Source organism: Rhinoraja longicauda, chromosome 33 (genome assembly GCF_053455715.1).
Source record: "Rhinoraja longicauda isolate Sanriku21f chromosome 33, sRhiLon1.1, whole genome shotgun sequence".
NCBI lineage: Eukaryota > Metazoa > Chordata > Chondrichthyes > Rajiformes > Arhynchobatidae > Rhinoraja > Rhinoraja longicauda.
Genome location: NC_135985.1, coordinates 17,223,547 through 17,295,635, shown reverse-complemented (window position 1 = coordinate 17,295,635; position 72,089 = coordinate 17,223,547). Strand labels below are relative to the sequence as shown.

The 72,089-nt window shown below is 44.1% G+C and overlaps 1 protein-coding gene across 1 annotated transcript; it reads left to right on the top strand.

Annotated features, from left to right (window-relative positions):
• The first annotated feature begins 24,254 nt into the window (after nucleotides 1-24,254).
• On the top strand, nucleotides 24,255-62,220 carry kif23 (kinesin family member 23). Its single transcript, XM_078427100.1, has 23 exons — nucleotides 24,255-24,285; nucleotides 32,838-32,904; nucleotides 33,770-33,898; nucleotides 33,989-34,094; nucleotides 34,512-34,648; nucleotides 35,414-35,529; nucleotides 37,985-38,155; nucleotides 44,634-44,746; nucleotides 45,068-45,189; nucleotides 45,649-45,751; nucleotides 46,368-46,447; nucleotides 46,796-46,915; nucleotides 47,220-47,379; nucleotides 50,238-50,396; nucleotides 51,034-51,200; nucleotides 51,338-51,511; nucleotides 51,859-52,044; nucleotides 53,789-54,097; nucleotides 59,359-59,592; nucleotides 59,863-59,960; nucleotides 60,358-60,433; nucleotides 61,056-61,126; nucleotides 61,556-62,220. Exons 1-23 carry the CDS (start codon nucleotides 24,275-24,277, stop codon nucleotides 61,569-61,571), a joined length of 2,925 nt encoding a protein of 974 aa, XP_078283226.1. The 5' UTR covers nucleotides 24,255-24,274; the 3' UTR covers nucleotides 61,572-62,220.
• Nucleotides 62,221-72,089: the final 9,869 nt, after the last annotated feature.

Sequence of the window (72,089 nt, the reverse complement as noted above, 5' to 3'; positions counted from 1 at the left end):
TATGTAGCTGACAACATGGCTGCCAATGGTAGAACAATTAAATGGTTGACATGAAGTGACAGAATTGGAGGAAGGCAGGGACCTTGGAGGATTATGTACATTCCGTTGATGGGGAAGAATGAGGGGAAAGAGGATTTGGATTCAAAAATGAGAATGTTTATCCTGAGATGTTATCTGACGGATCTGGGTGAGAAAATACTAGAAGGATCAGACAGGCAGGTGGAAGCCCTGGCCTCCTAAACTTGGATGTGAAGTGTGTTGGAATGACATCAAATTTTGAAAAATTCCATATTAATGAAAAACTCTCAAATTAAGGGATATAGTTTCTGGTTACAGACAAGTTAACTAAAACCTAAAAATGTCTTCTTTAGTGGATGGTGGATCTCTATCCTAGACAATATGGGCAGGCTAGTCACAAAATGCTAGAGTAACTCAGCAGGATAGGCAACATTTCTGGAGAAAAAGAAGATGGTGCCTGACCCACTGAGTTACTCCAGCATTTTGTGACTATCTTCAGTATAAACCAGCATCTGCGGTTCCTTCCTACAACAGTTTGTGCAGGCTTGTTCAATACAAGTATTTAAAGTTGGGCAGATACATTTTTGAAAGATTGGAGCTTTGAGGGTAATGGCGAACTGACACTAATGACGGGTTGAGGCCTGGAACAGATCAGCCATGATTACATTGAATGGTGGGCCAGGCATGAGGGGCCGAGTGGCCTACTCCTTCTCCTGTATTGTGTCTTCTTGTGTTCCTTAGTATCTGCTTCCTGCTCCTTTGCAGTTGTATAGAGGAATATGAAAGCTATAAATTTCCAAGCGGTCAGGTAACATGCCAGTAAAGTCAGTCCCTGCCTTAATAGTAGAATGCTCTACTGAGTATGACCTGGTTTAACACCATTTTTTATTTAATGAACCTTTTTTTCTGTTTGTTTATTATATTATCCATTGAGTACCATGTTTATAAACCTGTTGTGCTATCTGCTGCAAGTAATTATGTCATTTTTCCTTTTCAGGACATATGACTATAAAACACTCGACTCTTGACTTTACTCTTAGAAATGAACAATGATTTAATTCAGAGTTATCCTTTGAATATTTCCTTTAGAAATCCGCATGTGACATCTAAGAATCATATTAAAAACGTTCCACACTTACTATATCTTTGGCCACCCCGTTAAGTCACCGTCCAAGGCAGATTATTTCACTCAAAGACAAGTTCTGGAATCTATTGCAGAGATCAGCTAAGATTTAATAAAATGAAATGGTGATGGCTCACAAAAGTTATGCTCCCCTGGGAATTTTTCTTTGTGAGTGACAGCGAGGAGGAAATTATTGCCATATGCTGTAAACAGGAAGAAAGATACCAGTCCAACCGCCCACTCACCAAAGCAATTAAAATCACCGCTATGGGAGGAATGAGATGTCCTCAAGAGGCAGTAGGGTCTCTGATCTTTGGAGGCCGGACATGCGCCTCTTTTCCCCACTTACTTTCTAATGAACATAACTAAATAGTGCAGATCTAGAATAAAAGGGAACACTGAGGATCAGAAATGTGCCTATAGAAGCAGCCCATCAACATCAGCTCAGTGGCTAAGCTAGATAGTACTCTAGATTTGGAGTCAAAATATTGGTCCAAAACCAACCCCATTACAAAATGGAGACCGAGACTGACAGTGCAGTACCAAAGGAGTGCTGCTCTCTGGTGGAGGGTTTCTTTCGGATGGAGTGTTTAAACCATGGTCATGTCTGCAGTTTTGCCTTAGCCTCAGATGGTGAAAGGTACCATGGTTTACATCGATGACTAGGTGCTCCTGCTGATGCTCATGGCTTGATATTGGCTCGTGTTTTTCTGACTGTGCTGAAAAAATAATAACTTGGTGAACATTTTGTAAAGTGCAATAGTCACTGCGAATTAGAGTATTTGGTTCAGTTTTGGCCACCAAACAGATATTTATGGGAAAGATGTTGTTAAGCTGGAAAGGGTGCAGGGAAGATTTACGAGGATGTTGCCAGGACCCGAGGGGCTGAGCTATAGGGAGAGGTTGAGTAGGCTAGGACTTTATTCCTTGGCGTGCAAGAGGCTGAAGGGTGATCTTATAGAGGTGTAGAAAATCATGAGAGAAATAGATCAGGTAAATGCACAGAATGTACTGTCCAGAGTAGGAGAATCGAGAACTGAAGGACAAGGTAAGGGGATGATGATTTAATAGGAACCTGAGGGGTAACCTTCTTTTACACAAAGGGCGGTGGGTGCATGGAACGAGTTACCGGAGGAGGTAGTTGAGGCAGGTACTATCGCAATGTTTAAGAAACATTTAGACAGGTACATGGATAGGATAGGCTTAGAGGGATATGGGCCAAACTTAGGTAGATGGGACTAGTGTAGATGGGGCATGGGGTAAATAGGGCAGAAGGGCCTGTTTCCACGCTGTATGACTCAATGACATAAAAGCAACTTTCAATTCCTTGGGACAGATTATTCGGCTACAAACAGATGAAAAAGAATTCATCCAAGAATTAACTAAAACGTTCCTTGATCATTTTTTTAATCTTTTAATGAATTTTGGAGATGTGTTCTTGGTTTATTAGCCCTGGCAGTTGAAAGAGCATCATGCTTGGCTTGTGAGGAGTGGCTCGTGTATCATGAGTGTCACCGTGAAGCTGAGAGTTATGGTCTGACCTGTGGGAATGGTGAGCACAGAGTGTCACAGTGATTGTTCAAAGGGCAGGTTCACAGTCATAATAAACTTCATTGCAGTTGAAGAGATTGAGGGGTGATTTTATTTTGAGTTCTTTAGGGGGCAGGACTGAGAGTAGGTCGAGATGTTTTTATGCGTGAGTGCATCACAAAAGAGAGGGCTTAGTTATAAGATTAGGAGCCGGTCATTTAAAACTAAGCTGCATTAGAACTTCGAGCAGAGGGTGGTGAATCGCTAGGATTTTCTACCCTGGAGGGTTGTGGAAATAAGATGCTGAGGAATTTAAAAAGGAAATAGTTCATTTTTTAAAATAAGAGCAGGGTATTGAGGGCTTCAGGGAACCGGCACAGAAGAGGAGATTAAGCCTGGAGCAGATGACCCCTGATCAGGGTGGCACGGTGGCGCAGCGGTAGAGTTGTTGCCTTACAGCGAATGCAGCGCCGGAGACTCAGGTTCGATCCTGACTACGGGCGCCGTCTGTATGGAGTTTGTACGTTCTCCCCGTGACCTGCGTGAGTTTTCTCCGAGATCTTTGGTTTCCTCCCACACTCCAAAGACGTACAGGTTTGTAGGTTAATTGGTTTGGTAAATGTAAAACAAAATTGTCCCTAGTGTGTGTAGGATCGTGTTAATGAGCTGGGATCGCTGGGCGGCGCGGACCCGGTGGGCCGAAGGGCCTGTTTCCGGGCTGTATCTCTAAATCTAAAAATCTAAAATCTAAATCATCGTGAAAGGCAGGGCAGGCTTGAGGGGCTGAATAGCCCACTCCTGCTCCTGGATGTGTCTATCTATTTGTCAATAGGATTTACAACAACGAATAACAAATGCAACCATTTGAATAACCATATAATAAAAGAAAAGAAATAAATTATTTGTTATATTTTGTCAGGACATTTCATATTCTCTCTTGACAGAAGGAAGTTCAGTTTAGAAGCAAGGAACTGCAGATGCTGATTTACAGAAAATATAGTAACTCAGCAGGTCAGGCAGCAACTGTGGAGAACATGGATAGGTGACGTTTTGGGTCAGGACTCCTCTTTGAACTCATTGTGGACGAAGGGGTGGAGGGGGAAGAAAGCTGGGAGAGAGAGAGACAGGGACCTCAAGACCCTTCCAGGTGAGACAAACATTCACACGCACCTTTTCAAACCTTGTCTACTGTATTGGGTGCAGTCATGTCTCTCCCGGCTTTCTTTCCCCCCCCCCCCCCCTACAATCATTCTGAAGAAGGACCCTGACCCGAAACATCACCTATCTATGTTCTTCTACGTAGTTTAGTTTGTGATACAGCAGTGAAACAGGCCCTTCAGCCCACTGAGTCCACACTGACGATCGATCACTTGATCACACTGGTCCTATGTTAACCCATTTTTGCATCCCCACCCTGCACATTAGGGGCAATTTACTGAGGCCACTTAACCTACACACCCACATGTCCTTGGGATGTGGGAGGAAACCGGAGCACCCAAAGGAAACCCAAGCGGCCACGGGGAGAACATGCAAACTCCACTTGCAGCACCTGAGGTCAGGATCAAACCTGTTTCTCTGGCGCTGCGAGGCAACAGGTCTACCAGCTGCACCACTCTGCCACTCCAAAGACCTACAGGTATGTAGGTTAATTGGCTTGGTGTATGTGTAAAAACGTGTTCGTAACAGTGTGTGTAGGATAGTGTTAGTGTGCGGGTATTGCTGGTCGGTATGGACTCGGTGGGCCGAAGGGCCTGTTTCCGCGCTATATCTCTAAACTAAACAAAACAAAATTTATTTATTTTTGTGTTTTTTACAATTTTCAACAGATAAAATCAAGTCACAAAGAACCGAAGTAACTCAGAAAGTCAGGCATTATCTCTGGAGAACGTGTTCGCTTCAGATACTGTCTGACCTGTTGTTTCCAATTTTTAAATTGTTTTTATCTCAAATTCCCAACATCTGTACCTGTTTGATTATCATTTCCGATATCACAACCATTGGCAGGTTTCAAACACACAATTGTGATGTTGAGTTGAGTACACTGTGATAGAGATTTAAATCCATAATTTCTTTCACAGTATCATATATCATATCATATATATACAGCGCGGAAACAGGCCTTTTCGGCCCACCAAGTCCGCGCCGCCCAGTGATCCCCGTACATTAACACGATCCTACACACACTAGGGACAATTTTATTTACATTTACCCAGTCAAATTAACCTACATACCCGTACGTCTTTGGAGGTACGGGTATGTAGGTTAACAACAGTAAGTTGTTGAGGCAAATAGTGTGGATCCCTTTAAGGAGAAAGGAGGAAGGGGGATAAGGAATAGAAGGTAGGGTTAATGCAGAGATAAAAAAGGATGGGAGAACACTTAGGTGGAGCAAGACAACATATTAGATCTTGTTTATCTCTTAACATGTTGCAGGAATAAAAGGTCAGATTTACTGTTTCTCTAGAGTCAAGAGTGTTTAATTGTCATATGCGCCTGAACTGGAACTAAATATTCGTACATTATGCAGCTTTACAGATACATTAACACAACAAAACAAATAAACAATGAAACAATAAATTACCAGTTAGGCTTGATTACCATACCTAATAGTTGAGCCCAAAGAACACAGTGAACGTCATGAAAACAGTCCATTATTGTTTGTGGCTGAGGTAGACATGTGTTAGGGTTGCGCAGGGTGATTCAAGAGCCTGATGGTTGATGAGAAGACGTTGTTCTTGAACCTGGTAACAGTGAGACAAGAGCGTGGCTGGGGTGGTGCGGATCTTTGATGATGATTGCTCTCTTCTCTGCTTCACCCTTGTGAGTGGATTTAAGCTTCACTCTGGTGCTGTGTAGCTTCAATCATGTCCGGCTGTTACTCAATGAACTGATCCAACTGGCTCAATAAGGTGCAGTGAATCAATAAGTAACGTCAAGTCTCCCATCCTGTACAATTTGGTCTCATCCATTTATGGAGCGCCGACAATTAATCAGCAAGGAGATCAAGTGCAGCAAAGTTAGCTGCCACACCTGGTATTTTCCTTCCACTTCTGCATTTGGGGTATGATGTAAGGCATGTTTTGACCCCTTGAAATCTCTTCAAATAAATCCATCAAGTTAAAAAAGTTTAGGCAAGCATTGCCTCATCCAGAAAACAGCCAGAACTCAACTGTGAGCCACGCTGAAACTCAAGCTGCTGTAGATGTTGAGCAAGAAATGTTAGTTCATCAGGCCGAAATAGCAAGGCTCTGGAGTCATTGGCAGGGCCTTTAGTAACAGATAATAATCCGGCTCCTTGGAAGTAAGTGTTTTTTGGAACAGATCTCAAGCTGGCTATGTCTTCACCAATCCACACATGCTCCACTAAAGTACCAGTGTTCTTTCCCCCGCATACCTCTCCAAACTTGCACTGCTATGCGGACCCATCTTGGTTTATTTGGTAAATACAATCATCTTTCTTTTATATACTGTAAAAGAGAAAATGTTTGAGGCGCTAAGCAGGGTTGAGATGGAAATTAAAGGCAAGTCTATATTGCAGAGTGCATACGCTTCATCGCGACATGCTTGTTCCTTAAAGGAGCCTTTTTTATGGATTGCAAAGAACTGAGAAACAACGGATTAAAAAGCAAAGACACAAGAAACAGCAGCTGCTGCAAACTTGAATAAAAAACAAAGTGCTGGAGTAACTCAGCAGGTCAGGCAGCATCTGTGGAGGGAATAGGCAGATGAGTTTCGGCCGGGACCTTTGCGGAGAGAAGGCTGTGAAAGAGATGTGGGGATGGGCCACAAAGCCTGGCAAGTGAAAGGTGGATACAGGTTGGTGGGGGTGTTTGGTAGATGGGTGATGTAGGATACGAAGGCTAGAGATGAAAATGAGACAAATGGGTGTCAGATAAGAAAAGAGAGGAGTTAAAGACCATTGTCCCAGAGCTGGGAAAGGGTCGCGACCCGAAAAGTCACCTATCCATGGTCTCCAGGGATGCTGTCTGACTTGCTGAGTTACTCCAGTACTTTGTGTCCTTTTGTGTATTAACCAGCATCTGCAGTTTTTTGTTTCCACTCTTTCCTTAAGCCTGACTTTGAAAGGCCACATTTACCAAACTAGCCACAGTCAAGTGTTGTAGAAGCAACTTCAAAGGTAAAGAATAGTGTTCCCAAAAAGCCCACAAAAATTCATTGGCTACAACAGGATAGTGTTGTTCCTAGTATTTGAATTGTGCTGTCTCCTTCGATCGCTTGCACACATCGCTTGCACACATCCTCCCTCTCTCTCGCTCTGAACAGCTGTGGGAATGACTTTATTTAAGTGAGTTTTCTATGCACAAGGTAAAGAAACTTTCATCTCTGCCACACATCTTCAATATTGAGCATGAAAATACATATTCTTCTCCAGTGATGCTCGTTTAATCTACTATATCTCAGTCCTGATTTTGGATGAGGAATCTTTGCTGCGCCACTTCAATATCTTGCGTTCTTAAAAGAGGCTTGGAGCATTATTGTGGCGAATGGACTTGACCATCCGCTGGGATAGAGGCCGGGCGATTCTTCCCTCCAGTGGCGAGGTGAGGAACCGATCTCATTGGTGAGAGGGGTGGTGGAAGGTGACAGGCTCTGTGATCGGCCACTGCTGATCTGGTCATCGCCCATCCAAAACAATGGTAGGTTCTCGCGTGACACGCTTCACTGTTGGTCTTTCATCTGACAACCTGTCCCAACCTGACCACTTTCAAAGCCCTCCTCCTCTCCGTATCACTCCACAGTCTTTCCGTTCTTGGAATTCACCCTCTGATCATCCGCTGTTTTCAGTCACTTCACAAATGACCACCATGCCTTCAGCTTCCCCTGAGTTCTATAATTCCTTCACGAAGCCGAACTACAAAAAAATCTACAGTAGCTGTTCCTGCACATGAATCACAAACAAAATCCACTAAGTGGTCCTATAAAACCTTGTGATGATTTAGTTATGTGACAGGTATGAAATTAATGGAACCCGTTTGTTGCCGGCTTTGTAAAGGTTAATAGACAATAGACAATAGACTATTCTGAGCACATTCCCTGTTTTCCGGGTTAGAACAACATTTGTGGTTTTGTGCGTAATTCGTTCAGGGAGTCCACAAGAGGTTTTTCTAACTCATTGCTTGCGACTACTTTCCGTCGCCAGTGGGTCTCCATATTATCCATGATTAAGTCTGACAGCTGGAACAGCAACCTGTGCCCAAATGATTCATCAGATAGAACAAAAGAGCAAATCAAACCTCACTACCCACACAGTGGCGTCTTCATGGATCGTTCTGACAATGATTTGGAGAAGTTTTGTTTTCTTTTCTTGAACTTCCACAGCTGTTTTATGGATCTTTGTAAGATGTTGCTATGATCCTCAGATCTCGTACATGGGTGGTGAGGGGAGTGGGTGGAGAGGTATTATATTAAATCATGAAGGGAAAAATATTACTCACCGCTTGCTACTGACCAGGCACCGAGCAGATGAGCCCAGTACTTGGACTTCACACAAGATTCATTATTCCACTGAAACCTCCAAAAGACAGATTTTCTGAAGACGCATTAGCAAGGCCAATGACATCTGACAATGCACAGCATGGCTTGGTCTCATCCTGAAGTTCTGAGGCCGAGTTACCAAACATCTTGTGGGATAATGCGAGAAGCAATATTAATAATAGATCTACCATCTTATGGTGCTATAAGTGATTGAAGATGCTGGAGCCAAAAAATCGAAAGGAACTCAACAGCAGGTCCTACAGAAGGAAATGGACAGTTCTTCAGATTAAGACCCTTCATACTCTCTCCTCCTGTATGCTGTGACATTCCTCAGGAGGCAGCTACTGATGACTTGACACAGTAACATGGCACTGAGCTTGCTTCCTCTTGATGAATCCTCTCCAAAGATGGGATGAGGAGTCTGAAATGCTAACTCACATTCTTTCTCCAAAGATGTTGCTTGACCTGCTGAGTGTCATAGCTCTAGTATGAAATTCCCATCTGATTTATCAGATACAGCGTTGATGTTTCCCCTGCCTGCGATATTCCACACCAGGGAATGTAGACTCAAAATAAGGGGTTGGCCATTCAGAGATGAGAAGAAATTGCTCTGCCCAAGGGTAGTAGATCTTTGTAATTTTTTACCCTAAAGGACTGTGAAGGCTCCGTCACTGAGTATTTTCAAGAGATACATTGATTTTTAGATATTAGAAGTAGAAATAAGGAACTGCGGATGCTGGTATATAAAAGAAGACACTATGTGCTGGAGTAACTCAGCAGGTGAGACAGCATCTCTGGAGAACATTGAGAGGTGACATTTTACCCTTCTTCAGACTGATTTATGCAGTAGCTGACGGTTCAGATCGGGATCCTTCTTCAGTCTGAAGAAATGTCCCGACCTGAAACATTATCTATCCGTGTTCTCCAGTGATGCTGCCTAACCCGCCGAGTTACTCCAGCAATTATATCAACTTTTAGATATTAATAAATCAAGAAATTAGAGGTTGGGGCAAAAAAATGGAACTGAGCTAAAAGAGTAAGCATGATGAATAGACCCAGTCATAAAATGTTTCTCTCTTGCTGCCTGACCTGCTGAGTGTTTCCAGCATTTTCTTTTTTTTCTCCAAAACTTTCAGCATCTGGTTTATTGATTTTCTTCGTATTAAATGAGGGGCAGACACACAAAGGAAAAGGCCTACTCCTGCTTTTATGTCTTATGTTTTTATCTGATTTATTACTATATTCTTACTTGGATTTTCAAATTGCTAACCATGTTTTCCTGATTACAACAGTAATGCACTCCAATTTTGTGAATGAGATTCCAATACCACCGTTGTCCACCTGAGGACAGCAGTGAGCCAAGACAAGTGCAAATTAGTCATTTGGAAATAAATTAAATTGCATTGGAAACTTCATTGAAATGAAATGAGAAGCGAAAGAAACTTAAATCAGTAATTATGCAAATGTTGCAGAGATAAATACAGAGCAGGGAATTAATTAGGCACACCTTTATTAATGCTAAGGATGATTAAATCATTGAATGAGAACAATGAGAACTATACAGAGGGCTACAGCCATAAATTTTAAATTCGAATTAACAAATAAAGACATTCAATTAACTTAAGAGGATAAGAAAAAAAAGGAGCAGGAATAGGCTACTCGGTCCTTCAAGCCTAGCCTACCATTCACTTTGATCATGGCTGCTTTTAGGACCGAGATGAGAAAACATTTCTTCACACAGAGAGTGGTGAGTCTGTGGAATTCTCTGCCCTTGTGGCCCTTGTGGCTAAAGGGATCAGGGGTTATGGAGAGAAGGCAGGTACAGGTTACTGAGCTGGATGATCAGCCATGATCATATTGAATGGCGGTGCAGGCTCGAAGGGCCGAATGGCCTATTCCTGCACCTATTTTCTATGTTTCTATGTTTCTATGTTTCTGCTCTGTCCCATGGCTCATCTGCTCTTCTGGACCAGCTCTCAATTCCCTGAGCTTCCAAATATTTATCTACCTTCTCTTTGAATATCCCCAATGATTTAGCCTTCACGGCCCTCCAGGGTGGAGAATTCCAGAGATTATGAAAAGTGATATCTTGGCAGATGTCAACATCTCGTTGCCCGGGTAGAGAGAGACTGGCCAATCAACATCTGTAGTCTAAGAAGTATAAGAAAATAACTGCAGATGCTGGTACAAATCGATTTATTCACAAAATGCTGGAGTAACCCAGCAGGTCAGGCAGCATCTCGGGAGAGAAGGAATGGGTGATGTTTCGGGTCGAGACCCTTCTTCAGACTGATCAGCCTGAAGAAGGGTCTCGATCCGAAACGTCACCCATTCCTTCTCTCCCGAGATGCTGCCTGACCTGCTGAGTTACTCCAGCATTTTGTGAATAAAACATCTGTAGTCTCTTGTGTCTCCAGGCAACTCAGTTGTCCAGATTGAGACCTCTTCACTGCCATGGTCACCAAGGCATGGTCCATTCCAGGTGTTTTGTGAGTACACTCAGATGCCTGAGCAATTTTTCTGTATGATTTGTCTTCTAACAATTGCTCTAAACACAACGTATAGAAAAGACAGACAGGTGGGCAGAGGGGGTGGGGTTGCTCTGATGGTAAGGAATGATATTCATTCCCTTGCAAGGGGTGACATAGAATCAGGAGATGTTGAATCAGTATGGATAGAAATGAGAAATTGTAAGGGTAAAAAGACCCTAATGGGAGTTATCTATAGGCCCCCAAACAGTAGCCTCGACATAGGGTGCAAGTTGAATCAGGAGATAAAATTGGCGTGTCAAAAATGTAATACTACGGTGGTTATGGGAGATTTCAACATGCAGGTAGACTGGGAAAATCAGGTTGGAAATGGACCCCAGGAAAGAGAGTTTGTAGAGTGCCTTCGAGATGGATTCTTAGAACAGCTTGTACTGGAGCCTACCAGGGAGAAGGCAATTCTGGATTTAGTGTTGTGTAATGATCCTGATCTGATAAGGGGACTAGAGGTAAAAGAGCCATTAGGAGGCAGTGATCACAACAAGATAAGTTTTACTCTGCAAATGGAAAGGCAGAAGGGAAAATCGGAAGTGTCGGTATTACAGTATAGCAAAGGGGATTACAGAGGCATGAGGCAGGAGCTGGCCAAAATTGACTGGAAGGAGGCCCTAGCAGGGAAGACGGTAGAACAGCAATGGCAGGTATTCCTGGGAATAATGCAGAGGTTGCAGGATCAATTTATTCCAAAGAGGTGGAAAGACTCTAAGGGGAGTAAGAGACACCTGTGGCTGACAAGGGAAGTCAGGGACAGCATAAAAATTAAGGAGAGGAAGTATAACATAGCAAAGAAGAGTGGGAAGACAGAGGATTGGGACTCTTTTAAAGAGCAACAAAAGTTAACTAAAAAGGCAATACGGGGAGAAAAGATGAGGTACGAGGGTAAACTAGCCAATAATATAAAGGAGGATAGCAAAAGTTTTTTTAGGTACGTGAAGAGGAAAAAAATAGTCAAGGCAAATGTGGGTCCCTTGAAGACAGAAGCAGGGGAATTTATTATGGGGAACAAAGAAATGGCAGACGAGTTAAACCGTTACTTTGGATCTGTCTTCACTGAGGAAGATACACACAATCTCCCAAATGTTCTAGGGGCCGGAGAACCTAGGGTGATGGAGGAACTGAAGGAAATCGACATTAGGCAGGAAATGGTTTTGGGTAGACTGATGGGACTGAAGGCTGATAAATCCCCAGGGCCTGATGGTCTGCATCCCAGGGTACTTAAGGAGGTGGCTCTAGAAATAGTGGAAGCATTGGAGATCATTTTTCAATGTTCTATAGATTCAGGATCAGTTCCTGTGGATTGGAGGATAGCAAATGTTATCCCACTTTTTAAGAAAGGAGGGAGAGAGAAAACGGGTAATTATAGACCAGTTAGTCTGACATCAGTGGTGGGGAAGATGCTGGAGTCAATTATAAAAGACGAAATTGCTGAGCATTTGGATAGCAGTAACGGGATCATTCCGAGTCAGCATGGATTTACGAAGGGGAAATCATGCTTGACAAATCTACTGGAATTTTTTGAGGATGTAACTAGGAAAATTGACAAGGGAGAGTCAGTGGATGTGGTGTACCTCGACTTTCAGAAAGCCTTCGACAAGGTCCCACATAGGAGATTAGTGGGCAAAATTAGGGCACATGGTATTGGGGGTAGGGTACTGACATGGATAGAAAATTGGTTGACAGACAGAAAGCAAAGAGTGGGGATAAATGGGTCCCTTTCGAAATGGCAGGCAGTGACCAGTGGGGTACCGCAAGGTTCGGTGCTGGGACCCCAGCTATTTACGATATACATTAATGACTTAGACGAAGGGATTAAAAGTACCATTAGCAAATTTGCAGATGATACTAAGTTGGGGGGTAGTGTGAATTGTGAGGAAGATGCAATAAGGCTGCAGGGTGACTTGGACAGGTTGTGTGAGTGGGCGGATACATGGCAGATGCAGTTTAATGTAGATAAGTGTGAGGTTATTCACTTTGGAAGTAAGAATAGAAAGGCAGATTATTATCTGAATGGTGTCAAGTTAGGAGGAGGGGGAGTTCAACGAGATCTGGGTGTCCTAGTGCATCAGTCAATGAAAGGAAGCATGCAGGTACAGCAGGCAGTGAAGAAAGCCAATGGAATGTTGGCCTTCGTAACAAGAGGAGTTGAGTATAGGAGTAAAGAGGTCCTTCTACAGTTGTACCGGGCCCTGGTGAGACCGCACCTGGAGTACTGTGTGCAGTTTTGGTCTCCAAGTTTGAGGAAGGATATTCTTGCTATGGAGGGCGTGCAGCGTAGGTTCACTAGGTTAATTCCCGGAATGGCGGGACTGTCGTATGTTGAAAGGCTGGAGCGATTGGGCTTGTATACACTGGAATTTAGAAGGATGAGGGGGGATCTTATTGAAACATATAAGATAATTAGGGGATTGGACACATTAGAGGCAGATAACATGTTCCCAATGTTGGGGGAGTCCAGAACAAGGGGCCACAGTTTAAGAATAAGGGGTAGGCCATTTAGAACCGAGATGAGGAAGAACTTTTTCAGTCAGAGGGTGGTGAAGGTGTGGAATTCTCTGCCTCAGAAGGCAGTGGAGGCCAGTTCGTTGGATGCTTTCAAGAGAGAGCTGGATAGAGCTCTTAAGGATAGCGGAGTGAGGGGGTATGGGGAGAAGGCAGGAACGGGGTACTGATTGAGAGTGATCAGCCATGATCGCATTGAATGGCGGTGCTGGCTCGAAGGGCTGAATGGCCTACTCCTGCACCTATTGTCTATTGTCTATTGTCTAAACTCTTTGCCTTAACCACACAACCTTTTTTGGACAGGTCTTGCCGAGGCATATCTGAGCCACATCTAACTTGCTGTGCCTTACTTGGATGTCTTTCATCACAAACTGCAATATCGTCACTAATTCCCATGAAACCCTGGCCCACGATTGCTCACAGTGTAAACGGAGCATTTGGATAGTGTGGAGAGCTTGACATCCATGGATTGGGAGTGCACATGCCCTGTAATAATTGGACACAAAGTGCTGGAGTGACTCAGCGAGGCAGGCAGCATCTCTGGGGAGAAGGAATAGGTGACATTTTGAGTCGAGCTCCTTCGAAGGATCTTGACCCAAAAGTCACCCATTCCTTCTCCCCAGAGATGCTGCCTGTCCCGCTGAGTCACTCCAGCATTTTGTGTCCAATTATCAGTCTGAAGAAGGGTCTTGAAACATCACCCATTCCTTCTCTCCAGAAATGCTGCCTGACCCACTGAGTTACTCCAGCATTTTGTGTCTATCTTCAGTGTAAACCAGCATCTGCAGTTCCTTCCTACACACCTCCCTATCCCTTTCATGGTGTAATCTCGGGAGTGGGACTTGAAAGCGCATCTCCTGCCTCTGCAAGAGAGATACCCGCTGGGTTACAAATGATTAGTTATATTGTAGCGACCATAGAGAGTGGTCCTATGTGTCGAACCCTGAGATTGGCCAGCAAGGTCACGTGTGGGTGCGACCGTAAGGATTGGTCCAGGGAGTGAGACCGCTGATTGGACAGCGTCGTCACGTGCGGTTTTGGCGCCCAAAAGAGTCAGTTGGGAGACTTCTTCAAAGTGAACAGTTAGCTTTAATGGTTGTCTGTAATCTCGTTATGTAAACTTTGTGATCGAATATTGCTGTCGCAATAAACTTCTTCAACAAAGAACGAGCCTCCAGACTCGCCGTATTGGTGACCCCGACGTGATCCAGCCGATCACCTACCATGAGTGAACAAGACGCCTCGTTTTTGGCTTCTATGCCCGGCGCACCGGAGCTAAGCGCGGTCAGCGTTCACCTTCCGTCGTTTTGGGCACATCAACCACAGTTTCACTTAAGAAACATCTCGGCAGACGCGACAAAGTACTACTACCTCGTCAGCGCTCTACCGCCGGAGACGACCGCACGGGTGATGCGGTTCATCGTCAACCCTCCCGCAGAAGACAAGTACGAGGCCATGAATGCACTGTTATTACGAACCTTCGGATTCAGTAGGCATGACCGAGCTAAGAGGCTTATGCACCTACCGGATCTCGGAGATCGGCTGCCGTCCGTTCTCATGGCTGAAATGTTAGCGCTAGCAGGTGAACACACGGATTGCCTCATGTTCGAGCAGGCATTCCGAGAGAAGCTTCCCGAAGATGTCAAACTCATGCTCACGGAATGTTCTTTTAAGGACCCCATGGCATATGCAGAAAAAGCCGATGCGCTCATGGCGTCCAAATCAAAAAGAAGCAGTTCGATCAACAAGGTCTCGGCATCAGCGGCCACGCCACAGCGGCATAAAGATGGCGCCGCGTCTCCCGCCAATTCTCCAAAAGCCCGCCAAAAGAATCCGCACAAGCGCGGCTGGTGCTATTACCATCTACGATGGGGTGGAGAATCCCGCAACTGCCGCTCACATTGTACCTTCTCGGGAAATGCCTCGGCCGATCGTACATAGAGGCGGTTGCGATTGGCCAGAACCGACGCCTCTACGTCCGAGATCGATTCACGGACACAGAATTTTTGGTTGACACGGGAGCCATAGTCAGTATCGTACTGCCAACCAGCCTCGAGACCAGATCGGGTAAGACAGGTCCTACCATCATCGAGGTTAACGGCAGCCCCATCCGCACGTATGGTACACGGACAATGTCCCTGGCTTTAGGCATCCGCACGTACGAATGGCCATTCATTATCGCGGACGTCAGCCAGGCGATCCTAGGCGCAGATTTCCTCTGGGCCTTTTCACTAGCCCCCGATGTCCGCGGTAACGACCTTCGACCCTCCGCCAGCAGCGATGAGCCCGCCGCTCCGCCAGCCGCCACCCCAACTGTCCAGGCCGTCGTCGCGGTCCCCGATCCGTATGCTGAGGTCCTGGCGGAATTTCCACAGCTGCTCATCCAACGCTTCGACGCCCCTTCGGCCAGGCACGGCGTGGTCCACCACATCCGCACCGAGGGCCCCCCCGTTTTCGCTGGGGCCCGGAGGTTACCGCCCGACAAGCTGGTGGTGGCGCGGGCAGAATTCAGGAAGATGGAAGAAATGGGCATTGTCCGTCAGTCCGACAGCCCGTGGGCCTCGCCATTCCATATGGTCTCCAAAGCATCTGGGGGGTGGAGACCATGCGGCGATTACCGGCGCCTCAATGCCGTCACCACAGCTGACCGCCACCCCATACCGCACCTCCAGGACTTCTCGTCTGGGCTGGAAGGTGCCGTGGTGTTCTCCAGAGGACATACCAAAAACTGCCACGATCACTCCGTTCGGGTTGTTCGAATGGTTGCGCATGCCTTTCGGTTTAAAGAACGCGGCACAGACCTTCCAGCGACTCATGGACCGTGTTGGTCGAGATTTGCCTTTTGTGTTCATTTATTTAGATGATATCCTGGTCGCCAGCCCCTCGGAGCAGGAACACCTGGCCCACTTGCGGACTGTATTCCAGCGGCTCCAAGACCACGGGCTCATCATCCAACCCTCCAAGTGTCAATTTGGCCTCCCTTCTCTCGATTTCTTAGGGCACAGAATCACCCCTGCCGGCGCCACCCCTTTGCCCGAGAATGTGGAGGCTATCCGTGCATTCCCGCGGCCCACCACAGTGAAGGGTCTGCAAGAGTTCGTAGGCATGGTGAACGTCTACCATAGGTTCGTCCTGGCAGCAGCACGGGTCATGCGCCCGCTCTTCCAGTGCCTCGCGGGTAAATCTGTAGAGTTGGTATGGTCCTCGGCTGCGGAGTCGGCCTTTGCAGCAGCTAAGGCGGCTTTGGCAGACGCCACCATGCTGGTTCACCCGAGACCCTCCGCCCCCACGGCCTTGACGGTTGATGCGTCTGACGTGGCGGTGGGCGGGGTTTTGGAACAGCAGGTCGGTGGCCTTTGGCAGCCCTTGGCGTTTTTCAGCCGGCAACTGAGTTCGGCTGAGCTGAAATATAGCGCCTTTGACCGAGAGCTTTTGGCTCTCTACTTAGCTGTCCGTCACTTTAGGTATTTCCTAGAAGGCCACCCGTTTGTGGCCTTTACGGACCATAAGCCGTTAACTTTTGCTTTTTCCAAATTGTCCGACCCATGGTCGGCCCGCCAGCAGCGGCACCTGACTGCCATCTCTGAGTTTACCACCGATGTCCGTCATGTCGCGGGTAAGCTTAATGCCATTGCTGACGCCCTGTCTCGGCCTGCTGTTTCCCCCATTTCAGCGGTAGACTGCGAGGTGGATCCCCAGGAGCTTGCGGAGGCACAGCTCCTGGCGGACACCACCTCGGCATACCAGTCCGCCACTTCAGGGTTGAAGTTGGCTCAGGTGACCTGCGGGCCGGCAGGCACAAAAGTCTGGTGTGATGTTTCCCTCCCCCGTCCCAGGCCGGTGGTGCCGCCCTCCCTTCAGCGCCGGGTGTTTGATGCCATTCACGGGCTGGCGCACCCGTCCATCCGCTCCACCTCTGCCTTTGTAGCCGCTCGGTTTGTGTGGCATGGCCTGCGAAAGCAGGTAGCTGCTTGGGCCCGTTCCTGCGTTCCCTGCCAGACCGCTAAAGTCCAACGCCATGTCCAGCCCCCAGTACAAGAGTTTGCGGTCTCAGCGGTCCGTTTTTTCCATATTCATGTGGATTTAGTCGGACCTTTACCTTCATCCCGGGGCTACACCCATCTGCTCACGGTGGTGGATCGGTTCACCCGGTGGCCGGAGGCTTTCCCATTGTCAGATATCTCCGCTGCCTCTTGTGCCAGGGCGCTGGCCCTCCATTGGGTGGCCTGTTTCGGGGTTCCGTCTGTTATCACCACTGACGGGGGGCCACAGTTCACCTCTACCCTCTGGGCCACGCTAGCAGAGCTGTACGGCTCCCGGTTACAACACACCCCAGCGTACCACCCTCAGGCTAATGGGCTCGTGGAGAGGTTCCACCGGCAACTCAAGGCGGCCCTCAGTGCGAGGCTGGAGGGCCCGGACTGGGTAGACCAACTTCCCTGGGTCCTTTTGGGCATCCGGACCGCTCCTAAGCAGGATCTCGGTGCTTCGTCCGCGGAACTAGTATATGGCTCGCCACTTCGAGTACCCGGATATTTGCTGCCGGAGTCCTCTGGTCAGCTGCCTTCAGTTCCGTCGGTGTTAGCATCACTCCGGGCACGCGTGGGTTCCCTGGCTCCGGTTCCGACTTCGCGTCATGGGTGTCTCATGGTGCATGAACCGCCTGCCTTGAAGGACTGTGAGTTTGTATTTCTGCGTAGAGATGCCCATCGTTCCCCGTTGCAGAGGGTCTATGAAGGGCCGTTCCGGGTTTTGCGTAAAGGGACGGTCACCTTCACCTTAGACGTGGGCGACAGGAGTGAGCTCGTCTCGGTGTCCCGGCTTAAACCTGCGCACTTGGATCCGGACAGCCCTGTCCTGGTCGGTCAACCGCCTCGGCGAGGCCGTCCTCCTGCAGTTCCACCCGGTCCAGGACCCCCCGCTCCTGCAGTTCCACCCGGTCCAGGACCCCCCGCTCCTGTGGTTCCGGCTGCCCCTCTCCTTACTCGTTCTGGTCGCGAAATCCGGCTCCCTGCTAGATTCCGTACCTCGGGTTCTGGGGGGGGGGGTCATGTAGCGACCATAGAGAGTGGTCCTAGGTGTCGAACCCTCAGATTGGCCAGCAAGGTCACGTGTGGGTGCGACCGTAAAGATTGGTCCAGGGAGTGAGACCGCTGATTGGACAGCGTCGTCACGTGCGGTTTTGGCGCCCAAAAGAGTCAGTTGGGAGACTTCTTCGAAGTGAACAGTTAGTTTTAATATGAGCTCCACCAACATGCCTCAGCCCCGCCCTTCCCACACATTTGCCTTGTAATAATTGCTGCTTCTTGCTGGATTTCTCTTCACGTTATTGCGTCGTGAAGACCATGTTTCAATATACTATACGACAGCTTGAAAACAAGCGCCACCAGATTCAAGAAAAGCTTCTTCCCAGCTGTTCGTTTCCTCTCATATGCTAAGGATGAATTCCCAATCTTGAACACTTTGAATGAAGGTCTGAAGGGTCCCGACCTGTCCATGTTCTCCAGAGATGCTGCCTGACCCACTGAGTTGAAAGGCTGGAGCAATTAGGTTTGTATACACTGGAATTTAGAAGGATGAGGGGGGATCTTATTGAAACATATAAGATAATTAGGGGATTGGACACATTAGAGGCAGGAAACATGTTCCCAATGTTGGGGGAGTCCAGAACAAGGGGCCACAGTTTAAGAATAAGGGGTAGGCCATTTAGAACGGAGATGAGGAAGAACTTTTTCAGTCAGAGAGTGGTGAAGGTGTGGAATTCTCTGCCTCAGAAGGCAGTGGAGGCCAGTTCGTTGGATGCTTTCAAGAGAGAGCTGGATAGAGCTCTTAAGGATAGCGGAGTGAGGGGGTATGGGGAGAAGGCAGGAACGGGGTACTGATTGAGAGTGATCAGCCATGATCGCATTGAATGGCGGTGCTGGCTCGAAGGGCTGAATGGCCTACTCCTGCACCTATTGTCTATTGTCTATTGTTACTCCAACATTTTCCATCCACTGTGCCTGAGGGAAAGGTTTGGCCAATCATACTGAATTAGCTGTCATCAGGCAACTGAACAACTAGAGAGTGGTCCTGAGCTACTAACTACCTCACTGGAGACCCTTGGACTATCTTTAATCAGACTTTACTGGACTTTATCTTGCACTAAATGTTATTCCCATTATCATGTATCTGTACACTGTGGACAGTCTTCCTGCTGTCTGGTTTTCCTGCTGTCTGGTTAGCACACAACAAAAAGCTTTTCACTGTACTTCAGTACACGTGGCAATAAACTAAACTAAAGGAATGCTTTGACAACAACTCTTTCTATTCGAATAAGGAATGTGAAAGTAAATCGACCCTTGTCGGAGAAAATGACTTAAAGAACACATTGAACTTGGTGAAAACCAGCATCTGCATTTCCTTCCTACACAGAACTTAGACCTTGTTATATCAGCTATCTCCCCTCAACATCAGTCTGAGGAAGGATCCCGACCTGAGTTGAAATCTGTCACCTCCCTCCACACAGACGCTGATATCCTGCAGGATGAGAGAGAGGGGGAGGGGGGGAGAGAAGGAGAGGGGTAGAAGGGGGGAGAGGGGTAGAAGGGGGAGGAGGGGAGAGAGCGGGAGAAGGGAGAGACAGATTGGGGAAGAAGGGGAGGGGAAGGGAGAGAGCGAAAAAGGGGGAGGAGGGATGGGGATGGGGAAAGGGAAGGGGGTAGAGGAGGAGGTTGAGGGGGAGTAGGTAGGGAGGGGGAGGGGAGCGGGGGGAGGAGGAGATTGGGGAAGAAGGGGAAGGGAAGGGAGAGAGGGGGAAAGGGAGGGGGGTATGGGGAACAGGGGGAAGGTGAGAGGGGGGAAGGAGAGGGGGAGAGGGGGTGAAGGGGAGAGGGGGTGGAGAGGAGTAGGTGGGGAGGGAGGGGGGCAAGGGGGTGGAGCGGATGGGAGAGGGGGAGGGTGGAGGGTAGGGGTAGGAAGGGGAGAGGGAGTGGAGAAGTAGGGGTGGAGGGGGAGGTGTGGAGGGGGGAGACGTGGAGGGGGACAGGCGTGGAGGGGGACAGGCGTGGAGGGGGGAGGTGTGGAGGGGAGGAGGTGTGGAGGAGGGGGGAGGTGTGGAGGAGGGGGAGGTGTGGAGGGGGGGAGGTGTGGAGGGGGGGAGGTGTGGTGGAGGGGGAGGTGTGGAGGGGGGGAGGTGTGGAGGAGGGGGGAGGTGTGGAGGAGGGGGGAGGTGTGGAGGAGGGGGAGGTGTGGAGCAGGGGGGGAGGTGTGGAGGAGGGGGGAGGTGTGGAGCATGGGGGAGGTGTGGTGGAGGGGGGAGGTGTGGAAGAGGGGGGAGGTGTGGAGGAGGGGGGAGGTGTGGAGGATGGGGGGGAGGTGCGGAGGAGGGGGGAGGTGCGGAGGAGGGGGGGAGGTGCGGAGAAGGGGGAGGTGCAGAGGAGGGGGGGAGGTGCGGTGGAGGGGGGGAGGTGTGGAGGAGGAGGGGGGGTGTGGAGGGGGGAGGTGTGGAGGAGGGGGAGGTGCGGAGGAGGGGGGGAGGTGTGGAGGGGGGAGGGGGGTGTGGAGGAGGGAGGGGGGTGCGGAGGAGGGGGGGAGGTGTGGAGGAGGGGGAGAGGTGTGGAGGAGGGGGGAGGTGCAGAGGAGGGGGGGAGGTGTGGAGGGGGGAGGTGTGGAGGAGGGGGAGGTGCGGAGGAGGGGGGGAGGTGCGGAGGAAGGAGGGGGTGTGGAGGAGGGAGGGGGGTGTGGAGGAGGGGGGAGGTGTGGAGGAGGAGGGGGGTGTGGAGGAGGGAGGGGGGTGTGGAGGAGGGGGGAGGTGTGGAGGAGGAGGGGGGTGTGGAGGGGGGAGGTGTGGAGGAGGGGGAGGTGCGGAGGAGGGGGGGAGGTGTGGAGGGGGGGAGGTGCGGAGGGGGGAGGTGGGTGCGGAGGAGGGGGGAGGTGTGGAGGAGGGGGGAGGTGTGGAGAGGGTGTGGAGGAGGGAGGGGGTGTGGAGGAGGGAGGGGGGTGTGGAGGAGGGGGAGGTGTGGAGGAGGGGGGGGTGTGGAGGAGGGGGGAGGTGTGGAGGAGGGGGGGAGGTGCGGAGGAGGGGGGAGGTGCGGAGGAGGGGGGGAGGTGCGGAGAAGGGGGAGGTGCAGAGGAGGGGGGGAGGTGCGGTGGAGGGGGGGAGGTGTGGAGGGGGAGGGGGGGTGTGGAGGAGGGGGGAGGTGTGGATGAGGGGGGGAGGTGCGGAGGAAGGGGGGGAGGTGTGGAGGAGGGGGGGAGGTGCGGAGGAGGGGGGAGGTGCGGTGGAGGGGGGAGGTGCGGAGGAGGGGGGAGGTGCGGAGGAGGGGGAGGTGCGGTGGAGGGGGGAGGTGCGGAGGAGGGGGGGAGGTGCGGAGGAAGGAGGGGGTGTGGAGGAGGGAGGGGGGTGTGGAGGAGGGGGGAGGTGTGGAGGAGGAGGGGGGTGTGGAGGAGGGAGGGGGGTGTGGAGGAGGGGGGAGGTGTGGAGGAGGAGGGGGGTGTGGAGGGGGGAGGTGTGGAGGAGGGGGAGGTGCGGAGGAGGGGGGGAGGTGTGGAGGGGGGGAGGTGCGGAGGGGGGAGGTGGGTGCGGAGGAGGGGGGAGGTGTGGAGGAGGGGGGAGGTGTGGAGAGGGTGTGGAGGAGGGAGGGGGTGTGGAGGAGGGAGGGGGGTGTGGAGGAGGGGGAGGTGTGGAGGAGGGGGGGGTGTGGAGGAGGGGGGAGGTGTGGAGGAGGGGGGGAGGTGCGGAGGAGGGGGGAGGTGCGGAGGAGGGGGGGAGGTGCGGAGAAGGGGGAGGTGCAGAGGAGGGGGGGAGGTGCGGTGGAGGGGGGGAGGTGTGGAGGGGGAGGGGGGGTGTGGAGGAGGTGTGGATGAGGGGGGGAGGTGCGGAGGAGGGGGGAGGTGTGGAGGATGGGGGGGAGGTGCGGAGGAGGGGGGAGGTGCGGAGGAGGGGGGGAGGTGCGGAGAAGGGGGAGGTGCAGAGGAGGGGGGGAGGTGCGGTGGAGGGGGGGAGGTGTGGAGGAGGAGGGGGGGTGTGGAGGGGGGAGGTGTGGAGGAGGGGGAGGTGCGGAGGAGGGGGGGAGGTGTGGAGGGGGGAGGGGGGTGTGGAGGAGGGAGGGGGGTGCGGAGGAGGGGGGGAGGTGTGGAGGAGGGGGGGAGGTGTGGAGGAGGGGGGAGGTGCAGAGGAGGGGGGGAGGTGTGGAGGGGGAAGGTGTGGAGGAGGGGGAGGTGCGGAGGAGGGGGGGAGGTGCGGAGGAAGGAGGGGGTGTGGAGGAGGGAGGGGGGTGTGGAGGAGGGGGGAGGTGTGGAGGAGGAGGGGGGTGTGGAGGAGGGAGGGGGGTGTGGAGGAGGGGGGAGGTGTGGAGGAGGAGGGGGGTGTGGAGGGGGGAGGTGTGGAGGAGGGGGAGGTGCGGAGGAGGGGGGGAGGTGTGGAGGGGGGGAGGTGCGGAGGGGGGAGGTGGGTGCGGAGGAGGGGGGAGGTGTGGAGGAGGGGGGAGGTGTGGAGAGGGTGTGGAGGAGGGAGGGGGTGTGGAGGAGGGAGGGGGGTGTGGAGGAGGGGGAGGTGTGGAGGAGGGGGGGGTGTGGAGGAGGGGGGAGGTGTGGAGGAGGGGGGGAGGTGCGGAGGAGGGGGGAGGTGCGGAGGAGGGGGGGAGGTGCGGAGAAGGGGGAGGTGCAGAGGAGGGGGGGAGGTGCGGTGGAGGGGGGGAGGTGTGGAGGGGGAGGGGGGGTGTGGAGGAGGGGGGAGGTGTGGATGAGGGGGGGAGGTGCGGAGGAAGGGGGGGAGGTGTGGAGGAGGGGGGGAGGTGCGGAGGAGGGGGGAGGTGCGGTGGAGGGGGGAGGTGCGGAGGAGGGGGGAGGTGCGGAGGAGGGGGAGGTGCGGTGGAGGGGGGAGGTGCGGAGGAGGGGGGGAGGTGCGGAGGAAGGAGGGGGTGTGGAGGAGGGAGGGGGGTGTGGAGGAGGGGGGAGGTGTGGAGGAGGAGGGGGGTGTGGAGGAGGGAGGGGGGTGTGGAGGAGGGGGGAGGTGTGGAGGAGGAGGGGGGTGGTGTGGAGGAGGGGGAGGTGCGGAGGAGGGGGGGAGGTGTGGAGGGGGGGAGGTGCGGAGGGGGGAGGTGGGTGCGGAGGAGGGGGGAGGTGTGGAGGAGGGGGGAGGTGTGGAGAGGGTGTGGAGGAGGGAGGGGGTGTGGAGGAGGGAGGGGGGTGTGGAGGAGGGGGAGGTGTGGAGGAGGGGGGGGTGTGGAGGAGGGGGGAGGTGTGGAGGAGGGGGGGAGGTGCGGAGGAGGGGGGAGGTGCGGAGGAGGGGGGGAGGTGCGGAGAAGGGGGAGGTGCAGAGGAGGGGGGGGAGGTGCGGTGGAGGGGGGGAGGTGTGGAGGGGGAGGGGGGGTGTGGAGGAGGGGGGAGGTGTGGAGGAGGGGGGGAGGTGCGGAGGAAGGGGGGGAGGTGTGGAGGAGGGGGGGAGGTGCGGAGGAGGGGGGAGGTGCGGTGGAGGGGGGAGGTGTGGAGGAGGGGGGGAGGTGTGGAGGGGGGAGGGGGGTGCGGAGGAGGGAGGGGGTGTGGAGGAAGGAGGGGGGTGTGGAGGAGGGGGGAGGTGTGGAGGAGGAGGGAGGTGTGGAGGAGGGGGGGTGTGGAGGGGGGAGGTGTGGAGGAGGGGGAGGTGCGGAGGAGGGGAGGTGCGGAGGGGGGAGGGGGGTGCGGAGGAGGGGGGAGGTGTGGAGGGGGTGTGGAGGAGGGAGGGGGTGTGGAGGAGGGGGGAGGTGTGGAGGAGGGGGGGGGTGTGGAGGAGGGGGGGTGTAGAGGAGGAGGGGAATGGGAGGAGGGAAGGGGTTAGGGAGGGTGGAAATTGCCCAATCAAACGACTGATGCAATGATTGACATAAAGGACTATCCAATGACAATAGGGAGAGGGGGGGGCCGGGCATGGGGACCAATAGGGAGGCGGCAATGCGGGAGCTGCCAATGCGAGGCGCGGGATTTGAACGGGCGGCGGTTGGCAGCGGTTAGCAGCGCGCGGCCCCAGTGAGAGGCGGTGGTTGGCGGCGGCGCGCGGCGACGGTGAGAGGCGGCGGCGGGGAGGAGACGAGACGGGAGCAACATGAAGGCGGCGTGAGTACCGGGCCCGTCCGCCCCGTCCCTGGCGCCACACGGCCGCTCTCCGGCCCCCAATACCCCCCATCATCCCCTCCGGCGCCGCGCTTCTTCCCACCCGGTTAAACTAGTTAATTGTTTCAACTAGCGGACATAACTAAACCATCAGTCTGAAGAAGGGTCTCGACCCGAAACGTCACCCATTCCCTCTCTCCCGAGATGCTGCCTGACCTGCTGAGTTACTCCAGCATTTTGTGAATAAATACCGTCGATTTATACCAGCATCTGCAGTTATCTTCTTATATTACTCTCCATCCCCAGGACAGGTCGCCAGCGGTTTACCTGCTAACGATCAGTGTTCTCCTTAACTTTTAACAACCAGTGATCATTGATTTGTCAATCTTTTTAAACCAACCCTTCTCTCCCGAGATGCTGCCTGACCTGCTGAGTTACTCCAGCATTTTGTGAATAAATACTTTCGATTTGTACCGGCATCTGCAGTTATTTTCTTACACTGTGAGTGAAGAGATGAGTTTGCTGATTTTAAATGTGCCCCGGTGATTTCTTACCTAAAAGGCGCAAAAATGTTAAAATGCTAACGTTATAAATCAATGACCTCTGGTTAAAAAAGTGAATTTAAAAAAATAATAGCTTCAGTTTAAGCGAATGATCACCTTTTTAACCACAGCCATTTCAGTTAACTGTTTAAACACATGGTCGCCAATTTTTAAAAATCGTTTTACTTTAGGTAGCTCTTTATTTATGTTAGTTAACTAAATGTTCACTTGGAAATATGAGTAGTTTTGTTTTGCTATCAGGGGGAATGTATATAACTAGTAGGCCCATTTGACACCTCTAGGCTACTCTGCCACTCATTAAGACCGAGGGGCCGATCTTCAGCTACACTTTGTTCTCTCTCTAACCTCCCCAATATTAATTGATTCCTTTAATATCTAGAAATCTATTGATTTCAGATTTCAATGTAATCAATGATGGAGCTCCATGGTGTTCTATGATCGAGAATACCAACGATCCACCAGTCTGTTTACATTGTGTTTCATCGTATGATCAGAACTTATGCCTTGCTGACGATGTCTCTGGATTTTGTTCTTTTTCTTTAAGCAAGTTTTCTTCTAACTGGGAGCAAATGGCACCATCCTGTACTTAAATAGTATCGTGAATGAACTGATGTATCAACAGGAGAATATGTTGTTCCTCTGCTCTGCTGAATAATTAACTTTTTATCTACTTTGGTCACTCTCACAAGTTCCCTTTTTTTCAGAAGCAAAGTTGTCTCTGGTTTAAAGTTTTGCATTTGTAAAGCACTTTCAGTTAGTGAAACAACCTAACAATAAAGGGTGAAAAGGGAGGCCAGTATTTGAAAACACAATGTGCTGGAGTAACTCAGTGGGCCACACAGCATCTCTGGAGAACATGGATAGGTGATGTTCTGGGTCAGCACCATTCTTTAGACTGATTGGGTGGGGAGGAGGGAAAGAGAATAGATGGAACAAGGAGTAGGTTGATACCGGTGAGTATGGTTTGATTGGTAAATGGTAGCCTAGTGAATATCTGCAAAGGCCTGCTGTATCTCCTGGTTTCTAACCATTTTAACTCCTCTTCCCATTTGCATTCTGACCTTTCTGTCCTGGGCTGCCTCCATTGCCAGAGTGAGTGAGGCCACACGCAAGCTGGAAGAAGTGCTCCACATTCTGCTTTGGCACTTTACAGCCCAACAGGATTAAAGTAAAACCTCATAGGCTAGTTTTTTTGGCATCTACTGACTGAGTGGTGGGAGCTAAATTAATAACTTTCCAAATTGATAAATAAAGGGAAAATTGGTGAGACAAGGAATGAGTAGGGAGAATGGGATTAATTGGAATAAACAGAATATCCATCTTATCGTTCTGTTATATGACAAATTATTTGATTTGCATATACTTGTCATCATTGTGTTTTCTGTTACATAGTTCTTAAGTGCTGTGTCATTTCAGGAATGCTGTTGAGTACAATGTAGACGTGTCCGTTGGATTCCTGGGCATATTTTCATATATAATTTACATTTGCAATAACTTGCCGGCCTTCCTTCTACCAATGAGTTTTTCTTATTTTAGAATTTATTCAATGATGAAGAAGCAGCAAATGTGGTTGTTTGTGAAGGCCACAAAATTTACATGAGATGGATCATATGGAAGCAAATAATATAGCATTATTGGGGTTAGAAGCAAATCCTTGTACTTAGGATATGTGAACAGATGTGTTATTCATTACAGATTTTATTCATGATACACAAGATGATCTGGTGGTCAAGGGTGTGAGGGGGTATTAGTAGTCAGGTGTCTTGTATTCATTGACCATGTCACTTTGTTGCATTCGCGACCATATCAAGTTGCCTGGAGTAATAATGTTTGCCTTATGGCTAATCCTGCCTTTTGGATGTTAGAACACCAGAGTCATATATCATATCATATATATACAGCCGGAAACAGGCCTTTTCGGCCCTCCAAGTCCGTGCCGCCCAGTGATCCCTGTACATTAACACTATCCTACACCCACTAGGGACAATTTTTTTTTACATTTACCCAGCCAATTAACCTACATACCTGTATGTCTTTGGAGTGTGGGAGGAAACCGAAGATCTCGGAGAAAACCCACGCAGGTCACGGGGAGAACGTACAAACTCCTTACAGTGCAGCACCCGTAGTCAGGATCGAACCTGAGTCTCTGGCGCTGCATTTGCTGTAAAGCAGCAACTCTACCGCTGCGCTACTGTGCCGGTACAGGTACCTGGAGATTTTGTCATGAAATATTTTATAATTAAAGGATTCTCGTATTGGAACAACAGCTGCACTCTACACGGACAGTAATCAGTTAACCAACTAGAAACCAACTGATATTTATACAGAAAAAACACACACTGCTGGATATCATCTCTGGGGAATATGGAGAGGTGACGTTTTGTGTCAGGGCCCTTCAGGCTGATTGTGGTGGAGGGTGTGGAAAGCTGAAAGAGGAGGGGCAAGACAAAGCCTGGCAAGTGATGGGTGGAGACACGTGAGGGAGATATTTAATAGGCAGATGGTTGGACGAACCCCAGAAGTAAAAAGACAAAAGGTGTGAGAAGGATAAAAGAAGTCTGAATTGTGAAGTTTGATGAAGTGTTCGTCTTGGTTTTTAAGTTGTAAATTGGCATCTAGTTCCTTGTTCCTCTCTTTATAAAAGATTGAAATGTTGTATATTAGGTTTGCTTTTGCACATTTGATGTTGTGTTAGCAGTCCCTCCATTTGAGGAGACTTGCTTACATTCCTTTTCTGATGAAACATAGAAACATAGAAAATAGGTGCAGGAGTAGGCCATTCGGCCCTTCGAGCCTGCACCGCCATTCAATATGATCATGGCTGATCATCCAGCTCAGTAACCTGTACCTGCCTTCTCTCCATACCCCCTGATCCCTTTAGCAAAAAGGGCCACATCTAACTAACTCCCTCTTAAATATAGCCAATGAACTGGCCTCAACTACCTTCTGTGGCAGAGAATTCCACAGACTCACCACTCCCTGTGTGAAGAAATGTTTTCTCATCTCGGTCCTAAAAGACTTCCCCCTTAATCTTAAGCTGTGACCCCTGGTTCTGGACTCCCCAACATCGGGAACAATCTTCCCGCATCTAGCCTCTCCAACCCCTTAAGAATTTTATATGTTTCTATAAGATCCCCCCTCAGTCTTCTAAATTCCAGCGAGTACAAGCCTAGTCTATCCAGTCTTTCTTCATATGAAAGTCCCGCCATCCCAGGGATCAATCTAGATGAAATGGTTAATGCACGCGGAGGTTGCACACCTTCCACTTTATGATGGTGTTTGTGTGCACTTGATGCATGGATTGGAGTTTGGATTCATTGATTTCAAGAATGCAATACTAATGCAAGGATGACATTGAATCGTTTCCCCTTTCCCAACTAGATTTTTTTTCCAATGACAGAATTTGGTATGTATTGTCTACTGTAAGAGTCTGGTGTCAACCATTCAAATAAGGTGTTTCACTGAGATGATTGATGATATTTAACTAGGGTTTCAGTGCTGGCGATTTTGCTGAGACTATGTTGGTGGTATCTTTTGGCCTGTTACAGATGATCCAGATCATGGAAGCATATAAGAGAGCCAGCCCATTAGGCCGTGAGTTTTGCGATGTATGAAGTTTAATTTTCAAACTCTTCTTCAATCGACCTAGATTGGCCCACTGATGAATTTAGTCACTGGTGTCTGCCTTTGAGAGCTGGTTCCAGATAGATGAAAAATAATCTGTTTGCCTGAGTCTTGTCATGAACCTTTATTGTTGGAGGGTGGTATTTATAGCCTGAATTGGTTGATTAGTAAAGTGCTTTGTCTTGTCATTGTTAAGTTCAAGACCCACCTTGTGCTTCAGTGAATGTGTCTTTCTTTAATGACTGAAGCTCGTCCTCTGAGTTTGTCCACGTGCTTCAGCTTCAACTGGTTTTGGAGTGCAGTCGCTGTGAATTGAACAGTTCTTTATTAGTTTTGAAGGTTAACTGCACTTGTGCAGGAAGTTTGTTGAAAGCGAGATATAGCATTGCCTTGAGAAAGATTGCAAAAAGTGCTGGGTAATGATGTAGCCTTGCTTTCAATCGTCTTCACTGCGATTGGTTCAGCCACGCGGGATCTTCCCTCCAATCCCTTGATGATAAAGCTCTATTACAGCAGCCGCTGTTCTGTTAACTCTTTAAAAGAAAGCATGTTAATTAAAAATGGGGTCTCTCCAGTAGTACTGTGCATGGTATTTACAAACTCAGCATTTTGAAAGAATAAAACAATGGTTAGTTAATATTGATTTTCTCCCCACTTTGCATTGGCCATATCCAGAAATATAATTTGTAAACAATTGCATGTGCTTCAATAGACAATAGGTGCAGGAGTAGGCCATTCGGCCCCTCGAGCCAGCACCACCATTCAATGTGATCATGGTTGATCATTCTCAATCAGTACCCCGTTCCTGCCTTCTCCCCATATCACTGACTCCGCTATCCTTAAGAGTTCTATCTAGCTCTCTCTTGAATGCAGGTTCATTTTGGCCAGCCTTGATCCCTCACCGCCTTCTGTAAATAGGAACCATGTGCCGAAACTGCCTCCCAACCAAACTCAACCCACACAAATACATGTATAAATGGAACTAAATTGGCAAAACTGAGTGTCTATTTCTATGGGTGAAGCTCAGTACTGACAGTCTTCAGCCCAAAACATTAAATCTTTCTCTTCCCACAAATGTGACCCGACCTGCTGAGTACAGTGTACAATTTTGGTCACCTTACTAAAAGAAGGATGTCATTAAACTGGAAACGGTGCAGAAAATATTTGCGAGGATGTTGGGAGTTTGAAGATTTGAAATGTGGATGGGCTGGGTCATTATTCTATGGAGCGTAGGAAGCTGAGTGGAGACCTTATTGAGATTTATACATGCTGAGGGCACAGTCTTTTCCCCAGGGTAGGGGAGCCAAGATTTTCATTGTACCTGTACCTCACCATACATGTGTATATGTCAATAAACTTCTCTTGAATTTATCCTGTTATCACTATTTGATTGTTTGCTGCAACTACCATGTGCTTGTTTATCCCATTTGTCATGATGTATCCCCAGTGATTCCTGTTCTTATTTTCAGATTTAAGTTTTTATTTTCTGCCAAAACTAGTCAGAATGTCAAATAATCATGGGAGCAGGAACTGGCCATTTAATTTGTAGAACCTGCAACTGATCGGTGTGTTAAACTTTGCTTTACCTGCCTTTTTCCTACATTATTTGCCACCCATGTCTTGTTCCTATCAGATGTTTTATAAAGCAACAAGATTCGTTGTAGTGACTCGCTAAGGCTTCTACAACAAGAATTCCTAATCTGCAACTTCCAACTCGAAGGCTGAGAACAGTGCCTGTTAGGAATGCGACTACATATTTGCCATTTCCCTGACAAGCTGCGCACTATCCTGACTTGGAAATGAGCTGCATTAATTAATTGAGTCTAAATTCTGCTACTCCTACTAAAACTGAAGGAATCTTTTTGCAAACCAACAAGAGATTCACCATTACCATTGAAAGGACATTTAACAGCGGGCATTAAATGCTCAGCTCGCCACCAATACCTGCATTGAGTAAATTAATTAATTCCCGATTTCGTTGTTAAATAGACCTGCCATAATTTTTAAAATTACGTCCTCTTGTTCTAACTCCACTGATGATAGAAAGTGTTTTGTTTACCTAACCTACCAATAACTAAATCAATCAAATAATCTTAACCCATATTAATTCAAGGTTATACAAGTCATGTTTGTGTAGTTGACATTTTCCCGCACTGCATTCCATCTGCCATAGTTTTGCACACTCGTGTTGTCTCGCATTATAAGCTTCTCTTGTTCACATGGGTAACTGCCTCACCTCGGTCACGTGCAAGCTTTGATAAAGAAATGGAATGTAGAATATTTGTAATAAGCGCCTGAACAGAAACTGCTAGAAGGGGATAAAAAGGAAATGACAAATAGGGCAGCACTAACTCGTTTGTAGCACCTTGTTCTAAAGGGCCTGTCCCACTTAGGCGATTTTTTAGGCGACTGTCAAAGTCGTAGCAGATCGCCAACATTTTCTTTTGGACTACGACAATGACTACGACAATGCCGAGTCAGGTCGAGATTACACCATTTTCAGAAACATTGCGAAATTCCCACGCTTATCAATGCTTCTCTGGCGTCCTAATTTTCGCTGAAATCACTGAACAGTCGGTAATTACTTGAGAGTTTTGAAATATAACATTTTGCCCGGGTTACTTGAAAACGAAGCTTCACGGTAACAAGGCATAAACTGGACTGACTTCCAGTTTATTAATAGCAGTGTTAAGAAATTTAATTTTAAACGTGGTTAAATGGATTTTTGTGCGGAGTGTGGGCATTCTTTGAAAATGTACGGGAGATGCATATCTGGTTTCTGGGTTGCATATCTGGGTTGGGAGCCTACTTTAAATGTAATCGCTGATGGCCATAAACATCGCAAACATTCCCAACGCTTACCTGGCCGTCAAACTGTCGCCTCCAATCTACCTGTCAAATGTCCTGACGGTAAATAAATTGGTTAAACACAAGTATTTTATGGTATCATCAAATTACTTAATTTAATATTACGTGCTTCTAAATGCATCTAAGACAACCTAGCATGCGACAGCTCCCGCAATAAGCAACGATACCTGGCGACAAGCCAGCTGTCGCCGAGAAATTTCATACCGGTTGATTTCTCAGCGACGCGCCGAGATCCACTACGATTCTTTGAAGACTCCTCACGATCATCACCGCGGTGAACTGTCAGCGACAGCCTAGTCGCTGGCAGTTGCCTTAAAATTGCCTAAGTGGGACAGGCCCTTAAGTCTTCTAAGTTGGCTGCAGGTAACTTAGCTGCTGATTGTATGGCTATAGATTTGTCCACATTCTCTGTAGATAAGTAATGCGCCGCATTGCTTGTGGCATTTGGTTAGAGCCTATTATGGTATATACTGCTGTTCTCCTCGATGCAATGTACTAGTCATTACTTGGCCAATTACGAAGGGTGCTTCTGCAAAAAAACATGTGTTATTGAGGATTGTAAGACATTCTTATTATTGTCTTCTAGCTTCGCTTAGACATGGCTAGCAGAATGTACAAGCTGATGTCAATGCTTTTGTGCAGATATAGTCAACTAATCTTATATAGTCGATCATCTGCATTCACAATTGCTCCTCGTCTTTCCTAAATATGAGGTATTACTCAAAGAATCCTTCTGATAGGTATTTCAAATGAGCATGTAATAGCATATAGGCAGAAACTAATTTAATGTAATATGTCCATTTTATGCCCTATATATCACTGCCTAGTTTTGTTGGAACCCAATTACATCATTAATGCTGAAGTGTTGACAATTGGGACCTTGTCCCAAAATTAACTACTTCTCCTTCAAACTAGTGGCTGGCTTATTCAACATGTATCCCAGCCAAATTGTGCTATCGTTATAGATCTCTGTTTACTTGTTCTGATTTATTGTTTTTCTTTTCATGTGATTTTGGAATTTGTGGTTTGGTAGTTAGGCCAGCATCCTTATTTGTGCTTGACCTGAATGGTTTGAGAGACATTTTCAGGGTGCAGTTAAGAGACAGTTTAAACATATTGATTTGGGTCTGGATTAAAAAAGGCAGCTTTCAGAAATGAAACAAATAGGTTTTTGTACCTTTCACAATCACCATAACATTAGCTTAATGAAATCCAGAATTAACTAGTTTCAATTCCTCAACTACTGTGCACTTGTTGTCACTAAGTTATTGAGCCTGATCAATACATTACAAATCCAGTAAACTGACACAACTTTGCTATTCTGCATACAACAATAGCTGATTTGTGTTCATAAATCCATCCTCTATGAAAAATTCATACTATTGTCTTCCTAAATCTAATATGCTTTCAAATTAAGACAACATTTAATGTGAAGTTATTTGAGCCATCTTGCGTGATGGAATCTAATTCTAATTTTAATTTGGTTAAATCTTGTCCTAGGCGGCTGCAGACACCTAGACGGCATGTAAAGAAGCCATCAAATAATCGCCCCAAGGATCCAGTTGGCGTAAGTTCCAGGAAAACATTTCTTTCCAAATTAATTAAGCTACTAACTGATTATTTGAAATGGTTTTGAAATAAATTCTTCCTGCATTGATTAAGGTTGTAAGAACTTTTCAATTTAATGTGTTTTAATTTAAATCCAGCCTTTTTTTCATTGATATTTGTTGAAGCTTGAATGAATTGCTAAATTTAAAGTGCTGGATCAGCTTGGTCTTGAGCATTGTCCATATTTGGCCTTTGTGTTAAATATGTTACGTTAAGAATCCAGATTTTTTTTTTTGGATGTTTCCAGTGAGGATTCATGGTTACTTGAATTCACTTAACGCAGAGAAGATTTGGAGATTTGCCAGGTTTTGAAATCATAAAATATTTACATAAAGTAAATGACAAGATGATGTTTCCTTGAATGAAAGGCTGATTCTAAGTAGGGGTACAAAAGATGAGTGGCAAAACAACAAAAGTTAAAGCTTGGAATGCCCTATGTGGTTTTATGATTTTATATAAGCTATCAGAAGCAAATTGGATGAGTACCTGAAGAAGGAGATAAAACATCAAGGATTGAGGCAATGAGGAGGGTTCAATTGGATTGAATTTTGAGTGAGTCAATAACTGGTTATTTTCCATACTATATGATTGACTTTTGTTTTCAGACCTATCAGCGTGCTGTGAATAGCAAATGTTTGATTTCTAATACTGTTTGAATTTGCATTCTGTATTTGGGAATGCTATTGTTGTACCTTTGACAATTCACCCTGTGGATTCTCTTGATCCTGTGTATTGGGGGTTCAGCTACATAGTGCAATGCGTTAAATTAGAACTTGTGCTTTTTTAAAAACTAATAATTTCTTGGCATTCACGTTGGTTGACAGGTGTATTGTCGTGTACGCCCACTGACTGCAGGAGATGATGCATGTTGTGTTGAAGGTATCAGTAATACCACGATACAGCTTCATCCCCCTGATGGGATTAAAGTCAACAGAAATGGAGAATTCAAAGAGGTAACTTGAAATATGGAGCTGTATGCAATAATCTCTTATTTTGTGGACATTTCTGCAATGTGATATTAAATTTTCTGATTCTATTTTTAGATGCAGTATTCTTTTAAAGAAGTGTTTGGTGCCTATACTACTCAGAAGGAACTATTCAATACTGTTGCACAGCCCCTTGTAGAAGATTTGATTCATGGGAAAAATGGTATGTCTGTTGGGTGATATAATACATGATAGTTTCACCGTTTTAACACCAGGAATACAACCATGGTTTTTGTCAAAGAAAGTTTGCATAGTCTACCCTTTTTTTTGAGAAATCATTTAAATATTAATGCATCTGCTTAAACTATAAACTTGTATAGTGAATTTACACATAGTCTACAATTGGAGTTCTGAACCAGATTTAAAACTTTCAAAATCCAGTTTTTTTTTGTGCTTAATGACACCATTTTAACATTATCTGGATTTGTACTGTTTACAGTTTCGCATTTACTACATAAATAACCAGAGTCCTATATTTTGTTTCTCAAAATTGAATATGGTACAGTTATATTTTCTAATGTAGTTATGGTGGGGGGAGGGAAGTGTTGCTGTACATAACTGCACGCTGGTTGTCCTTCAGGGCTCCTGTTTACGTATGGTGTTACTGGAAGTGGGAAAACGCACACAATGACGGGGTCGCCTGGCGATGGAGGTCTTCTGCCCCGGTGCTTGGACATGATCTTTTGCAGCATTGGACCATTCCAAGCAAAGCGCTATGTAAGTATTTTTGTTTAACAACATCCAAAAGCACTTTATCAGAGAGGGAGACCACACAAAAACAGGCAGGGAATGTTAAGCTAAAAATGACTGATTTTGGCAATGTCCTTGTAAATGTTATTTGTGACCCCTCTCAGCACAATTGCACCTTTCTGTAGTATGACAATAACAGTATGCAATTATATATTTATATATATGATCTAACTAGTGTTTTGACACAAGTCTGGCATCACCTCCCTCGTCTCACTGTGTTGTGCAGCTAATAAAGAGTTTGGAATGCCACCATTTCCATCCGTCTCATTACCTTCAGGGATCTGTGCCTTTTGTGTTTCCTTCATCTAAATATGCTATTCTATCATTAATTGTGCATTGCCTTGACCTATTTAGATTCTCCCAATGTTTTGCCATGTACTTGCTCATTTTGAGTTTCATTTTGCACGCCTAATCAGTCTACTGATATATTTTTGCAACCTACACATTTTTTACTTGATCTGGCTTATTGTCAACCAGGTAGGCAATTGTGGTGTCAATCCCACATCTTGTGCCTAAAATTATTGACATGTGGCACAAAAAACAAGGGTCCTATCTCTTAGGTTAATGAGTAATAATTATTGGACAAGTTGGCCTCTATTCAATGTTGCACTTTGTGGTGAACAGCTGGTCGGCTGCTCATTCTTCATCCATGACCTTATCCAGAAATCTTATTAATGTATGCAGACTTAAAAGTTGAGCGACATAATTTTGGATGATGTATCCAATGTGCAGGTTTTCAAACCAGATGATAAGAATGCAATGGAGGTACAGAATGAAGTTGATGCTCTGTTGGAGCGTCAGAGACGAGATGCCCAGCCAAATGCAACTCCAAAGGTCATGTCCTCCAGGTAATTAAAACCTATGCTCGAGCCTTGCTGAACACCTTTGGTAAATAGGTTGTTATCATGTCATATATAGAGAGAGAGCATGGAAAAAGGCCCTTGCCCCACTGAGTCCATGTTGACTATCAACTAATTTCCTCTTGCCCTCTCTGGACCATTTTATTACCAACTGCCAGAATGATGTAAATCGTATTGACTTCTCCATTCCCTTTGCCCATTCCACTCTTGCCCCATCCTAAATTGCGCAGCCCTCCGTTAACTCAACAACATCCCAACTTTGTTATTAAACATGACCACAAGGGAGGTGCCATTTAGCCTAGCAGGCTAACATTTACCGTCCTGAGGCCAGGCACCAGCTCACGGATAACTCCTGACTCCTGCCCCTTGACTGTGACTCCACAGACGAACACCAGGCCACCATCTCCCAGACTGTTCTGATCTCATCACCTCTGAACCCCTCCACAGCCTCAAACCTTATCGCTCCCCCGTGTCTCCTCTGCCCGCTTTGCAAGATTTCCATAGTCTACAAACAGGACTCCCGGCAGACTCATTGTTTCTGCCTGCTCCTGTCCCACTGAACTTCTTTCCACATACCTTGATTACATCCTATTTCCCTCCACCCCCTCCTTTATCTAGTCCCTTCCAAACTACCTCCAAGACACCTCACACGCCCATCAACTCTACAATATCTTTCAATTTCTAGGCCCCTATTGCCTCATCTTTACCTTGGATGTCCAGTTCCTTTCTCCTCCATCCCCCACTGGGAAGGCCTTGAGGTCCTCCAGTTCTTCCCCTAACAGAGACCCAATTGATTTCCCTCTACTAACACTCTGCCTGGCAAGACTTATCCTCACCCTCAACAACTTCTTTGATTTCCCCTTACTTTTTGCAGGTTAAAAGAGTAGTGATGAGTCTCAGCCAAGCCTGCCTTTCTGTTACGTTGAACAGTCCTTGTTTCAACTGTAAACTGGCATCATCCCCCAACTCTTTCTCTGCTGCGCCAATGACTGTATTGGGACTACCTCTTGCACTTGTGTAGAACTTGTTTTTTATCATTAACTTCACAACTAACGTCCTCCCTGCCCTCAACTTCACCTGGACGATCTCTGATACCTCTCTCCCCTTTCTTGGTCTCTCCTCTCAATCACATGAGATAGACGATCGACTGATGTCTACTGCAAACCTACTGACCCCTACGGTAATCTTGACCTCTTCCACCCACCCTGCCTCTTGCAAAGACACTATCCCCAACTCCCAAGATGAGTTATTCGATTCTGACATTTCCTCCTTTTGTAAACCTGTTTTGTTCCTCACCTATCATCCTCCAACATTTCTGCTACCGCCAGTCACATGTCCCTATTTCCACCACCTTCCGCATTGACCGCAGCCTCCACAACTCCTTGGTTCATTAATTTCTCACACAAACCACCCCCTCCCCAGGTACTTTCCCCAGCAACCACAGGAGATGTAACACGTGTCTATATACCTACTCCCTCGTCTCCATCCCAGGAGTCCATGCAGGTGAGGGGGGGTTCATGTGCACCTTATCTACTGCATCAAGTGTTCCCAATGTCATCTTGTGTACATTGGCGAGATCAAGTGTAGACTCGGCGACCGTTTCACAGAACAGTTGTGATCACTCCATACAATCAGTCTGAAGAAAGGTTTTGACCTGAAAAGTCACCTATCCATGTTCTCCAGTGATGCTGTCTGATTTGCTGAGTCACTGAAGCACTGGAGTCATTTCCTCTAAACCAGCGTCTGCAGTTCCTTGTTTCTAATCATTCACACTTCCTACTTTAATCTCCTTCCCCTTACATATCAATTCCATCCCAGATGCTGCCATTCACCTACACACTAGAGGCCATTTTCAGTGGTCAATTAACCCACTGACCGGCACGCCTTTGGGATTTTGGAAGAAACTGGAGTACCTGGGGAAAATCCACTTTCACTTTATATTTTCTTCATGGATGTAGAGAACAAATCCAAAATAGCTTGTAGCATTATGGTGGCTTCCAGCATCATGATGTACTTTCTTGCCTTGAATGGACCACTTTTGTGTATATTTTGCACAGAAGATACATGGAGAAAATATTTAATTGGATACCAATTCTGAGTGAGTTGTCCTTGGATGGGATAGGATTAATGGTGTCCTTTGTCTCACCAACACTTAGCTTGCTGTAATGTCGGCACCTAGCCAAGATAGAATTGGGTTTAAAAATGTAACAACAGTTTTTGTTTTGTGTAGGTTCCTATTTAAATATATAATCACCCCATGTTGGTGAGGTGGTACCATGGAAATGTGGAAATGAGTTAAAGAAAATCCAGAATATACAATGTTGCTGATTTTCACAAATGTAGATTTATTAATTCTTCAAATATCATGCAATGGCTACATGGCTGTTTAACAGTTTTTTGTGTGTTGCACAAAATATTTTTGTTGAAACAATGATTTCCACAGGCAGAGGATGGATCCAGAATTTGCAGATATGATTACTGTGCCTGAACATTGCAAGGCTGAAGCAGTTGATGAGGACAGCGTGTATAGTCTATTTGTTTCCTATGTTGAAATCTACAACAACTACCTTTATGATCTTTTGGAAGAAGTGCCACAAGACCCAATTAAACCAAAGTAGGTTGCATTAATGTTTTTAACGTTATTACTTCTGTTTTAGTTGTGTCTGTCTGCCTTTTGAAAATAACTTGTTACCAGATTAATAATTGCAAAGGTGCTGCTAGAACCCAGCTGTTTTTCCAAAGAAATTGACCGACTTGGTTTTTTTTGGGACTAGGCAACACAGAGATGGGTTAGTGATGTTACATTTATAGTTTATTTTATATGTTGGGTTTCAAAGTGCTGCTATCAGAAATAAAGAGTATAGAAAGGAACTGCAGATGCTGGTTTATACCAATAATAGACACAAAGTCCTGGAGTAACTCAGCATGACAGGCAGCATCGCTGGAGATAAAAGATGCTTTGTGTAGGAACCCTTCTCCAGACATCCTTTTTCCCAGAGATGCTGCCTGGACCCGCTAAGTTACTCCAGCACTTTGTGTCTTTATTAGGAACTAGACCAAGTGGACCCGTTGGGACAAAACCTCTCCTGCATTGGTGCAGCACCCTCTCCTCCCCCCTCCATAGGAGATAGATTTAAACTTTAAAATGTGAATAACTTTAAAAATATAATACTGATTTCAATGAAACTTCTTCCATTGGCACAAAAGGGACGACGGTGAGTAAGGTGGGCCTAAAATTGTCGCGCTATCGTGTACCGTTTTGGCTGTAGTTCAGGAACAAACAAACAAACGAGAGTTTTAGTATATAGATAGAGATATTTGTTTGCCATGCATGATGGGGACATTGTAGAAGAATTCAAGAAAAAGTGCGAATGTATAAACATGTAAGATCCTGCTTTGAAATGGAAGTGTGAGAACAATTAACCCAAAGCTTTTCTTGTACATCTGTGATGATGACATCCCAAATTAATTACCAAATTGCACCTTTTGTGCACAATTCTATTGACTTGTTGAGCTGAGGGTTACTACAACCAATCTCAATGGAAAGCTCTTTTTATTCACAAAATGCTGGAGTAACTCAGCAGGTCAGGCAGCATCTCGGGAGAGAAGGAATGGGTGACGTTTCGGGTCGAGACCCTTCTTCAGACTGATGTCGGGGGTGGGACAAAGGAAGGATATAGGTGGAGACAGGAAGATAGAGGGAGATCTGGGAAGGAGGAGGGGAAGGGGGGGACAGAGAAGTTGGAGAAGTCGACGTTCATACCACCGGGCCGCAAACTGCCCAGGCAAAATATGGAGGTGCTGCTCCTCCAATTTCTGGCGGGCCTCACTATGGCACTGGAGGAGGCCCATGACAGAGAGGTCAGACTGGGAATCGGAGGGGGAGTTAAAGTGCTGGGCCACCGGGAGATCAGTTGCGTTAATGCGGACCGAGCGCAGGTGTTCAGCGAAGCGATCGCCGAGCCTGCGCTTGGTTTCGCCGATATAAATAAGTTGACATCTAGAGCAGCGGATGCAATAGATGAGGTTGGAGGAGGTGCTCTTTGTGATGGAAATTTTAGTTTCTACAATTTTTTCATATTTGCTGTTCACGTTGCATTACATTCAAATTCTAGTGTCGCATGTAAACCATTTGTTCTTTACTGATTGAAGATCATAATATAATTTTTGAATTGATAAAACATGACCATCATATTGAGCCTGTCCTTGCAAAAAAATAGTTCTTGTGGCAGTCTGCAATTTACTCTTGCTAATAATGGCTTTTTATTCCAGACTAATTAATGATTGAATATAAATTTCCTCAACTGCCGTGATAGAATTTGAAATTGTCTCCAGATTAATCTCCAGACCTGATCTACTAACATACCCATTATACTACTACACACCTGTAAATATTGTTTATTGGAAAATCTGGAAACGTAGTGTTTTTTGTTCTGACTTTGAATTCTCACTGAGTCTGCATCTTGGAACAAATGGTTACCTCAGAGGTTGCACTTTACACTGCATAGATCTATGTTTCTGTTACTCTACTTGATATAATACAAGCATAATTACACAGCAGGTACCAAGATTTGCATCGCAGTTTTAAATAATTGCTATGATCTTCTGTTGATGTGTTTACTCTGCGCAATGTCTTCTTGGTTTTGTGCTTGTTATTTTAATGGGGGTGGTATGCGCTATATGGAAAATACATAACCATGGGGAAATTAGTGAAATATACACATTTGTCCCCTTCCATGCAGGGATTTGGTTATCTTCGCAAAGATGCTTAAAGATCAATATGGTTGAGGCACCATTCGGATTTGGACTAAAATTCAATCACTTTTTAAATTTATCTCTGTGACTTCGCCTGGTAGTGTTAGGTTTTGCCTATGTCCACATTTATCTGTTCAGTGAGTGGCCTTTCTGAATTGGAAAATATTGTGCCACTATATTTTCACTCTCTGTGCACTTGAACATAAATGCACACATTTTTTTTGTTCCTTCTCATGACCTGTGTGCATGCTGGATTGTCATTGATGAAGGTCATGTTTTGATTTTCCTGCCATTATGCCTTTGAACACACATCCATCCATTTGGATTGTTGGTATATCCAAAGATAACATTTGGGAAGATGCAGGTTGTTAGAGGAAAAAAATGCATTGGGAAGGGGCAAAAGAAAGTACCTATGGTTTCTGCAGTTGCTGCTTGTCCAAGGTGTATGGTGCTAATCACCTGTACAACAGAGAAACTTATATATTTTAAAAGAACTTTAGAGCCTTGTGACATTTGTTTGGAATGTTGCGCTTCGGATTTGAAGCAATAAACTTTTCCTTTCACAAATTTTATTTAATGACACTGTTGCTTTGACTCTAATTGTTGAGATGAGTTTATGATGTGCTTCTCCAGAAGACTTATAAAGGTGAATTATTTTCCACCCCATGTTTCTCAATGAAGGAGGGGAAGTGAGAATGTATATATTGTACATTATTGGCTTAAATAACGGGGGAGAAAGGTGGCTATAAAGATTCTTTATTTTGTTTCCTTTCACACATCATAACCAGTTAATATGAACTTGTATTCATAAGATTCTATATTGGACCTTTTAATAACCAATGCAGTTCTTGGTATAATCACTTACAAAATGGAGAGACATGCCATGATAATGTATAGGCCAGGATAATGGAAATTACATTAAATTATCTTGGTGTTAGACGGGGTGTATTTGAGTGTTTCATAAACCACATCCTCAGAGTTGTGGTTTATTAAATACAGTATGCCTATTTTGGAATACTACAACTTTCCTTAAGCACTATTTGGCTTTTCCAAATGTAGGCCATAATCTCCCAAAGCTGAAGTTCAAAGCTTAGTTTTCCAAAGTGGTGCTTATTTCACTTCTATGGCTTAAAAAAAAAATTGTGAAAATCATAAAAGAATAGAATACATTGTGTGAAAATTCAGTGGCAAAACACTATCTAATTTCTGCACAGTCAAATGGATTCAACATGAATTCATACAATACCTGTTCTTCCACACACCAATTGCCTAAAAGATGTTTTGCATTGGACCTTTATAACTGTTGCCATGTTTCTTTTTAAGGTGGAACAGTAACGCCACTCCTGTGCGGGAAGTTGAGTTCATGTACGTCTCCATAAAATACAATCAGGGTATCAGTATAGTCATTGGGTAAAATTAACTGATTGGTCATTTGTGCTGGTCCCTTTGGCTAACAGTCCATACTGGTAACCTGTCCGACTAAAGCTGTCTCGTTATTGTGACCAGTAAATAGTCTCAAGCATGTAATAGAGGCTTTCACTGCATGCATTAGTGCTTAGGCTGTAGCACGGAAAATCATGCTAGCGCAGAAACATGGCTGTTACTTTGCTGTTTTTAATTTCTCACTAGTAAGCAATTTGTTTTGTCTTGTTTGTTTAAACAAATATTTAATTATGAAAAGTTTTGAACATTCTCTCCCTTGTCCTTAAAAATGCACTGTTTATACTACATAAAAATTGAACTATTTGTAGTTATCCATTAGCTTCTGTCATTGTTCTTCAGAATGATGTATCTGTTCTTTTCTTTCTACCATATGCACATTGATGGTATTCCTGTGAACCATTGTAGTTACTATTCAGGCAGTTGAGAACCAACATCAGAAGCTTAGAAGTAAAACATGCAGCCCCTTGGGACTGTTCCACCAAGTATAATCCAGAATTTATCTGATATCTTTGACATCTGTTAACATGAGAGAACTTGGATTTGTGTTGTGCCTTTATGGAGTTGCATGTGATAAAACTTGAGGTTATGTACTTGGGAATCAAAAAGCAGACTACTATATAAATGCAGAGACATAGCAAATGAATAAAATTCAGAGAGATCTATGTATTCCTTTGGATGAATTGCAACGGGTTAGCGTGCAGATATATTAAGTATTTTGCAAGGCAAATGACATTTATGGCCTTTTATTGGGGGGGATTTGGATCTTAGAACTATTACACTTGTACAGGATGGAAATAAGTCCATATCTTGAGTATCTTGCACTGCTTTAGTCTCTCTTTTGAGAGAGGTTATACTGGTCCGCCACTGCTTTTTTCCCCCAACCACCCTTTGTTCCAGAGCTTAGCCGGATTATCCATTTTGCTGGACCAACAAAAGTCACGGCTTCTCAGTCGCTGAAAGGTCAGCCTAGGCCACCGGGATTCCTAGAGGCTTGCAAGGTCGGCTGTGGGAGCAGATGCAACGGCTCTGGCCGGGCCGGAGTTGCAGAACCCCAGCCGCAGGGTGGAAGTTCAACCCGTTGATTGGAATTCTGGCCGCGGAAGTCCCGATGAGGTCAAGACTGGTTGCCTCGCATGTCCTAGGCTCCACATTTTCGAGGGGATTTCTGGGGAGGAGGGGAATTTAAAGTGCACTTATATAATTTTTGTCCGGATTGGAGGAGGAACAGGTCCATCAGTTGCCAGAAAATAGGTGGTGGACCTTTATGAGCATTGGAGGCAGCCCAATGGAGACTTTCCAGGCCAATACCATTGATGAAAGGGTAGACCTATCACTTGCAGCTAAAAACGTTTCGATCGAGCATACAACTAGCATTCTTGTTTGTATCTTTTGAATTTTTCACTATTTAATTCAAAATTGCAAATTCATCTAAATGCATTTCCGAAGCAATTGTGTATATTCATGGATTGACTGGGCTAGTTTTCACTGGAATTTAGAGGGATGAGAGGGGATCTTATAGAAACATATAAAATTCTTAAGCGATTGGACATGCTCGATGCAGGAAAAATGTTCCTGGTGTTGGGGATCCAGAACTAGGGGTCACTGTTTAAGAATAACGGGTAGGCCATTTAGGTCTGAGATGACGAAAAACGTTTTCACCCAGAGAGTTGTGAATCTAGAATTCTCTGCCACAGATGGCTGTGGAGGCCAATTCACTGGATGTTTTCAAGAGAGAGTTGTAGAGAGTTCTTGGGGTTAATGGAATCAAGGGATATGAGGAGAAAGCAGGAATGGGGTACTGATTTTGGATGATCAGCCAGATCATATTGAATGGCGGTGTTGGCTCGAATGGCTTACTCCTGCACCTATTTTCTATGTTTCATTATGTTGACTTAAAAATACTTCTGAATATTATTGTCATTTTTAAAATCCATCCAAACTGCTGCAAAAGTCGAATCTAAAATAATACATAATGGGCGGAAGTGCTGTACAGATCAGTCTGCTCTCGAGCAAAGGGCGAATTAACATGTTGATTGGATGGTTTTTCACAGCATTTAAATGCCGGCTAACATTTTCTTTCAATATACTTAGGGTACAAAGCAGTGGTGTCTGCCTGGACAGCTTTTTATGTTGTCACATTTTTGAATTATTCTAACCCTGTGGTACTACAGTTCTTGCACGCCAACTGCTGACAAACAATCTCTGCTTGTGAGCTTATTTACTGGATGGGCAAGGCTGCCTTTCCTTGGAAAATAGTGTGAATACAGGTCAATGATTCTCTTGACTGTTAAATATCTGCAGATGCTTCCTGATGCATTTTGTTGCATAAGGTAATTCCTGATCTTGATCTAGGTAAGTGATCCAGGTCTATCTAACATGCAGAAATGCTGTTATGTTGAAATCTGCATATACCATTTGCTTCATACATTTGCAATAATTCTAATGTTGACATGGCAATACCACTAAATCCTGACTTTCTAACAGTTTGTTTTAAGCAGATATTTTTAGTATTTAAGTCTAAGATATCCATTCGGACAGTACTGTGATTCAGGAAAGTTAAAATGGATTTTATTGAAGTTCCGGTTTGGCTCAAATCAAATCAAATTATACTTATCCAATGATATTTATTTATATCTGTATCCTCTTATCTGCCTATTTGTGATTGGGGAAAAGTACAGAGTTTTAGCTTTTTGCACTAAAGCTTTGGGCAATGTAGACCCTTTTATGCCCAAATATACACACGACATGGAATTTAAGTTTGTTAGTTCATATCCTGATTAATGTATGAGGCACTTGAATCTTTTAGTTAATTTCTGGTCAATATACTTCTGGATTAATACTATTTTTATATTTTTCTTCTACTTTGAACTTAACTAGTCAATGTTTATTTGCAGAGCTCCTCAATCTAAAAATCTTCGAGAAGATTCTAACCATAACATGTATGTATCTGGTTGCACTGAAGTAGAAGTGAAGTCCACAGAAGAAGCGTTTGAAGTCTTTTGGAAAGGTAAATGCAATTGGATTTGGGGGTATTTTTTTTTAGAAACTAGATTTAAGTTACAGATCTTAAATGATTTTGCCCATTGCACAATATCTTCAATTGGCTCACGGGTCCATGACACTATCTTCAGTTCACAGGAATAGGCACGGCAAAGTTTATTGTTGATGTGTAGGCAACAGTTGGTTGTCCTGGTTGCGTAGAAATCTAGATCTCCTTCATTCCCTGCTATGACTTGTCAATTAATTGAGTTCTGCGGATTCTCTCTTGAAATGGTAAGGAAAGTAACACCAGAGAGCTACTCCACCTATCGTTATTTCTTCATTGCAGGCCAGAAGAAACGGCGTATTGCTAACACAACATTAAATCGAGAATCAAGTCGTTCACACAGTGTTTTTATAATCAAGTTAGCGCAGGCTCCCTTGGATGCTGATGGGGATAACGTTCTTCAGGTATATTGCACAATTGATCTGTTTTGATCACTTTTTTTCCAGTCTTTTAATGCGATTGAAGATACTGTAAATGACTTAACTTTGATCATTACCATTGAAATATTTTGTTCAGCCCTCTATACGTTAAGAGAATGGTCAGCTGGTCATTTATAAACTTTCATATCTTTTCTCTCCGTCTTCTGTTAATCAGCTTTGCGACTTTGTCCTTGAACTCTTCCTTTTTTACTTTTCACTCCACTTGCATTTTGGTCAAAATTTCAGAGTGCCTCTTGCCACTTCTATGCTTTGCATTAGCCTGCAGATCTCTCATCGTCCCAATGAATAGTGGATCTGCCTAGATTGCCTAAATACTCTCCTATTCCTGTGAACCCAATTATGTAAGCTAGTTTACTCAATAGATCTATATATTTTTCCGGAGTCTGAGTTAATTCAGTTGCTTGAATATTCTTTTTATCTCAGGCGAAAGATCAGACAACTGTAAGCCAACTGTCCCTGGTGGACTTGGCAGGAAGTGAGAGGACTACCAGGACAAGAGCCGAAGGCAGCAGGTTGCGAGAGGCAGGTAAGGATTTCAACAAAGCAAGAATGTCTGCTGAGAGGATTTTTTGGACTTTTTAATTCTGTTCGTAATTTGTTGTATATTTGTTCTTTTTATTGCTCTATTTAAAGTTAGTCTAGTGCCATTTCTGGAAGTTGCTGCAAATTAAAACGAGGAAATCACTTATCCAAATAGTTTGTGTCCCCCTGTAACCACAAGTGATCATACAGCAATGTGCTGCAAAATCAGGGGAATTCTTTTGGAAGATGGTAGTGGCCACATCACTTGATTGTTGAAATGATTCAAGCTATAAAACTGGTACCTTTTCAAGAGTGATCCATCTCTTCAGTAATACTTATTATTTGAGCTAATTTGCCAGAATTACAAATGTGTGGTTCAATTTTTTTCATTTTGTTACAAACCCAAGCCATGTATAGATTTATGTGAGGAAATAAACTCCAAGTAGAATTTTACCACTAACAAGAATTTTTTTGAGGATTCTTTCATTTTAAAGATAGTTTAAAATGAGTGCTTTGTACTACTTTGTCAAGTTTGTCCAGCTGTGGCACTGGTCTGTCTCCTTTCTAACCCAGATGTTGTTGGTAAATATGCTCCATTTCTATTTTCCAACTCCTTGCAGGTAATATTAATCAATCACTGATGACTCTTAGAACTTGCATTGAAGTACTGAGAGAAAACCAAATGTATGGAACAAATAAGGTAATGTTTTTTTGTTAACGTTTTCGAAGTAACTGTTTACTCTGTGTGAGCAAACATGCCCAAATTGGTACAATTTAGTACAGTTGCATGGAAAGTAAATTAAATCTGGCTATCTCTGATCTCAAATATTATCTCTGCTTCTCTTCCCACAGATGCATCCTGACCTAAGTATTTCCAACATTTTCTGTTTTTACTTTAGCATTGAAGTATATTTAGGGTGTTTTGAGATGAGATTCAAGGAATGTTGTTTTATATTTACAATTTTGCATGTATTGGAAAAATAGGATGTTTTAAAATTGTAGATATTTTTTAACCCTGTTCTGGCCATCTGGTTTGGCTTTTCCTTAGATGGTGCCATACAGAGATTCAAAGCTCACACATCTGTTCAAGAACTATTTTGATGGTGAAGGTAAAGTTCGGATGATTGTGTGTGTCAATCCTAAAGCAGATGATTATGAGGAAACCCTGGTGAGTGCTATATTTTTTTAAATGGGGGCAAAATTTATAGTGACTATCTTATAAGAGATAACTCCTGCACCTATTTTCTATGTTCCTATAATGTTGGATGCGACACTTTTTGCAACATTCAATTTCTTTAAAATCTTTCTTGGCTCTTTTGTTATTTAGCTGGTTGCAGTGTCTGAAGCATTTGAAAAATCATAGGATCTCTTTCTTGGAAATGTTATTGTATTTTCTGCCATGTCTGGTAGATGAAAATCGTGGTGGTATTTTAAATTTGCATTGTTCTAATTCACCACTGTTTTACATGCAGCTGGTCATGAGGTTTGCTGAAATGACTCAAGAAGTGGAAGTGGCCAGACCTATAGATAAACCTATCTGTGGCTTCACTCCGGGGCGCAGATACAGAAATCAGGCTTTCAAAGAAGAATTGACAAGAAAATTAGAACTGCGAGGAGGCCCCATTAATGGAGGTATTGTGGTGCAAATAGAATAACTCTTATCTTTTAGATTGTGCGATTTTTGTTTAACAAAATACTCAATCTTCACACTATCTGAAAAAGTGGGACCCTTACTAACCTCTTTTTAAAATGGGCAACATCCTCTTTGAAATTTCTCTATTATATCTAAATTGAAAATGGATTATTTGTGCCATTTGCTATTTCTAGTTAACTCTTCAAAGACTGTTGCTTATAATAAGATTGCTATCCCATCTTAACAATCCCAAACCATTTGTTATGCATGCAAATATAATGCTTCCGACAACAGTTGATGTCAGTTTGATGTTGCATTTTTTGTGGAGCATTCTGAGGTGTGTCACTCGCCATAGGATACCAGGCCTCTGATTTGCATTTGTAGCCATATTATTTGTCAAGTCAAGTCAATTTTATTTGTATAGCAAATTTAAAAACAACCCACGTTGACCAAAGTGCTGCACATCTGATTAGGAAAAAAAAAAAAAAAGAAACATACAGTGGCAGGCAGCCAAACACAACGGCGCGGCCATCTTGAACAAAATGTTTAACTAAAGCAGAATGGTGTCCCGCGGCCGCGCCGGGCGATGGAAGGCCCCGCGGCTTAGGCTGCCGAGGATCCACAGTCCTCACTAAGGGCGGCACAGTGGCGCAACGGTAGAGTTGCTGCCTTACAGCGAATGCAGTGCCGGAGACTCGGGTTCGATTCAGCAAGTCAGGAGGCATTTCTGGAAGAAAAGTATAGATGGGACCTTTCTCAGACTCACTACTTGACTTGAGAAGTACTGGAGTAACTCAGCAGATCAGACCGCATATGTGGAAGAAATGGACCACAACATTTTGGGTTAGGGCGCTTCTTCAGCCTAATCAATTAAGTTTCTAGTCAATGGTAGCCCCTGGAATATTGATGGTGTATTTGGCGCTACTAATGCCATTGACTGTCACGGCTAAGTCCTTGGATGAACTGTAGTATCCATTTTTGTGTATATAGTCCTGAGCTCTTGGAATTCCTGAGTTCCAACCCTGCGGGAACAGTTTCTATAGACTCTTAAGAGTGATTGTGACAAAGTAATTCTGTCCATCCATTTGCTATTTGGTCCACATGAAAACTTGCCTTGTTTCATTCTTATCTTTATGCTCCTAATCTGGTAAATATCTATAATGAATCTCTTCACTGTTTAAGACTAGACCAACCTCGTAGAGGGGGGGCAGGGAAGGGGAGAGGGTGTGACTGAGTGAGCCCTGGACCCAAAGTCTCCTGTATTGGTGTAGCACCCTCATTTCCCCCTCCCCCCACTCAATCCCCCTTATGCCCCCACTGAACCACTCCATCCCCCCTAGCCCACCCCAACTTGCCCCTCCCCTGCCCCACTCCCCCAGCCCTGCCTCCACCCCATTCCCCCCTCCCCGCCCCTATTCCCCCTCCCCTCACGCCCACCTCCCTCCCCCACCCCCACTCTCTCTTGCCCCACTGTCTCCTTCCCCTCCACCCCCATTCTCTCTTTCCCCCACCCCCACTCTCCCTGACCCCCTCCCCCCCACCTGCACTCGGCCGCCACGCCCACTCCCCTCCGTGGAGCCGTTGGCGGCGAAAGGCACTTACCAGTGCCCGTACGCTGACTGCCGACGTGCGCGTGTCCCCCGGAGCCAGCGGAGAGGAGCTCGACGGCGGCCGTCTTGTTTTGGCGAGTGAACAGCAAATGAAGTCGATTGTGGCGTCATACGCTGACCCTTTTTTTGGAAATGGGTTAGAATGGGAATTTTTTAAGTTCAAAATCTCTAGCTTTAAAAATGTAGGTTCAATTTGAATGAGAGTTGTTGCAGATTATGCCAAGGATAATGGTGAGTAACGTGGTGCTATGGTGTACCGTTTTGGCTGTGCGAACCAATAAAGGTGGACACATACACACAAACAAACAGAGTTTTAGTAATATACTAGACCAAGTTGGGCCCATACCCCGCCCCCCCCCCCATTCTCTCCTCCCCAACCCGCCCTTTCCCCACCAACCCCCTTTCCCCCACTCTCTCTTTCCCCCCCCACCACCAATCCCAGCTGTCCCCCTCCCCAGTCCCCCCCCACTCTAACTCTCCCGGAGCGACGGACTACTGGAAACGGGCAGCGCGGTGGCGTCTGTGGCCTAGCCGAGCTGGGATTACTCGCGGTGGTTGTGGGGGCGAGGGGAGAGAGGAGAGAAGCGAGAGGAGAGGGGGGCCCTGATTGTGGGCGGGCGGCTCCGCTAACGGCGTCCATCTTGTTTGTGCGAGTGAAGAGAGAGTTCGTGCATGCCCTATGGTGACGTCAGACGCACAGCAGCCCTTGGAAAAAGGTCTTTAGAAATGAGATCTTTGAACTTTAAAATGTCTCTAACTTAAAAAATATAAGACCGATTTAAATAAAACTTGTTATAAACAGTCGCCGCGAGAGTGGTGATTAAGGTGGCGCAAAAATTGTGTCGCAATGGTTTACCGTTTTGGCTGCAGGTCCACATGTCTCTCAGAGCGATATACAAATATATATATATATATATTCACACGCACACAAGATCTGAGTTTTAGTAGTATATAGTATAGAATAGATATAGATAGATATAGAAGATAGATAGATGACCATTGCCCACTCTTTGTTCCTCAGCAATATCCATTGCAAAGCTATCTGTTTCCAATGTTATTCACTGGCATGCCTGGCCTATGTATAAATTGTCTCATTAAAAAACGTTTTTTAAATCCACCTCTATAAATGAGGCTAGTGGGAAAGGAAGAGTTCTTTTTAAGTTACTAAAACATTTGTAGTTTCAAAAAGTAGTTTTGCAAACAAAAGATAATTTCACTGGAAGTTCTTACTGTTTGCTTTTCAACAGATCCAACCTTTACAGAACTTTTTCTGCAAGGTTTTGCACCTTTGCCTTCCGTTGAGCTAACAGATGCCAGTGATGAACATACATTGCCGCGACTTATAGAGTGTTTGGAACAACGGCATAGAGCCCGTCACCTGGCGACTGAGGAGGTGAAAAAAAACGGTATGTAATGGACAAAGTACATAGGAAATAAAGGAGCAGGGCCCTTGCACTTGTTCTATCAATAATTGTGACTAAACTCTCACCTCCTTTGCTTTTTTAATATCCAAAAAAACCCCAATGTTTGTCTTGAATATACCGATCCTCTGCTTTTGAACATGATTGAAGAGCAAGAATAGATGGGAGGTTGAGTTTGACAATCAAGGGCCCATGCAAATAGATCCCAGCTATTAGATGAATGGGCATGAGAGGTTGTTAATACAAGAGCAAAGTTGGCTCAAGAGTTCACTGTTGAAGCTTGGAGGAGGATTCTCTTTGTTCTGCAGGAAGGCATGAAGTAAAATTTATCGAGCTTGACTTCCTTTTGATCTGTGAACTCTGTTTGATGTGGCCTGATACGAAAAGGGTTCTTGTTTCCAGCTTAGGTCTTCAACTAAAATGGTTGTTGGAAGACTACAGAGGGGTGAAGTATGACAGCATAAAAAGTTTGGGCAATGGTATTTGAGATGGGTAGGAATAAACAAAAACAGATCTTAAGATGGTGCTTCTCTGGTTGTCTATCCTTGTCTGCTCAGTTGTTCTTCAGTGTGGTCTTTCATTTAATTTTTCATAACACACTTTTTGTTCTATTATTAATCAGTGAATGCTATCAGAGGGATGTTTCAAGACTGGGACAGCAATTTTTCAGTAAAGGAAAACTACATACAAGATCAGAAGGAAAAACTATTTGAAAAAGACCGGATTATAAATGGGCAGAAATCCGAAGCTGATCGGCTAGAGAAGAAAATCAGAACTTTGGAATACAAAGTAACACTTTTTGTGCCCTTTTCTCTGTGAATCTCAATGTGCATTGATGTACTTCAAACATGATTACATAGTGCCTTGACTTTTTTTTATTGAAAATACAAACTTAAACTTGATTAAAAGTTTACATTTGCTCCTAGATTGAAATATTACAAAAAACAGCAAATATCTATGAAGATGACAAGCGGACTTTACAACAAGAGTTGGATGAGAGAGACCAAAAGCTGCACAGAGAGGTGTCGGACAAACGACGTTTGGAGCAGAGAATGCAAGGAGTGGTGACTGATACAAAGATGAAATGGGAGAAAGAATGCGTGAGTGGAGGGTTCTGGATTCCAAATGCCAAGAACATGGTTGTGACTTAATTTTTTTAATTGGTTTAAAAATTTCCATTGTCTTGTCGTTAGTAATGCTGTTTATCGATTTGTGGTTTTTTAATATAAATGTTGTCAGATAAAGGAGCTGCTTCCCGAATAATCCAGCGTGAAATGCAAATATAATAAAGCTTTGTGGTTTGATATGTTATGTAGCTGATGCTTGTTAATCTGGAGTATTTCTGGAAGTATACAATATCATATTACTTACAATATGTAGACTAATCCTTTTCATTTCTCTCATCTTTCCCATCACCTGTGGGATGTGGGGGAAAATTGGTCAACAGGAACGACGAGTTCAAGCCAAGCAACTTGAGATGCAAAACAAGCTTTGGGTAAAAGATGAGAAACTTAAACAGCTGAAAGCAATTGTTGCTGAGACAAGGACAGAAAGGCCTGAAAAACCTGAAAGAATGCCACGGGCAAGGGAACAAAAAGTACATGTACGGTCTGCATCCCCGCCTGCTGTTCCTGTAGGTACCAGTGAGATTCTGCGTAATATTTTACACGGCAATTTACATCTTGCTTTTGGGAAATAAATACACATGTACATAATCTGCATATATTTTATACTTTTGTGTGTTTTAAAAAAGTAAAAGTCGATATTCTAGAAATCTTAAGCCTGGTTAAAACACTGCCTTTGTCCTCCAGCTTTTTTGGAAAATTAGCTCGTCATTTAAACCTTTCCGTGGCTCTTCTTTTATAATGGGCCAAAGTTATCTTGTGTAAGTATATGATAGAGTAGTGGTAATGTAGTTGCGTTAAACAGTATGGAATTGGGGTTTCATTCTAGAAATAAACCCCTTTATGTTTATCAAGTTAAGTTTATTGTCATATGCACTTTTGTACATGTGTTGTGTCATGTGCAATTATAAATTGCCTGTTAGCTAATTTAATGTTGAAATGGTCATTTAATTTACCAAGATCCAAGTTGATTTTTTTTCCTTAGGCTGTTGATCTTTGCCCTCTTCAAGATTGGAATCTTTTCTAAAGCCATATTTCCCAAAAGATTAATGTTCAAAATGAATTGGTAGGGTTGAAACATAGAAAGACAACTAACCAAATAAATGAATTGCTTGAATAGTTTAGAACTATCTTGGGTTATATGTACTATGAACTTTTGAATATTGTAACCAAATATGGAAGGTTCCACAGGTGCTCAATGGACAGATGAGTTGATGGTGGATTAGGTAGTGCCCTCTATTGTGACCTAGCCTGTGATTCTGTAGCCTTTTTACTTCCAGTTACAGAATATGCCCTTACTCAATGTAACATGGATTAAAACTATTGAATGTCATAGACAATTGGTTACTTCAATAAATGTCACTTTAATATCCTCAATTTACCCCAAGGATTCAATATTAAGTTACAAGCATGTAATCTATGTTAAAGATGTTCTCTGCAATGCTTATTTTTATTAGTTTTTAATTATCATGCATAATTTTACACTAGTGAAATTTTCCACTTAAGTGCATCAAAATCTAAGTTTTAAAGCTGTTCTTAAATGTTGCAGTAATTATAAGCTATATGTCTACTCCACAGCTCCTTGTTAGCAATCCTAGTAGATATATTTGTGCATGTCAGCAGCACTCTGCCCTGTACTTTGCTATGGAAATGTATTGCCTGAGATGTCTGGGCATGAATGATTTCATTAGGAGGATTGTATTCTGGTTTTCACTCAAATAACATTCCAGAGAAACTATTATAATCTAGGAAGCTACGCCGGTAAGGTAAACAATGCAATTTTAGGAAAGCTGTATGCCATGCCTGTAGTTGTGGCGTACAAGAGGATTATTTCTGTATTCAGTTGCAAATTTTCTAACCTGCTGTTATGCCAGAAAAATCTGTAGTGAAAAACATTTTCCGGTTTCTAAGCTTTGCAAAGAGCTCCAGAGCTCCTGAAAGTGCACTGGTTGGTCTCCGGTTACATTAGATGTTTGGCATTGATACCTTCCTCAGTTAACTGACCTGACATCAGTCACCAGTATTTGAGTCTCATATGATGAATAGTATTTGGATGAGACATCAGGGGTTGATTATACGAGTGAAAACCCAAAAAGGATGAGTTTTGTTATTTTTTTGGGCAGAAGATGATTCGAGAAACGTAGATAATTATAACTATTGTCTTCTCTTGCATTAGAGGATCAAAGCTAAGTATATTTTTTTAAATTCTTTAAACATTGCATGCTTTTTCTAATTTTTATCCTATTTCCATAGTTTTCTGGTAGCACTGCACCTCCCCAATCCATTGCACAGTGCCATTCAGCATCTAGGTCACAGCTACACAGGTGCTCTAATTCCAACAGCAGTATCTCTGTGGCCTCTTGCATCTCGGATTGGGAGCAGAAGACTCCAGACTGGAAAACAGATGGTGACACTCTTTCTAAGAATAAGCATAGACTGCCGGAATCTCTGCAAGTTAGGGACTCCAGTTTCCAAGGGAGATGGCAGGGAGTGAACACGTTGAGCGGCTGCAAAACAACCTGTAGAAGAGAAATCGGAGTAGACCAAGATGCACGTCAGAGGGTTAGTGAAGCAAATTATTAAGGGAGGTTAAAGTTGTGTTGTAGATGGAGATAGTTTTCAAAAAACGTAGTTTTGGTAGGTGCCTGCTTTAATTGTTGCATATTTCCCATCTCACACTGAGAATACTCCTAATCTTATCACAGTTATTTTAACACAGCAAAATAATGGATGATGTGATAAGATTTGTCTGTATTAAGTTGACTTCTATGTAAATTTATTGATGCTTATTTATAATTGACTAGTGTTTTTTATAGATACAAGCCTATTAACCTGAGTATACATTTTGCAAATGTATATTTATTCTTTTATCTTGCCACTCTCTGCCAGTGTGGTTTATTTCCAGATATAGTTGTCTGCTTGTTTGCTTGCACTTGTTGGTCCAGGAACATTAAGTAGCAGGTGATCAGGTGGAAGTGTTGAGAGCAAAAGTGCATATCAAAAATGCGCTTGGCGGTTCTATATAGCCTTCAACCCGCATGTTTGCGTAGTTAGCTAATGCTGACTAAACATCTTGTCATTTGCACACTCTTTAAATAGTCAAGTCTAGCTCCACTTGGGTTGTGTGTCTCTAGTCTCAAATCTGTAGGTTAATTGGTTACCATAAATTGTGTGGGGGCGTGGTAGAATCTGGGACGGTTGGAATGTGCAGAGAATAAAATAGCCATTTGGCGGTCAGTGTGAACTCTCGCCAAATGACCTGTTGTTGCTTGCCTTTCAAAATTTGTATTTGGGCATTTTAAATTTGTTCTATATAATGGGGAACATAGAATGCATTGGTAAATTTAACATTTTACAGGTTCTAAATGGATACTGTAAATTAATCCAAGTTGACCATAAATATTTGGAATGTTAAAAACTTTAGGGCCTGGCCATCCCTTTGTAAAGGTAATCAATCCATTTTTAGGAAAAGTCCAATTTCAAACTTCATTTGAAAATGTCAGTGCACTGCATTCTTTTTTTATTTAAAAAATGGTAATCTTGTTACTCTCCTGACTATTTCATCAGCTTGTATTCATTAATATAACTGACCTATAGAAGACAACTGAAAGTTGATTTGGGGAAATCCTGCTCCCATTATATCATGTATATTGGAAGATCACTGTTTTTTGTCAATCATCACAGCTGCAGGAGTTCCTCAGCGCTGTATACTGGACAGTGTCAGCTGCTATATCAAACCCTTCTATATCAAACCCTTTGAGGAAGTGAGAGTGCTTGTTAATGATTCCATTTGCAGCTCTATGAAAATAAAGCAGTCCATGTCTGCATGCAGTTAGACCTAGACTATATTTATGCATGGACTGATAAATGACCAGCACCTGGCACTTGCTAAATATGAAATAAACATCTTCAGAAAGAAAGAGTATGTAATTGCAACCCCCCCCCCATTCTTGACATTCTAAAGCATTACTATCTCTGATTCTCCTACCCTAGCTTGAATATTCTGGGATTCACAATTAACTGGTAACTCATCCATACCGGTCACATAAATAGCAGCTCAATGTACAGACATTCCTCAATTTACAAAAGGAATGCCTCCCTGAAGAATATTTAATTTAGCAAAATCTTGCACATCCTAAAAGCTGGGCAAAACGCAGTGAGTTTTCTGTATAATTATCTCCGCAAGGATAAAGAATGACATGCTACTTGTTATGGTGAAAAGTAGATTTGTAAGTACAAGATAATACCCTAAAGGGTCAATCACATTATAATGAAAATTCCTGAATTGAGGAATGCCTGCACTGAGGTGAATAACTGATTTCCTCTATCCACCTTCTACAAGGCATGTGTTGGAAGTGTGATGGGGAACTTTTCATTTGGCTAGATGAGAACAGCACCGATAGCACTCAAACCTCAATGCTTTTCAGGCCAAAATAGCCACTTGATTGACACTGTTATTGCCTTCAATCCCCAAACTTTTCCTCACAGAAGGATGAAGTCAGCAGGCACGTGGGAATACCACCACCTAAAAGTTTCCTCCAAGTAACATGCCATCCTGACCTAGAAATAGATTGCTACTTACTTCATTGTTGAGGCTAAACCCTGGAACTCTTACCAGAGCATTGTGGATTTTCTTAAACCATTTAGACTATAACAGTTTGTTATTACCTTCAGGGCCAGTTGGAGGGTTGAAATATGTCAACTTCCTGAGAAATGAAATGATTAAACAGAAAAGCTGCCTGTCTTCCTTCTCTCTTCCATAACTTGTCTACATCTGGGACCTGTACTTGTGCTCAGGCAAACTTCCTCATGGATCTTTACTGTGTAATTATAGGTACAGTGTAGCATCCTGAAGCAGACATATACTTTAGTGCAGAAATTAAGGGAGAAGTGAACTTACAGTTGTATCAGTGCAAAATCTTGTGATAACAAGCTCTTTAAGAGGGGTGTATACAATTTATAAGATCAGTGCTTGTTAACGTACAGCCAGTAATGGTAAGTTAGCAAGTTTGGGATCTGGTTCATAATGTGTAAAGCACTAAGCGTTTCACGGAGAATATCTGCATCTTTGGTGAAACTGCAAGCAATGTGCTGCTGCTCTTTTCATTCTTGCATTGTGTTGCAGCGTTAATTGCTATAATTATCAGATTCACAGTTGTACTTCACCTGTACAACGAACAAATGCTCCGAAGTGCACTAACTTCAAGGCCGCCGCAGTCTCTAATTGTTTATTGTGCTTGAAATTAGCTTTGCTTTTATTTTCAGTCATTGCATTAAAGATACCTGGTGCAATAAAGTTACATTCAGCTGATATTTGCAGCATCTGTCTCTGACAAATCTGCATCCGTTCTGAGTCAATTCCAGCTTCTGCACATAATGTAGATAATGTTTTGCTGCTTTGCAATTTTTGTATACCACACATTTTAAGATACTTAAGGAATGGTTTGATTTATTTTTGTATTGCAATGTTGTAGTGTATATTTCATGCGTGAATGCCAGTAAAGAACAATTTCATAGTCATACAGCGTTAAAAAAGGCCCTTTGGACTAACTTGTCCACGACGACTAACATGCCCCAACTACACTAGTTGCCCCTGCATTTGGCCCATATCCCTCTAACCCTATCCTATGTACCTGTTTAAATGTTTCTTAAACGTTATGATAGTACCTGCTTCAATTTCCACCTTTGATAGCTCATTCCATTTTCCTCCCATCCATTGTGTTTTAAAAAAATAATAGCTGCCCCTCGGGTTCATGTTAAATCCTTCCCCCTCTCCATCTATTCCTCTCATGATCTTAAACACCTGGTGTTCTGATTGATATTGTTGGAATGTTGAGTTTTTGCTCTTCCCAAGGATGGAAGAATCTAAGTGGCTGTTTTACACAAAATAACAAAGTCTCAGTGGAAGTGGTATATAAAAAAAAATACAGTGCTGTTTGATATCCTGGCTGTATCATGGACATCTACTTTAATTGCATACTGTTCTGTATTTAGTTACAATTGAAAGTTAAAGGGTTTACCAGATGGATGTGGTTTTGCTCAATGTTTTCAATCAAACCATAAAATGTCCAAATTTTAAAAGCCATCTATTTTATGGAATATAATCTGTTCTGCACAATAGGATGGTTTTCCCATTCAATTATTCTCATTTAGTAATTGTGAAATGCATTTCTCTACCAGGCATAGAAAAAGGTGGCAAATTTGATCCTTAGTCTATGCTCTTTAACAGGTGTTCCAGCAACTGAAAATTGTCCTTAATTGCTTGACCTGGGAAGATCAGGTCTGGAATTCCATTTCCTGATTTGCTGTCTAATGCTTATTTCTCCCTATCTGAAAATGAGTGAAAGGCACCAGATAAGAACTGGGCTAGTCTCTGCTGCATTGCTACCATGATATTGACTGTTGCCTATTGTCTGAAATTCCACCACGAGCATTTGCCTTTTGGGTGGAAAAGAAGACTTAATCAACAAAGAATATTTAGCTATACTTGTAATCCTTTCTCCATTATTGTGTGTTTTGTGCACTTTTTTTTTCAGAACAGAAATTCTAGTGATTTTAAACCATTCTCGGTATGGTGCTTAAGATGTGTGGCTATATGTTTTTATTTACAGGCTTAAGCGTTTAAATTTTGCTGATAGAAGTCAGTTACTTGCATATCTGTCCAAAAAGAATTCAGTCATGTGCATATTGGCATTGATATATTTAACTGGTAACTTTGATTATTTGTTACAAAATCTAACTTGTGGGCTAACTGATCAAACAGGTCAAATACTGAGGTATTATATGTATATAATATAATTAATGTTCTGAATAATGCTAACAGACAATTGCTTCAAATTAGTGAAGTGGTGTTAACAGTAAAATTAAATAGAAATATATATATATATATATATAAACATGTAGGGAAATGGAACAGTTGTACTTTTAAATGACTGATCATACCACTTGTTGAATTTGTGTGAATTGGCTTCATTATCCTCTTAATGCATGTTATGGTGAATGCCAGAAAGAGAAAAAAAATCTATTTTCCTGCATTTCCATTTATTTTCTGTTTGCGTGAAAGCAAATACTTGCACTTAACAGAAAGGGAATTTGGCAATTTAATGTGAAGAGCATGATTCCTGACATTTACTGGTAACCCAATCTGCTTTAAATTTGCTCTTTAACTAAACATTATTCCTCTAACAATTTGAAGATGTACATATTTTTCTATGTAAAATGCACTGATTTTGGTCCAGATGCATTTGGGAATGTAAAGTGGGTAACAAATACTGTGTGTATGTACTAAATGTCTTACGGTCTTCTAGTGTTGTTCCTCTCCCGAGAACTACTCTTTCGTGTGGTTGCATGATTTGCTCGAGTCCTACACTGCTTTTGGTGGTTGGTGGCTTGCTTTTCATATCTGCTAAGGGTCCTTTCCTAACCTCTAGTGTGGTATTAACATAACCAGCTTGAAAACCTACGTTAATTTATAAAAAAATATTTGGGGCATATTCTAAATTTGCTAAATTTATGTGGATATTTTACTGTGTATTTTGCAATTGAAATTAAAAGCAATGGTTAAAACATTTTAATCAGTTGCCATGCATCTAAAAAATACTGGAACGTGGCAGATTTGTTTTCTAGCAAGGCTGTGGTTTTGCATCAAAATGTGGAATTTTGTTCTTTCCATCAAGACCAGTGTGATTGGGAAGAAAATACTTTTGCTAATTAAGCTGTTTTCCTTTTGAATTATTTTTGCTCAATCAATTCTGTTCTGTAAGGGATCCTCTAATTGGGAATCTGATTACAATTTCTGTTGATTACTGTTTCAATCTGCTTAGAATGCACCACCTGTTCGTCTACGCCACCGAAGGTCGCGCTCAGCGGGTGGGGAACGATGGGTAGACCATAAGCCAATTGGTAACATCGAAATAGACACTGTCCTCCAGCCATACATTCCCAATGCCATCACTGTGGCAGTGCCAAATGAGAAAGCTCTGGCTAAATGTGACAAGTACATTTTGACACATCAGGAGCTTGCATCAGATGGCGAGATTGAAACCAAGCTCATCAAGGTAATGACCTATATCGAGGGAAACCAACCAGTAAAAGTTAACATTTATAATGATGTAGCCTGCTACTTAGCCAAGCCATGTATTTGATAATCTTTATAGTATATGATTCAAACAAATTTGATGGTGAAAGTGATAATTGTTCTAGTGTTAATAATCAAAATTATTTTGGGTTCGTTTTTCTTAAACTATAAAGCATGCCTTTTAAGTCTTTTTTTTGTAGTAAGTGAAATTAGTCTCGATGGAGTCTTTCATTTTTTTCCCCATTTCTAGGGAGAAGTGTTCAAGACAAGGGGTGGTGGCCAATGTGTCCAGTTCACAGATGTGGAGAAACTAAAGCAAGAGTCCCCTACTAGTACAAGGTGTCTATTGTGAGAAGATTACATTATCAAGCTGCAAAAATGTTTTGTTTTAATTTTGTGCTTTCAACATGAACTTGTATGTAAGATTTAGTTGTGAACAAGATGGTACAAAATTACTCTGTGATCAGTTATTTTAATAACTCGGGAATGGGCACTAAATGAGAGCAGTCCAAAGCTTATGAATCGTGGGAACAGTTTATCATGCCGTTGCAATTTCAGTGGATAAATATGTAACTTAGTACAAAGTGTTATGCATACATGCATTGCCCATTGTACACTTGCCACTGCATATCTCAGAAAACAAATTTACTTAAATATTTGAAGCCCCTTTGTTAAAAATGCAGTGAAAACAGAAAATGTCCTATTTGTCTTTGTTTTTGACATGCTGTTTTTATCTCATTGACAGGAAACGTAGATCTTCTCCATCGGCTCCACCTCGAGAGGATACCACAGAATCTGAGTGGACAGATGTAGAAACAAGGGTAAATTACTAGGTTAATTCCTGGAATGGCGGGACTATCATATGTTGAAAGACTGGAGCGACTAGGCTTGTATACACTGGAATTTAGAAGGATGAGAGGAGATCTTATCGAAACGTATAAGATTATTAAGGAGTTGGACACGTTAAAGGCAGGAAACATGTTCCCAATGTTGGGGGAGTCCAGAACAAGGGGCCACAGTTTAAGAATAAGGGGTAGGCCAATTAGAACTGAGATGAGGAAAAACGTTTTCAGTCAGAGTTGTGAATCTGTGGAATTCTCTGCCTCAGAAGGCAGTGGAGGCCAATTCTCTGAATGCATTCAAGAGAGAGCTGGATAGAGCTCTTAAGGATAGCGGAGTCAGGGGGTATGGGGAGAAGGCAGGAACGGGGTACTGATTGAGAATGATCAGCCATGATCACATTGAATGGCGGTGCTGGCTCGAAGGGCCGAATGGCCTCCTCCTGCATCTATTGTCTAAATGCTGAATATCAACACGATTAAACTGAATAGTGCAAATTTTTTCAAATGTTTCTATTGTTCTTTTCATGGTCAGATTCTGTGCAGTGCTATTGTGAAAAAGAAAACTAACACTGCTATAAACCCTTGTAATTTTTGTTTTCAGTGTTCTGTTGCTGTAGAAATGAAGGCAGGCAGCAACTTTGGGCCTGGATATCAGCATCATGCTCAACCAAAGTATGTCTCCTATTCAGCTTTACCTTTTATATAATTCATTTTATTAATGTTGCCTTGGCATCAAATATTTAGTAGTCCTTAGTCCAAATTGTTTAAGTAGTTTCTGAAATATAACTCTGGTTTGAAATGATCAATAAACTATCACATTGGGTTTAGTTGTAGTCCTTTTGGATGTCAGCAGAATGACCATTGTGTATTTAGCTGAGGATCTTGCACACCTCTGTGCAAGGAATGGTCAAAGCCTGCTATGGCAAGAGTATGCATTCGGTCAATCCGAGGTGGAATTGGCAGAATGACTTGGATAAAACAATTGTAGTTCCCTAAAATAATAGGAGGATACATGCATGCGCACACACGCAGAGACCGTGTAGTTCACTGTGTCATATCTTGAACAAGCTGCATCTTAATGTTTTTCTTTTTTTAATATAGGCGAAGAAAACCGTAAATGCTGTGTATAAACTTCATTCTGTGAGAGACCTCGAGCAATATTGGAAACCAAACACTGCAGGGTAGAGGCTATGCAAAATTTGAGTGCTTATGATGCCGACATTGCCGTAAAACATTTTGAATTGTAACAATAGTAAATCTTGCTGATATGTATATTAGATAGTTGGTTGTCCCTACATTATATCTTTAAAATTATGCTTTTTATTTTACGTGGGTCTTTTCTCTTACATGAGGATACAGTTTTATACCTCTCCCATGTAAAATAATCATGATCTTTTGGTTTGAAATATTTTGAACAATTGATCAGTATCAGTGAAAACTTACATTTCCAGATTGGCTGCATCTTTTAAACAGCATCATTCTATTGTGATACCTTTGCTGGCCTACTTTTTTTATTTAAAGATATAGAATAATGCTTGCTATATAAAGTTCAAGAAAAACTCTGCATTGATTGCCCATCCCTAGACAAATCCTGTTATCTCAGTTTGTGCTGCTGCTATTCAGTTGAGATGATGCACTTTAGAACAATCCCCTTTGTGTATAAATACTTGTCCGCATCACGACAACATCTCTCTATATTCTTGTACTATATATTTTTCATAGGACTAATTTTGTTTGAATTTGCTGTATATTATAAACAGTTGAACTATGGATTTTTGTTATAACATCTTTTTATCTCAAGTGTGACTTTTGTAAGTGAATATTTACCTGTCATTTCCAGCATCCCAAATACAAATAGTGAATTCATTTTTCATTAAAATTGTTTCTGCCATAATGTATGCAATTTGTTCTTTGATTATTTCTGATCAATTTAGCCAGAAGACGTGTTTGAAATTTTATTTTGAAGAGAATAGTAGGCAAATGGGGTAAAAAGATCGTAGAGAATATAAAGCCAGTGGACGATGTCCAAGTGGAGGAACGTTGGAGACTAGCGAGAAAGTCATTTGAAGAGGGTCAAGAGCTCCTTTAGAAGAAAATAAAATGTGACTGACATGGAAGAAGAACCTGAGATCACAATTGGCCCAAAACTCACTGAGGTGTGGGTGCAGGGGTACAAAGGTGAGGCCGCTGCCGAGGGCAGATCGTTGAGTGTCAAAAGGGATGGTGAAAACACGGCAGGGGTGGGGAAGAACCTGGGAGAAGGGGTGATGTGGGGAAGGGGGATCAGGCCACTTGTATTCTGTGATTCAGGATCCAATGCAGAGCAGAGGCTGGAGGTCGGTATGGAAGGTGATGAAAGAATGTTCAGTGAACATAACAGGCAGGAGCACAGCAGGGAATGAGGAAGGACTGACTGTTGGATTGAATTGCATTTATTTTGATGCAAGGTGACATGGGTAAGAAGAATGAACTCGGGGCATAGATAGGTTTGTGTAGCAGTTACGGAAACATGGCTAGGAGAGGGCCAGGACTGGCAACCTGATGCGCCAGGGTATAGGGTCGACAGGAGAAATAGAGATAGCGGAAATAGAGATGGGGGTGTTGAGAATGTCATCTGTAGTCGGAGATTACTTTGTTGATGGTTGATCCAGTGAGACTACATAGGTAAAGCTGAGATAAAAAGGGGATGATCACAATAGACAATAGGTGCAGGAGTAGGCCATTTGGCCCTTTGAGCCAGCACCACCATTCAATGTGATCATGGCTGATCATTCTCAATCAGTACCCCGTTCCTGCCTTCTCCCCATACCCCCTGACTCCGCTATCCTTAAGAGCTCTATCTAGCTCTCTCTTGAATGCATTCAGAGAACTGGCCTTCTGACGCAGAGAATTCCACAGATTTACAACTCTGACTGAAAGTTTTTCCTCATCTCCGTTCTAAATGGCCTACCCCTTATTCTTAAACTGTGGCCCCTGGTTCTGGACTCCCCCAACATTGGGAACATGTTTCCTGCCTCTAATGTGTCCAACCCCTTAATAATCATATGTTTCGATAAGATCCCCTCTCATCCTTCTAAATTCCAGTGTATACAAGCCTAGTCGCGCCAGTCTTTCAACATACGACAGTCCCGCCATTCTGGGAATTAACCTAGCAAACCTACGCTGCATGCCCTCAATAGCAAGAATATCCTTCCTCAAATTTGGAGACCAAAACTGCACACAGTACTCCAGGTGTGGTCTCACTAGGGCCCTGTACACCTTGTTGGGAGTGTACTACAGGCCCCCAAATAGTCCATGGGAATTAGAAGAGCAAATATGCCAGGAGGTTGCTGGTAGCTTCAAGAATAATAACATTGTCATAGAGGATTTTAACTTTCCCAATATAGACTGGGAGTGTCCTAGTGTCAAGGGCTTCGACGGGGTGGAATTTGTCAAATGTGTTTGGGAAAGCTTTCTAACACATATGTAGAGGGCTTCACAGAGAAAAGAGCAAAGTTTGATCTGCTAGGAAATTGGGACGGGCAAGTGACTGAAGTGTCCATGGGCGAGTGTTTTTGGACCAGCGACTACTTTCAATTAACTTTAAAATTAGTCATAAGGGCAGCCCCACAAGTTAACATTTTTGAATTTGGGCAAGGCCAACTTTGACAGTAACTTGCTAAAGTCGATTGGACTAAGTTGTTTGCAGGCAAAGGACGTCTGGTAAGTGGGATGCTTTTAACAGTGTGATAACAAGAGTTCAGGGCATGCATGTTAGAGTGAAGGGCAAGTCAGCTAAGAGTAAGGAAACTTGGAGGAAGAGAGAAAATTAGGCTTTGGTCAGGAAACAGGAGGTATGAGACAGCTTGATAGCTTGGATCAAGTGCATCCCTGGAGGACAGGTGTCAGGTTATGGGGAGAAGGCAGGAGAATGGGGTTAATTCTTCTCAAATTCCTTGTTAGTTTGATGAACTAAAGAGCATACTTAAGGAAATCAGGAAGGTGAAAAGGGAGCGGTGATAGCACTGGCAGATAATATTAAAGAAAACTCAATGAGATTTTGTAAGTACAATAAGGGAAAGAGGGTAACTGGAGAGAATAGGGTAGTCATCTCTGGAGCTGCAGGAGATGGGCAAGATCCTACGAGTATTTCTCCACTATTTTTACTGTGGAGAAAGACAGGACTGGAGAAGTTTGCACAGTTAATGCCGATGTCTTAAAAACCTTGAGTGATAACCAACTGGATAAAAAATTGGTGTCATGGAAGGAAACAGATGGTGATGATGGAAGGTTGATGGAAGTGGGATGTTATGTTAGTTGCACAAGATGGGTGAGTACTCCAGATTTGGAGTATTTCGTTTAGTTTTGGTCACCCTGCTCTTGGAAGGATGTTGTCAAGGTGGTAAGAATGGAGAGAAGATTTACAAGGATGTTGCCAGGTCTTGGCCTGAGCTATAGGGAGAGGTTGGACAGGCAAGGGCTATATTCCATAGAGTACAGGAGGATGAGGGTTGACCTTGGAGGTGGGTAAGATCATGCAGAGAATAGATGACAAATGCAAAGTATTTTACCCAGGGTAGGGGAATCGAGAACAAGCAGACAGGTTTGCAGTGAGAGTGGAAACATTTAATTGGAACCTGTGAGGCAACTTTTTACACAGAAGATGGGACATTCTGGGATGCCTGTCTAAATGTGCATGGACCAGGTCAAGACAAGAGAAAACAGGGTGATGAGTGACTATCAGCACCTTTGAAGGAGGTTCAAAAGACAAAACCATAATGCACAACTTGGGTGAAGAGGAACAATGAGATGACTCGTCTGTAAATGAGTGTAAAATGAACTTGGAAATGGCTGAGAATAGCCATTCTTAGGAAACAGCCGAGATGTGGTTGGATTGGACATTAGGGCCACTTTATGTTTGGGTTATGTATCTGGAGCCATTGAAGCGCCAAAAATGTAGCTAAAGCAAAATTCTTTAATCTTGAAACTGGGAATGTGCAACAAATGATCTGTGAATGGCAAGCTCCTGTTAACAGCAAATAAGTAATGGCCAGCTGATCTGATCTGTTCTGGTGATTGGGGGATAAATATCGATGAGCCGGCACCAGCAGGCCCTCGCTCTGAACTCTCCTGCAGATCTGGGCCACGCTCACCAAGACCTGCAATGGACCCCAACTTTACTTCATTCTATGCCCTCAACAAACTTCCTCGCCTACCTGGACTCTACGAAGGATCACAAGCTTGCCCACCTCCAGATTGGTCTCTCCACCGACACTCCTCGAGTTGTCTGCCCACAGGTCCATGGCTCCACTGCTGGGCTATCGCGCCTGCCCGACCACCACCGGGCCGAGACCCAGGAGGCCATCATCGCCATGAGGACTAATTAGCACGAACATCCACCGCATCGCCAATCGCAGGCCTGGACCACCGAATCTACAGCCGGGGTCGCTACCGCTCCCCCTCATCACCTCCCCGGTGTCGCCTCCGGCTGACCACTGACGCTTTATCCGCCAACCCATTTCTAAAAACATTTAAGCAGTCTGAGGAAGGGTCTCGACCTGAAACGTCACTCATTCCTTCTATCCAGAGATGCTGCCCATCCCGTTGAATTACTCAAGCATTTTGTATATTTTTGGTGACAACCAGCATCTACAGTTCCTTCCTGGGCCTTTCTTTTATATCCTGAGAATATGAACTTCTATTTAGCATCCCAGCTGAAAGGCACCGCATCCAATGCAGCAGCAGTCCCTTACTGCTACAACAGGCATATCAGCCTCACCTTTAGTACTCGAGTGGGACTCAAACTCTCTGACTCAAGCTATCGCGTTACCAGTTTACCAGTGTCAATAGTGCAGACATACTGCATGGTTCTCAGCAGCAGCTTGCCTTTACCCAAAGCCAATTTGATGTGAGGAGCAAATGTGTCATTGACAGATTCTATGAGTGAAGTTTTATCTTCCCAGAACAAAGACTCGACTGGCCCCCAAACAGGTTGCAGCAGTGAATTGTGATGACTGCCATCAGTGAATCATGTTATTAAAATAAAACTTATTGTGTGTGTCCCCCGGCATTGTTTTGAAGATCAAAAAGACAGGAGGTATTTTTCGCCCTTGCTTATGGGAGTCTGTAGTCACAGGCAAGAATTCCTGCTTATCCTCCTGTTCACCGGATTGGTGTGATTCATGAATGGTTTCAGTCAGCTGCCAGGGCGAAAGAAGCTTATTTTCCTCTTGCTTTGACTTGCTGCCAGTAAGGCGAGTTAAATGTTCTATTTATGGGCACTTTAACCTTGCCGCTGTCAATTCCTGCACTATACCTACAGTTTATTTTACCACACTGCATCATTGCTGCTTGTACAGAATGGATCGTTTTAAGACTTGAGTACATCGTTTGTTCAGCCAATATATCTTGGCACTTTTGCAGCTAGAATTGCCATTTACTCTTCCAGAATTCATGGTGTTTTTTCCAGTTGACAGGGAATACTGATATCGGTGACTATCATGGTAGACATTCACATGTACTTTCTATCCTCACTCCATTATGCCAAGCATCAAATTTGTCCTGTGGATTGGATTTTATGGGTTTATAAACCTGGTTACAAATGTTCTGGACTGTAAGGAGGTAAGTGAATTGATGCTTATGTCTACTTGAGCAAAGAGGCATTCATTCCACTTGATAAAGAAACAAATGAGGCTACTTTGCAATTGATTTCGCTTGAAATAACTGATGGGAGAGTCTGGAACTTTAGTGGTCCAAGGACACAAAATCCTTGTTTAGTAGTCGAATTTCCTCGAGTCAGAAATTTATGGGTTTCATCCCTGCTGTTAGAGTTGACATTAGTCCAGGATGATGCACCCATTGCAATACTGAGGGAGTGTTGCATTTTTCTTGATGGCATTTTTCAAACAAGGTTCAAACAAGCCACCCTCTCAATTAAAAACCCCACCACAGTTTCAGAGTGGAGCAGGCAAGCACTTCACAAAATCCTTCAGTCATCACCACAAAAATAGATTATCAATTATTATTTGTGGGATGAAAATTGACCGGATTTTTATTCCAGCGATCTGGACAAAGAAACCGAGTTCAAAGGCTAAGGTCAGTAATTCATCTCTTGATATTCGGAGATTCTGCCAGATTTTCTGAGTACTTGCTGTGTTTTTTACTACTTCAAATTCCCAGCAACTGCTGTTTCTTTTTTTTGCCTTTTATTATTGTTGTGTGGGATCTTGCTGTGCACAAATTGTTTGCCATAGAGCTTGCAAAACAGTGATCAAACTTCTAAAATATTTCATCGCCTTTAAAATGAGTGATCCAGGGGTTTCAAAAGATGCCGTAGAATTGAGTCTGCTTATATTTACAGGTGCTCTGTATTCTTAAAGGAGTTGAAGTACTCTACATTGTTTCATTAGACATAATGAACAAGGGTTCAAGGTAGGAACTTAAGTCAATAGTCATAAGTTCTAAACTTTTAAATACATGAAAAGCCAATGTTTTGAAATGCTACTAATGTCTTTGTAAACCATTTTACAGCAAGCTGCTCTTAAATAGTTCTGAATGTGATCATTATCAAGTAGGAAACAATCTGAGAGGGATCTTTCAGTGGGATAAAGATTGAAACGTTGCGTGTAAAAGTTGGCGATCTTTGGTACTTCTCACTTTCTCGCTGGAAATTCTCTTTGTATTGGATACTGCCCATGGGACAAAGGGAGCTCCTGTACTACACTGGGTTGATCCCAAAACTGCTACCGAGCAGTTACTGGGAATGGAGGGCTTGAGTTATAAGGAGATGCTGGAGAGGCTGTAGCTTTTTTTCTCTGGAATGTAAGAGATTGAGGAGTGACCTTATTGAGGTACATAAAATCATGAGATGCATAGATAAGGTGAATGGTCACAGTCTTTTTCCCAGGATAGGGGAGTCAAAACTAGAGGCATTAGATTTTAAATGAGAGGGGAAATATTTAAAGGAGATCTAAAAAGCAACTTTTTCACAAGGAGTGTAGTGGGTATACAGAATGAGTTGCTAGAGGAAGTAGCAAATACATTGTTTAAAGGACATGGATATGAAATGTTCAGAGGATCTGGGCCAAAACCAGGCAAATGGGACCAGCTGTGTTGGGTACTTAGGTTAGTATGGGCGAGTTGGGTTGAAGGGCCTGTTTCTGTGCTGTATAACTCTATTGCTCTATATTCTGGCACACTTTATCCCCATTAACCAATGGAGCTTGCTGACCTACATTGGCTCCCAGCTGCACATCCTATAAAACAAAAGATTAAAAAACCCATGTTCAAGTCGTACCAAGTTCACTGATATGTTTCCCAACTCTGCAAACTTTTCCAATTCTGAAACAATGCTTTCTTTCCATTCTCCACCATTGGCCACTGTGCTTTTAGCTCCCTTGGTCCTGGTACCCCAGCCCTAAACATCCCTATATCTTCCATTTTAGATGCTCCTTTACAAAACATCTATCCCTTTGACCAAACCTTTAGTCACTAGGCCAAATATCTCCTTGGTCAACTATTTATTTGATAATACTCATGTGAATGGGTTTATTCAAATAAATCTCTGTGAATGCATTGTATAATGAGGCCCCAAACTGGATGCAGTTTCTGTATCTCGCCAGGAAAAGTTGACATACATTTTGTAAAAGAAAATGTGGGTTAAAAATTCTACCGGGTTATTAATCTTTCATGGTTCAAATTGTGTATTTCAGTCTATGACTGTTCCACTTTTGGTACACCTCCTATAAAGCAATCCTGGATTTCTTCAGTACTGGTTTTGTGCAAAACACCAGATGTACAGCAGGTGTCTCTGTTGTGCTGTGGTGAACCTGACACTTGAGGGACACCATTTCAGCTTGTTCCACCATTCAATGAGATCATGGCTGAACTGTGACCCTAAAGTCACATCAAGTCGGGTTTATGCGAAAGTACGGTTCAGTACAGGCACAATAAAAATTTGCTTGCAACAGAATCACAAGCACATAAGCTCAGATAACACTCAAAAGCATAAATTGTACATAACTTATACATACATTTTTCAAGTTGATAAAAAGAGTGTGCAAATAAACAAACAAGTCCATTATAATGTAAGAGGTGAACCTATAGTGCTGTGTTGCTGAGGTAGGATTAGGGTTGTTGAAATTGGTTTAACATTCTGATGGTAGTAGGGTAGTAGTTTTCCTGAACCTGGAGGTTTGGGATTGCAGGCTTCCGTACCTCCTGCCTGAGGGCAGCAGATGATGCCGTCTTCATAATGATTGATGCTACAGTCCACTCTTGTGATCCAAAATCTTCACTTATCTTTGGTTATTCCAAAGACTAAAAGTGTCAGGTTTAGTCTACATTAGCCCCTGCACCAATTTCCACTTGCTGAAGTGAATTCCAAATGTTCACATCTTCTCTGTGTGCAAGTGTTTCCTTATTCCACTGCCGCAAGCCTTGGCTCCCTCCCCCTAGTCACTGATACCCAACCACTGGGCAGCACAGCGGAGCATTGAGCGGCACACAGGCACAACCATATAGTTGCTGCCTTACAGCGCCAAAGACCTAAGTTTGTTCCTGACTACGGGTGCTGTCTGTATGGAGTTTGTACGTTCTCCCTGTGACCGTGTGGGTTCGCTCCGGGTGCTCCGGGTTCCTCCCACACTCCAAAGACGTACAGGTTTATAGGTTAATTGGCTTTGATCAATTGTAAAATTGGCCCTAGTGTGTGTGTTAGTGTATGGGGTGATCGCTGGTCGGCACAGACATGGTGGGCCGAAGGGCCTGTTTCCGCGTTGTATTAAACTTTAGAGATACGTGTCAAACGTGTAAAGTCTAAGGAGAAACGAGAAAGTCTAACGTGTAAAATTTCTCTCCTATGCTCAGCACACCAAAATATCTTGAAAGCTTAAGACAAATCAGCCTTCTAAATTCCAAAGAATATAACCCATTTGCTCAATCTCTCCAGGTAATTTAATACATGGAGTTTAGTTGTCACTGATAAAGTTATTCTCCAATCATCAATCTCAATCTGAAGCTATGCTAGTCATTTTTTGCATGTTATTTTCATCTTATGTTTATATTTCCTTATGGCATACTAAGAGGTCACTTGACTCATTGAGTTTGTACCCACCTCTCAGGTCAGTTATAGGATCGTAGAATCTTACAACACAGGAATTGCCCTTTGGCACAACTCATCCATGCTGACCCAAATGCCCATCTATGTCTGAAGAAGGGTCTCGACCTGAAACGTCACATATTCCTTTTCTCCAGAGATGCTGCCAGACCCGTTGAGATACTCCAGCTTTTTGTGTCTTTCGTCCATCTAAGCAAGTCCCATTTGCCCGTGTTTAACCCATATCCCTCTGGCAGCTTGTTCTATATACGTACCACCCTCTACCCCTCAAGTTTCTGTTAAAGCTTTCCCCTCTCAGCTTCAACATGCCTTTAGCTTTTGGCACCCCAGCCTGAGAAAAAAAGACTGGCTAATACTCCTGCAGATTGTTTGTTGCTCCAGATTCCAGCATCTGCAGTCTCTTACATTTCATGGCAATCCTGCTTCCCCACTTATTTTGTTACAACCCATTCACTATTATAAGCTCATCAACTCTGCCTCTGTCCTCCGACAATTCTCCTGCCACCTACCTGCATGCAGGGTAACTTATGGTAGCAATCTCTCAAAAAAAATCCTCCATTCGGAGTTCTGACAAAGAACGAGATTACGGGTGAACAGGGAAAGAGTCAAGGATGTTTTTAAAGCTTTCTTCCGGAAATATACGTCCCCCCTGACTCCTCCATATACCCAAGACCACTCAAAGAGTGTGCCTTCCTGAGAACACACAGATTCTGGTCTGAAGAAGGGTCTCGACCCAAAATGTCACCTATTCCTTTTCTCTTGAGATGCTGCCTAACCTGCTGAGTTACTCCGGCTTTTTGTGTCTATCTTGGCATGTACAGTGGAAGGTGTACAGACTATCCACCCTTCCATGCTGTCAGTCATTACCTGCCCCTGAGTCTGTGAGTTCTGCCATGGTCTGAAGTCAATAGAACTGAAGAGGTAACAAGTCATCCTCAAACCTGAGGGGTTGTTTGAGAGGCCTGCGAGGTTATTTTTCAGATTGGATCCTGTGACTAGTGATGTGCCTCAGGGAAATGCATCACCTGAACCATCACCCATTCCTTCTCTCCAGAGATGCTGCCTGTCCTGCTAAGTTACTCCAGCATTTTGTGTCTACCTTCGATTTAAACCAGCATCTGCAGTTCTTTCCCACATGCTTTCAGTCAAGTGATCTCTGCCTAAGAAGAGAATAGTTTTGAAAGGCGACGACTGTTGTAATGAGACTGATTTGTGCACAGAAAGCTCCCAATGGGTGGTAATGCCACGAAGACCAGAGACCATGGGGCATAGTGGTTCTAATAAAAGCACAAACATTTCAATCCAGCCAGAGTCCTGTATCTCTGCAGTCCATGAGGTGGCGCCCACTGCTGCGGTTTGATCATCAAACATCCTCAGTTCAGAGTTGATCCTCTGTGCTTCCTTCACAAGCACCAGACGTTGTTGATGTTGGTTAATCTCCAACTACTGTCGGCACGATCCCCCAGATGTTCTGACGTGCTTGCTTCTTCACACAAAGAGGCAGCAGAACAAAAACACAACCTCTGGGAAGAATTATGT

Bases quoted from the DNA above. Each gene is read 5' to 3' on its own strand.
- kif23 (XM_078427100.1), top strand. The intron at 45,752-46,367 runs GTAAGGATTTCA...AACTCCTTGCAG, and splicing joins CAGCAGGTTGCGAGAGGCAG to GTAATATTAATCAATCACTG. The intron at 47,380-50,237 runs GTATTGTGGTGC...GCTTTTCAACAG, and splicing joins AGGAGGCCCCATTAATGGAG to ATCCAACCTTTACAGAACTT.